We start from the raw sequence: 64,946 nt of genomic DNA on the forward strand, positions 1-64,946 counted from the left end.
ACGAATAAAGAATCTCCTTCAACCCATGAATTGACATCTTCACAATGTTCTTCATTCATTTCTTGATCAGGATATTCCCAATTAATATACTTATACTGTGGAGTAACATTCCAAAAAGGAATCACAGTATCTCCTGCATTATATTTTGTAAAATTATTTACCATTAATATTTACATATTAAACTAAAAACAAATAATTTTTTACAATATTGCACATTACCTCCTGCACTTTCGTTTACTTGTGTATTTAAGTTTGAATGAAACTCGCCTTCAGCATCAGTAGAGGAAGAACTGTCTAATGAAAAATCTGCTTCATCATCTCCATCAGTGTCACTCTCATAATCTGAATCTTCATTATCTTCATCAACATCATTTCTAACTCCTTAATGGAAAATTTTTTACACTTTCAATACAAAATATGACATATATTAATAAAAACATTTACATAATTTATAATTTTACCTTCGACACGATCACAACACACAACAGTGTTATCATTTTGTTGTGAAATTGATAAATTTAAATTGATCATCTGCAATGGCACTGATGAACTTCCACCAACAGTAATATCTACATATAACTCAATAACATTTCTAATAGATTGCTGTTCAAATGCACTTATCATGCAATCAATATCTTCATCATCACATATATCTAAAGCTGTATATTGTCTACTATTTTCATCAATCAAAAAATGAGAAATTAATCTACAAATTACTTGACTATTATTAAGATTAAGTTTCAAATGAATTTTTCTTTTCAAGGCTTCAAAACTTATTCCTCACTGTATCTGAATCACTCTCTTACTTCCATCAAAGCTCACTCCTTCATTTCCTTCATATATTCTACCATTCCAATATATAATAATAACAATTCTACTCATCCTGCATTTTTACAAATAAACTTTATTTAATATTTAATTTTAAATATAATATAAAAATATAAATAATACCAAAATTGAATAAATAAAACTAACCTTTCTCCTTCCTCCTTCCTGTTTTTCGATTGCAAAATGAGCCTCGGATGGGAGGGGGCAGGGGTGGGAATAAATAATACCAAGTTTCGCCAAAAGATCTGCGTTAAAAACGTTTTCGCAGAAAAAATGGCGAAAGCGGAACTTGGCAGTGACTTCTAAGAGGAACCGCTCTTTAATTACCACTTCTAAGAGCGGTTCATTTGGAACCGCTCTCTAATACGCAACTGTGAGAGCGGTTCAATCTGAACCGCTCTCTAAAATGGAATTCTAAGAGCAGTTAAATGGAACCGCTCTCTTAGAGGACTTCTGAGAGCGGTTATTCTTGAACCGCTCTCTTATGAGAACTTCTGAGATCGGTTCTTTTTGAACCGCTCTCCAAGATTGACTTCTGAGAGCGGTTCAGTTTGAACCGCTCTCTTAGAGGGACATTAGAGAGCGGTTCCATTAGGAACCGCTCTCTTAGATGGGATTCTGAGAGTGGTTCAAACTGAACCGCTCTCTAATGTGTCTACTTATTCATATTTCGTTGGGTGAATGGTGAAATTACCTTCAACTTTCGCCCTTTGTTTGGCGAAACTTGTTTTATAATATTAAAATAATAAGTTTCGCCAGTCGTTTTGGCGATACGTGTGCGCCCCAATCCCAGACAAGGAAATTGTTTGAAAAATACACTATTTTGATAAATTATTTTTTATTTTACAATATTTAAATAAAAAAGCCCAATTTGTCTCTTCTTCTCTTTATTTTGAAAATATATAAAAAATATTTTTAATTGATGATTTAAATTTTGAATTTTTTTAATTTTAAATGTGGTCCACTCTTGGTTTGCACTCTGACCAAAAATTGTCAGCAAAAGAGACGATGAGCAAAAGCTTGTCTTATTTTCTCATTGACATTTACTATACACCTAGACCAGTAGAGTTTTGTCGTATTAGATTAGTTCCGAAAATCTTAAATTTGAGAAACACTGTTTTAATACCCCATTTAACATATTTATTATTATTACTTAATTTTTTACAATTTTATTTTTGTGATGGGACAGTTTATGAAAAAGCATAGAAGATATAGATGCCATCGACTGAACTTAAAGAAAAGAGTAACCATCAACTTCTCCGCCCAAGAGTCAGTGTTTGAGGGTATATTTCTGACGGAGAAGCTCTGATCTTGTCCTATATGCTGCCATGCAACCACTCATGATGAGCTCACGATTTTTAATAATTAATTAATTTAAATAAATAAATAATTTCTAAAAATATATATTTTAAATTAATTCATATAATTTTTTATTAAATTAATTATATAAATTTCTTATCATAAAAAATCACTAAACAATTCGTATTTCATCTTTTATCTCTTAAAGATAAAACCTAAAAAGTAATTAATATTTAAAAATATTGTTTTTTTAAATTAATTTTTATTAAATTTTTATTTTAATTTTAGTTTTGTAAAGTTTTAATTTTTTAAAAATAAATTTAATTATTATTTTTTGAATCAATATTGTTGATTTAGTTAGTATTTTTTTTTACTTTATTTTTCTTTTCTAAATATTCACATTGAATTGAATTAGTGTTATGTGAAATCAAGATATCATTTTTTGAGATACCAGTTTTTTTTAAAATATCAACAAATTAATATTATTTAAAGTTAAAATATTAATTTTTTTAAAAAAAATTTAAAATAATTAAAAGAAGTTGAACTGTGTGAGTTAAAAATACTTAGACTATTTCGCTATATCTATATTTTTATTGTTCATCAATTGAGATAATATAGAATTTTTTCATATATAAGAGATAAAAAAAAATACTTATTTTTATCATATTCAATTTTATCTTAACAATGTGAATATAGACTTTTCGTTCATAACAATAAAAACATAATAATTAAGAAACTTTGAAATATTGCATTCATAATTAATTCTAATTTTATTTTAGTTTAATTTTTTCATTATATTTAATATTAAAATATTTTACTATTTCACTTTATTAATTTATCGAAAATTCTTAAGAATAAGATGAGGTATAAGATGTTATTTAAATCAAACAATCTTGATTTAAGAGATGATAAAATAGTTTATTTACAAAATTTTAAATTTTAGGACTAAAATTAAAACAAAGACTTAATAGCGACTAATTTTAAAATGATGTATTATTTTAGAGACTATTTACTTTTTAAGTTTTACTTTTAACATCTTGATAAAGACTTTTTTCAAAAAGAAAATAGTACTAAATTTAACAAATTTCTTTTACAAAAATTAATGCTAAAAAAATATATTTTTAAGAACTATTTACTTATTTAAATTTAATTAATTTATAAATAATTTAATTATTTTTCATTTGTTTCACTTGTGATTCAAAACACTTCTTTAAAATGGTTAAAATAAAATTGTTCTACAGTGTTATGTACTTAATTTTATCTCTTATGAATAAAGACTAACCATTAACATGTTAAGTTTATATTGAAATATTTTTTTAATTATATAATTTTTCTATAATTCAAATATATTAATATTAATAATTATATTTAACTAAAAATTATAAATCAAAAATAAAAATAATATAAATTAATTATATGAATTTAAAATAAAAAATTTAAACTCTACTTCACCAATTTAAAAATATACTCTTAAGCTACTCTCCACTAGCTGATAAAAAAAAATTGAAGTATAATCATGATTAAAAAATATACTTCGCCAATTTTTGTTTGTAGTTGTGAGGTGTCATGTTGTCAATTTGGCGGTGTCCACAGTCCAATCAATCAAGAGAAGGACCACGCTATTCATGCATTGGTTCAGCCAACAAATTATATATTAAAAAATAGTAATTCTTCAAAATATAAACTAATTATATTAATTTAAAATAAAAATTTAAAAGTTTACATCACCAATTGATATATATTATAATTTAAAGAAAAATTACTCTTTAATTAATTTTGAAATTACCAGTAAAATAGGAAAAAGTTCAAATAAAAATTATCACAAATATCACATTTCTAAAGTCTATCTCTGACATATTCTTGTTATATATATTTTCATATCACAGACAAAGAAGAAAAAAAAAATAACAGTCTCTGTTCTCTAATATCATCTATACACATTGAATATTTTATTTGTAAGTGACAAGTGATTTTCATAAAACGATCTTATTTTCAACAGTTTCAAAAGAAAGTCCAAGTGAAACAAAATAATAAACATATAAATTATTCCATAAATTTAGACAAACTTGTTATCTATTTTCATGCTTCACACTGTGTTATGTATCAGTTCACTGTGAAACTAATACATGCCACGTTTTTTGGTTGTGCTTTTAAAAAATTATATTTGTTAATTATAAACTATCTCAACGAAATAAAGTTAAAATATTTAATTCATTATATTATTAATATTATTTATTTTCTAAGCTACAACTCTCGAATCACAGAAATAACAAACCAAAAATAAAAAGTTCCAATATTTTAAGGAATAATATTCTAAAATCTTCAATTCCTTGATCTTATATATCTTGTTATTTAGTAAATAAATAAAATATTAAATAATTTTTTATATTTTTAAGACAATAAATACATGATTTTTTATTTAATATTTATTTATTAAAGTATAAGGAGATTATTTAAAAAAATTACAAAAGAAGATATAGCAAAATTGGCTAAGCATTAGGCCTATAAGCTCACACAAACATGTTTGAGAAATGAAAAAGCGAGAAAGGTGAGAAAAAATAGACTCATCAGATCATGCATTTTATAATTTCTGCATTCATTTCTGTATTCATCTTCTAACGAGTTCATCTTTTTTTTGTTCCTTACATTTTATTAATTTTGTTAAATTTTAAAAAAATAAATATTATTAATTTTGTTTTTTATTTTCAACTGCAAAACATCAAAAGATGAAAGGAGATAAGCGGTTAAAAATAAATATTTTGACAATAACTATGCTGCGTAGGATAAGTGAGGGAGCATGGAAGGAAAGGAAAGGAACGTATTTCACTGAATTGTCCCATCAGTTCTGATACAAATTCAGATGACAGAACCACAGAGAGAACACTTTGTGAGAGTAATTTAACATGGAAGTAAAATTAAAACAAACATGCATGAAAATGTAATGGTGATGATAGTTTAGTTATAAACAACACTTGTACGAGAATTGTGATGATCGACAACTCAAGTTGAGGTTAAAATTGTTGAAAACTATTATCTTAAATTATTAAAGATTAAAAACAAAGTTGAAAGGAAGCTAAGAGAGGTGAAGTATGGTATATATAACCGGAAATAAAATAGGGAAATCTATATTTAATTTTATGACAGATTCGTCGGGTAGGAAATAAAAAATGCAATAAACTTTATTTATTTAAATTAAATTAAAAATTTCTCAAAATAAATTTAACATTAACTAGCTTTAAATTTATTAAAATTTATCAAGTTACAATTTAAATGTCCGCTTAGTTAAAATTAAAATTTAATTTATTTCAACAAATAGTAAATCGCATAAAAAGCTAGTATTTTATACACTAAATAACAGTGAAATTTTATCCTACATATTATTATTATTATTATTATTAAACTCAACTAATTAACAAATGGCGTTGCAATATTCAATTTAATTTATCAAATTAACAAATTCATGATTTTTCGTGCAAATTTACCAAGTTCTGACCGATTATATATACCAAGTGATATCTCCCATGCTATTCAGTGTGCGTATGTTACTCACTTAAATCAAAGTTTTTTCTTCCTTGCTTCCCACACACAGCAATGTCTGATTCCGAATCCGTTGTTCATTTGGCATTCCTTCCAAGTGCTGGAATGGGCCACCTTAACCCCTGTCTTAGAACAGCATCATTGTTCCTACGCAAAGGTTGTAGAGTCACTCTCATCACTCCCAAACCCACTGTTTCTCTCGCTGAATCGAACCTCATTTCGCGCTTTTGTTCTTCTTTTCCTAACCAAGTCACCCAAATGGACTTAAACCTTGTTCCTTTGGATGATCCAGAGAATGTTAACACCAACGACCCTTTTTGGCTTCAATTTGAAACTATTCGTCGTTCTGTTCACCTTGTAGCTCCTATACTCTCCTCACTCTCACCAACCCTCTCAGCTTTCATCTTTGATGTTAGTTTAATTTCCCCTTTGGTTCCAATCATTGAGAAACTCTCTTGTCCAAGCTACATTTACTTCATTGCACCAGCTAGAATGTTCTCTTTTTTTGCATACCTTTCTGTTCTAGCTGCTTCAAATCCTGGTGCAAAACCTTTTTCATTCATTGGTGACGTTATTAAAATCCCCGGCATTGCATCACCGATACCAAGATCCTCTGTCCCTCCTTTGCTTCTTCAACCCAACTCTCTCTTTGAGAGCATATTGATGGAGGACAGTCCTAAACTCACGAAGCTCAATGGAGTTTTCATCAATACGTTTGAACAAATAGAACCTGAGGCACTAGCAGCTCTAAATGAGGGGAAAGTAGTTAAAGGGTTGCCACCTGCGTATGGTGTTGGTCCCTTAATGGTTGGTGAGTTTGAGAAGGTAGATCAAGGGGATGGGGGATGCATGAGTTCCATAATGAAGTGGCTTGATGGACACGCAAAAGGGTCAGTGGTGTATATTTGTTTAGGGAATAAAACTGCAATAAGAAGGCAGCAAATAAAGGACGTGGCTTTGGGGTTAATAGAATGTGGGTATAGTTTTTTGTGGGTGGTGAAGTTGAAGGTAGTTGATAGAGAGGAGGAGGAGGAGGATTTGGAGGATGTGTTAGGGAGCGAGTTGATAAATAAGGTGAGGGAAAAGGGCATAGTTGTGAAGGAATTTGTAAACCAAATGGAGATTTTGGGTCACCATGCAGTTGGGGGTTTTTTGAGTCATGGTGGTTGGAACTCATTGGTTGAGGCTGTGTGGCAAGGAGTGCCCATTCTTTCATGGGCTCAGTTTGGGGATCAAAAGATAGGGTCTGAAGCAATGAGGGATGTTGGGGTGGGGGTTTTGCCTGAGGAGTGGGGGTGGGGAGGACATGAGGTGGTGAAAAGTAAGGACTTTGCTAAGGAAATCAAAGAGATGATGGGCAATGAATCTTTGAGGTCCCAAGTTAGAGAAATGCAGAAGGTTGCTAGGAAGGCTGCTGGGGTTGGCGGAAGTTGTGAGGTTATTGTTAAGAAACTAATTGAAGAATGGAAGAAGAATGCTTAAAGCACCTGAGGATTAGGGACTTGTCCACAGGGTGTGTGTTGAGAACATCTATAATGTTAATAAGCTTTGTTTAATTTCCCAGCCTTAGATTAAAAAGAATAATAAATCTTCGCCACTTGCGAAGGCTATTAAGTTTGTAGTTTTATTGTTTATGATTGTATTTTCAATCGGATATGGTTTTGTTGAGTGTTTAATGTAATTGTCATTTTGTTGCATATGCGTTTTTAAGAAGGGAATTTCTCTCGTACCCACATAATAATTTAGGGTGTCTATGAAAATATTAAATATAATTTATTATATAATTCAAATCACCTAAATGATAAACATTAAAGGAATTTTTATTTTTAACATGAATACAATATGTATTCTTCGATATAAAAAATATTTTTAACTTCTTACTATTTGTATAGAGAGATAAGATAAACAAACTAGTAAAGAAAACGAGTTACTTGTCACCGTGTTGAAATGTTTGTGATCTTAGAAATTTGAGATTTAATTTGCATTGTGTATTTGAAAACATGTTGAAAGAATTCTGTAAATAAAATTTAAAAATATAAAACTGAGAAAGGTGGGAAAAAACAGACTCATCAGATCATGCATTTATAATTTCTGCATTCATTTCTGTATTCATCATCTAGCGAGTTCATCTTTTATTTAATTTTGTTAAATTTTTTAAAAAAATAAACGATCAAGATTTATTTATTTGTTTCTTATTTTTCAACTGCAAAAGATCCATGCTGTGGAAAAGATGAAAAGGGGAGAAGCAGTTGAAAATAAATATTTTCACGTTAATTATGCTGATTAGATAGGTGTGGGAGAAAGGAACGTATTTAAATGAATTGTCGAATTAATTGGATAGTTAGAATTCAGATGACAAAACCACGTGAAAAAGTTATCAAAGGTACACAGAAAACTTTATGAGGGTGATTTAACATTGAAGTAAAATAAAAAAAGACATGCTCGTAATGTATGAGAATGTAATGGTAATGCGAGTTATAAACAACACTTGTACGAGAAATGTGATGATCGACAACTCAAATTGAGGTGAAAATTGTTGAAAATTATTATCTTAAATTATTAAGGATTAAAAACAAAGTTGAAAGGAAGAGATGAGGAGTATGGTATATATATCAGGAAATAAAATAGGGAAACAGATATTTAATTTTATGATAATGATATGTCTGCTAGGAAATTAAAAAAAATGCACAAACTTTGTTTGCTTCCGTTTACATCGCCAACTGTGATTGAGATCAGTAGAGGTTCACGGGGGACAACTTTGAGAGTAAAACTATTGGTTGTAATTAGAAATTTTTTACAGAAAAATTATTAAAAAAATAAAAAATACAAAAATAGATTCAGCAAAAATATATTTATCAAAATGAATCTGTTCATGGTAGCATAAAAATGTAAGTACAAAATTCGGTTTTATTTTTAAATTTTGTTTAATATTTTTATATAATAAAATAAATATTATTATTTAAATTATATTTATATTTTGTTAAAATAAATATTTATAATATGTTATTCTAATAAATATTTATAAATATTTTGTTAATTATATATAATAAAATAAGTTTTATTATTTGAATTATGTTTATATTTTTTTATTATTTGAAAATGAATAAAAATAATAAATAATATTTATTTTACATATTTATTAAAATTTATTTTATATATTTATGATAATAAATAATATTTTTAGAAAATAATAATAATTATATTTCTAAAAACTAATTAAAATAATTAAATAATAAATAAATTATTTTAGATAATTTTTAAAAACTAATTAAAATATTTAAATAATAAGTATATTATTTTAGATAGTAATGTTAATGCTTAAATTATTTATACTTGAAGAATAATAATTATATTTTTAAAAATTAAATAAATATATTAAATATTATTCTGTTTATTTATTTATTTAAATATGTAATTTTGAGCTAATATTGTTAAATATTAGTATGATAAAATGATATTTTGAATAAAAATATTATTTTAATTAAATTAGTTTTTTAAATTACATTATTTAATATTATAATTTTTAATACTTTAAACTCTAAAACTTTACTATTATAATTTTTAATAAATTTTATTTTAGAATAAAAAATTTATTTTTAAAAAGTAAATAAAATATTAAATTATAAGTTAATTATTTATACTTGAGACAAATATTTTAAAATTAAAGTTTTCATATTACTAAGGTAACATTGATAAAGACAAAGTGCCTTAATAATGATGATAACAAATTCATAACATTAATAATTAACTATCTCAGTAATGATGGCCAATTTCACAACGAGGGCAACGTCTGTGAGATGGTGCATTTTGTCGTTGTGGTTGTTGCTCTGGGATTTCAGGATGAACTTGTGGAAGATTCACTACTAGAAAACCTGCAAATATAGACGAATTTATAGATAAATTTTTTTATTATTACAGATAAATTTTAGCATTACAGACAGATTTATAGATGGTTACAATCCATCTGTAATATGCGCGTCAGTAAATAATTGCAGACAGATTTTTAAATCCGTTTGTAATTTATAGACGGAAAAATCGATCTGTAATTTACAGACAGAAAAATTCATCTGTAATTTACAGACAAAAAAATTTATCTGTAATTTATTTATGAAATTTCAAAAAAATTGTTTCATTTTTTTATAAACATCATTATTTCTTACTGTTCCTAATTATCACAATTTATAAACACAATAAAAACTACAAAATTATATATTTAAATCAGAAATTATTTATAAAATGTAAAATTAAAATGTCATTACAGATGAAGAAATAAACATCTAAAAAAATAATATCAAAAATAAAATATTGTATATCGCTAATAATTAGTGTGATCATCTTCCAAAAAAGTATCGCCATTAGTAAACAACAAATTAGAGGAAGAATGACGCATGGAGCTGAAGATTGGTGGTGTTGGAGCTGGTGGAGGAGAAGGAAGAGATGTAGATATGCTTGCTCTCATGACCTCAAAGTATGCATGCATCTGCTGCATCTGCATATATTCTTGCTGCATCTGTTGCTGCACCTCCCTCTACATCATCGATGTCACCTTCTTCTTTATCTTCTTCTCCATTTTCTTCGCCCACTTCTTCTTCCATGCACTTTCCTTGGTCTTCCACATCTCCTCATTTTGCTTCTGCAGTTTTTCATTGAGGGCATGGACCTGAGTGCAGACCATGTCCTCCACTTCCTCAGGTACAAGAGAAGGGGCATCTCCGATGACAGATACAGGGGACACAAAGTCTGCAAAGTGGCTCCTCATGCCATAAATGCGGCCTTTATAAAGGCCACCCACCGTCTCTGACCATATAGTATCATCATCAACTAACTCTAGATCTTGAGAAGATGCCTCCTCAAGCCTTTGAACATAGTCATCCTATAGTTCAATGCAGATAATTATATATTAGTCTCAAAAACTATTTGATAAATCATTCATAATAACATATAGTATCGATAAGAATGACTTACATATGTGGCCTGAGATCGTGTATCAACCCACAAGGTTTTGTCTCCCTTGCGAGTATGTGTCTCCTTGAACACCTCTTCATGTGTAGGTGGTCTCTTCAGTGACTTTTTCTGCAATTTCAATTAAATCACCATCTCAAATATCAATTATAGATTGAATAAAATAATTAAAAGAAAATTAAAAATCACATACCAAGTTCGCTTTAGTGCCAGCCAAAGTCGTAGAACCATCAGTATGCAATGATCCTCTTTTTAAGGGTGAGAAGCAACATATCCAAGGTTAGGCACCATGATAAACTGCTCTTGTCCCCTATCCTACAAGGTCTGCATCGTAGCTGGTATGAAGGTGGAAGTGGGAGCAATGGGTAAAGAAGTGTTGTCATGATTAGAATGCTGAGCAACACCTTTTTTACCTTTATCTGCCATATTTGAATCAAATATAATACATATTTAGAGACCAAATACACAAATACACAATATTGTATCAACCTTTTATTTTACATTATACAAATTTCTAATGTAAATTTTGGCAGAATTTCCCCTAATATATGAATATTTTCTTATATTTGTTTACACTTAATACAACAAATTTCTAATATAAATTTCAGCAGAATCTCCCATAATATATGAATATTTCCTAACATCTGTTTACACTTAGTACAACAAATTTCTAATATAAATTTCAGCAGAATCTCCCCTAATATATGAATATTTCCTAACATCTGTTTACACTTAGTACAACAAATTTCTAATATAAATTTTGGCAGAATATCTCTTAATATATGAATATTTTCTTACATTTGTTTACACGTACTTAATATAAAAATCTAAATTTCCTTTACACATAATCTATATATTATGTAACAATTTATTAATCAGTGCATAAAAAGCATACACATTACAATCCTAAATCGTTCTAGAGCACATCCCCTTATAACCTCACAACATGCATATTCTACAAACTTCATAAACACAAACAATCTTATAGCATACAGTAATCAGGTTTGGAGAAGGACCTCTACGCCCTTCCCTCCAGTCATACAATCTCCAATCCTACAATTCTACATTAGAAATTTTAAGTCTCTAAAATACATTAAAAAATAAAAAAACTAAACCAATTAAAAGTTACAGTTTCGTACCACGAACACAATGATGCAAATTATCTTTCAAATGGATGCTCCAATTACTCGCAAAGGCCAAAAAATTGAAACTCCTAGAGAGAGAGAGAAAGAAAGGCGAGAAAGAGAGAAAATTATGCAAAATGAGGAAGAAGAAGAAGAAGAAGAAGGCGCATATTTATGTGTTTTGCACATTACAGACAGAAAAATTTGTCTGTAAATGGTTTAATAAAACAGTGTATTTTAAAAGTTCAATTACAAACAAATTTATCCGTCTATAAATTCATCAAATACAGTTACATACGAAAAAATCCGTCTATAGATTGCCAGATGAAAAGTCGGTCAAAAACGACAATATTTACAGACAGATTTTTTTGTTTGTAACTCTCGCTCCAAATTTCTCTCCCATTTTTAAATTACAAACAGAAAAATTGTCTATAATTCTTGTCTATAATACTTCGCGCTAAATGGCAGACTAACTACAGATGGCCATTACAGACGGATAAAATACATACTGATAAACATACAAATAAAATATGTCTGTAATACAAGCGGATATACGGACAGATTTTTCAGAAAATTTTAAAAAAATAATAAAAAAAAATTCATCTATAAATCCGTTTGTAATGGCCGTCTGTAAATAACGCTTTTCTAGTAGTAATTTGGATCATCATGAAGGTCTAGTTGTTGGAATGAATTTGATGAATTACCAGGTTCATTAGTTTGTGCTGAAGATGGAGTTGTAAAATCAACTCTAAATAAGTTTGTAAAAAAATCCTTCGATATTGTTGCAAACGAATGTCTTGTGTTAATTATGTTTACTTCTGTCGTAATATTCAGAGGAATTGATGCAGTCTCGTGGTATGACGGTGTGAAAGTCGTACCAATTTCAAATGTGTTGGTAGTCCTTAGTTGTTGGTTGCTCCTCCTTGAATCTTGTAATAGTGGTGGCACAGATAGGAAATAGATGGAATTGGCAATGTACCATTCCATGTATTCTTATGTGTGACACAATGGGCCTTGCATTGGATGACCCGTTAATGTCAGCTCACGTTTGTTGTTTTATATCTCGATCCATTGAGCATATCTTGTAACCCAATTTTCATCATGTCTTCCTCTCATGTCAATTTTGTGGAGGTCATTCAAATTATTCAGTGGAGAAGGAACTTATCGGAAGAGACGAAACTGTAATTTGACTCTATCTGCTTAGTGTCATTCAACAATTGCAAAACAAAGAATAGCGGTACATGAAGTCCACAGTTGGACATCTTTATATGCTTCCATAGGTATTGATGTTTGCAAGTCTTGATATGGCGCCCATAAAAACTTCAAATAAATTTAACTTTGTTACTTAAGATGATGTGTAAAAGATAAGAAAATAAATATGAATTCAAATTTTTGTTATGAAGAGTTACCTGATTAGCTTGAATGTGATCAAATATTGATCTGTACCCCACAATATCATTGTGAGGTTTATTTTGAATTTTTAGTACTCTACCTCTGCTCCATTTGCACACGAGAGGGTATGTTGGTGGATGACTAAAAATTGGCGCAATATATCGCATGTGATACCATACCCAGGATATTAACAGTGATGAGCAACCACCTATTGTCTTGCTACCAACTTCCATACCTCTACACATTTTTCTGTACAACATAGCTAAACAAGTAGAACTCCAACTATATCATCTTGTTCTTCTAAGATTCGTTAATAAAGCTAAATACATAAGATGTACTTTGTTGCCTGTTTTGTCAGGCATCAAAACACCTCCAATTAAACCTAGTATATAAGCCCCACAATGGGCGTGAACTTCTTCTTCAAATGGTTCTTCTAGTAATGGCAACATGTTGTTTCTTAACCACTTCCGTTTCAGCATAGAGCCAATAAGTGACTCTTCCTTGACTGGCACGATACCAAGATATGTGTTACACATTTCCTCCAGTCAAACATTGTTAGAACGATGACTGGTAAGCCATCAACTCTTAGCCCGAGTTGAAGTGCAACGTCCTCCAAAGTTATGGTGCACTCCCTTGTTGGAAAATGGAATGTGTGAGTTTCAGGTCTTCAACTCTTGACCAAAGCTGTTATCAATGCGTGATCCACCTTAAGATGTCTTAGCGTTGCTACCCCAGCAAAACTAAGTTGTTCAAGTATAGAAACAATTAGAGGACTGGGTTCTAGCATTGAATGACAGAAAGATGAAATTATGTTTTCAGTTTCCTGCAGTTATTCATAAATTAGTAACATTATATGTAGAAAATTGATTTACATATTCAGTAAATAATGGTAATGTGTAAAACTTACTACTTTTTCAATGAAGGCAGACCTATGTTTGTTTTTCTTGCACAACAACATTTTTAGTAATGGGAGCAAAGACAGAGAGAAATGAAGAACAAAGATGGATGCAAGTTTGAATGAAAACATGTGGCCTGGGATTAACATATTTATAGATAAACTTTGGTACGAGAGAGTAGCCTTGGATTCTTGAGAAATCACTATCTCTTGGTCTATGTGAATATCAGAAGGCATCTTTGATTGGGAGGAGAGAAATCTTGTTTGGAAGTATATGGGATGGCTTGAATGAGGAGAGAATCCAATGCTAGGCGTGAGTGAGAAGTCACTATCTCTTGGTCTACGTGAATGGAAAGGTCATTATCACTCGTAAAACATGGTGAAACATTGAATGACTGAAAATCTAATGTTACAATTATAAATAGTCATATTCATGTTCATTTTCTTCATTCAACCTTCTAAACTTGTTCCTTGTTCTTATGAACCTTCTTCTTCTAAACTTATTCATCATTCACTTTTTTTAATCTAAAAATGTCTTTAATCTATGTCATTGTTCACTTTGATGGTGCCATTAACCAATGTCCTAATGAAGGAGTCACATTCACCTCATTATAAGCCAAATTGGTACATCTAAAGAGAGGAGTAACTCTATAAAGGCTTAAGAAATTCATCCACACAAAACTCAATCGAGATGAAAATGAAAGGGTGACAACCATACATTTTTGCTACCCAATTAGACTTGACCCGGGAGTTAGTAACTACACATGTGTTGAGTTGAACGATGATGAAGACGTCAAGGCACTCTTCAACATCCACGATTCAAATCAACTTCAATCAGGTATATAATTATATATTACATTTGCTATAAACGTAACCCAGACGCCACAACTTTCACCTTCACCTTCACCTTACCAAACTTACGGAACCATAAATTCATCTTTTTTAACATATGATATGAATTCTGATCTTCAGTCCTACGCACAACTTTTAACTGGTCCATTCATGGACCTCAATGAAATACCTTCCCAACCATTTAAGCAAACCCTACCCTCTCAGCCTCTTGAAGAAACCTCTATTAAAAAACATGTTGTTGTGAGTCTTTCAATCAAAGTATTTGATCCTTTTAGCAAAGACGAAGATGAAATCCTATCTCAACAGCAGGATGATGAAAAAGACTCCCTCCCACTTCCAAATATTCCACCATTACAATCATTACCATTATACAACCCACCTCCATATTTTCTAGACTTTCTCAGTCAAATACAAGAACATGACTCTGAGTTTGTCCTTGATCATGAAATAGTAGTGTATCCACCTGGAACACTATTTGTTGGTCAATGCTTCCTAACAAAAAAATAAGTGCAAGATGCCATAAATAGATTTTACATTGTCAATCATTGCACTTACAAGGTGAAGATGTCAAGCACAACTAGGCTTGTCGTGGAATGTGTTCATAACAACTGTGCCTGAAGATGTCACGCTATATTGCACACCAAAGAGCAACACTGGGAAATAATGAAGCTTGAAAGGTGCCACACATGTGCTTTCCCACTCATTTCACAGGATCATAACAAGTTGGAATCACAAATGATTTCTTAAACCATTCGTGAAATTATTGAGACTGATCCATCCACACCTATCACAACCATCTTAGCTCACATAAAGTCCACAATGGGTTACACAATCAGCTATAGAAAGGGATGGTTAGGAAAATAACATGCCATTGAAAATATCTTCAAACATTGGGAGGAGTCATACCATAAGTTACCTAGACAGTTGCTTGCAATGCAATTGTATGTTCTAGGCTTTATCTGAAAATTGAGTACACAACTGGCATATAAGGGTTATTTTGGACCTTCAAGCCATGCATTGATGGTTTTGCCTTTTGCAAACCAATTGTTCAAGTAAATGGAACATTTTTGTATGGCAAATACAAAGGGACCTTATTAGTGGCAATTGCGCAAGACGACCACAACAACATAATTTCCATTACCTTTGCTGTAGTTGAAGGTGAAACCAACGATGCATGCTTCCTTTTTTTTTTTTAGAAACTTAAGGAGGGACGTAGCCCCGCAAGAGGGGTTGTGCCTCATTTCAGATCGTCACAAGGCCATAAGAAGTGCATACTCCAAAAATGGAAGTGATTGGACAGAAAAAAAAATTTGTCCATGTCTATTGCATTAGACATATTGCACAAAACTTCATGCGATGATTCAAAAATGCTGCATTGAAGAAAGATGTCATTAATATGGATAATTTTAATTTTTTACGTACTCTATATTATCATTAATATTTTATACAATTTCTTAACTAGTTATATTAATTTAATTTGTAATCTTTTTTCCAGCATATGCGATGACTAAACCGATATTGTTTTACTATTACAACATAGTAAAAGATAATAATCTTGAAGCTGTACAATAGTTAGACAACATCCCAAGAAAAAAATGGACACTGACATGGGACAACGGACAACACTGGGACACATGACAATAAACCTAGTGGAGTCAATCAATTCGATCTTGAAGAAAACTAGAAACCTACCAATTTGCTCTATAGTCATGGCAACATACACCCGTTGCGATAAGTTCTTCATTAAGAGAGGCAGGGAAGTAGATGCAAGGATTAATGCTGGACATATGTACTCGGAGGTTGCAACTAAAGCAATTCAAGATACACAGTCAAAGGTGAACACTCATAGAGTCATTATCTTTGACAGAAGAAGCACTAGATTTTTAGTCGAAGAAACGTAACATTTAACAGAAATTTGACCCGTAGGAAGATTTACAGTACGGTTAGATGAAATGTGGTGTGATTGTGGTAAGTTTCAAAAAGTTCACATTCCATGTTTACACACACACCACAATTTTGACATCTACATATCTCCCGTGTATATCTTACAACAAGTTTCTAAGATATACGAAGGTCAGTTTGGAGAACTCAGACACGAAGACTATTAGCCAACTTACACAGACCCAACTTTGTGTCCAAATCCAAAACTGAAAAGAATTTCAAAGGGTCGACCCAAGTCCAGTAGGATAAGAATAGAGATAGACATTAGAGAACAAAAGAGTCGGGCAAAAAATTATTTTTATTGTCACACCCCTCGTCATACAAGGAAAATATATCCAAATATCGCTCAAGCTTCTAGTTCCTGTTATTGATTTATGTTGTTATTATTATTTTAAAATTTTTTTAATGTCATTTTTAATTTAATGAATGTCATTGCAACTTTTAAATTTTTAGGATTTATAATTTATATTAAATATATAATTATATATATATCTATATAATATTATTTAATAATGTTTATTAATATTAATCATATTTTTTTAAATAAATAATTATGTATTAAATTTTAATAAAGATTAATATCTCAAAATAAATACATAAACTGGTTATTATTTAATACTTTTATTTATTTTATAAAAATATAAAATTAAATAATCAAAAATATAATTTCAGAATATAATATTAATATTATTTTAAAAAATCAAAATTATATTAAATAATATAATAAAAAAATAAAAATATTATTTATTATCTTAAATATGTAAAATAAATTTTAATAAACATGAAAATAAATATTATTATTATTTTTATTCGTTTTCAAATAATATAAAAATATAAACATAATTCAAATAATAAAACTTATTTTATTATATATAATTAACAAAATATTTATAAATATTTATTAGAATAACATATTGTAAATATTTATTTTAATAAAATATAAATATATTTAAATAATAATATTTATTTTATTATATAAAAATATAAAATAAAATTTAAAAACAAAAAAAAACTCAAGTCAGAATTCGGTTTCCTATGAACACAAGAACCAAATTCTGCACTGGCATTTTTATGCTAAAGTGAACAGGTTCATTTTAGTAAATATATTTTTACTGGGTCTATTTCTGTATTTTTTTATTTTTTAATAATTTTTTTAAAAAATTCACAATTTTTTTATTTCCCAATAAATGTTTTTATTTCTAGACAGAGGTATTTTTTTACTTTATAAATCATGTTGGAGACTATGTTCCTGTTCAGTTAGGTCCTGTATCAGAAATGTTGTTTAAAAAGTATTGTAATTTATTAGTTTTAATTGATACTACTGCATTCTATGAAAGAAGCAAATTCCCAGCACATTAATTTCATTGTCCACTTTATGATTGATTGGTATTACTTTAAGATTACTTATCATTTAATTATAATAAAAATTTTAATACTTTAAATAAGAATATTTTAGTAAAATTAATTTATGTTTTTATAGCATTAACAAAATTAATACATTTTAAAAATGTATGTACAGAGTAACATATAAGTAACATCTAATAGAAGAGGGAGGGAATAACAAATATATTAATTATAATAAAAATTTTAATACTTTAAATAAGAATATTTTAGTAAAATTAATTTATGTTTTTATAGTATTAACAAAATTAATACATTTTAAAAATGTATGTATTAGTACAGAGTAACATATAAGTAACATCTAATAGAAGAGGGAGGGAATAACAAATATACAAACATACTAAAAATTTTCAACATTAAAATATAAAACTCAAACATTATAAATTACTATAAAAAAGTCTTTTTCATGATGTGTAGTTATTTTCTTTTAGCAATTAAGTAAATGCATAAGTAATGAATTGGCAATATAACATTGATTACCTAACAAAACTCTATCCAAATGGAAATATGACCACAGACAATAAACTACAAAATGATCATATAGGCCTTGATAAGTAGAGAATGTATTACAGATGTTCTCAGTCATAATATAATTATTTTCAGTGAAAAAAAGGGCTGTGATATTGAAATACAGCTGATATTCTGGTACCTCAAACATTCTTCTTCCATTTCTCAATTTGCCTTTGAAGTATCACCTCACAACTCCCACCAACCCCAAGAGCATTCCTGGCTGCTTCTTTCATTTCTCTAGCTTTGACCCTCAAAGATTCATTGCTCATCATCTCTTTGATTCCCTTAGCAATTTTTTCCCCTTTCACAACCTCTTCTGCTCCCCAGCCCCACTCCTCAGGCCAAACCCCAACACCACTCATATTCACCACCTTTGAGGCTATCTTTTGATCCCCATTTTGAGCCCATGAAAGAATAGGGACTCCTTGCCACACAGCCTCCATAATTGAGTTCCACCCACCATGATTCACAAACCCCCCAATTGCATGGTGACCCAAAATCTCCATTTGATTCACAAATTCCTTCACAATCATACCCTTTTCCCTCACCTTATTCATCATCTCGCTCCCTAACACATCCTCCAAATCCTCCTCCTCCTCTCTATCAACTACCTTCAACTTCACCACCCACAAAAAACTATACCCACATTCTATTAATCCTAAAGCCATATCCTTTATTTGCTCCCTTCTTGTTGTAGTCCTATTCCCTAAACAAACATACACCACTGACCCTTTATGGTGTTCATCAAGCCACTTCATTATGGACCTCATGCAACCCTCTTTACCTTGATCTACCTTCTCAAACTCACAAGCCATTAAGGGACCAACATCATACACTGGGGGCAACCCTTTAACCACTTTTCCCTCGTTGAGAGCTGCCAGTGCCTCGGCTTCTATTTGTTCAAACGTGTTGATGAAAACTCCATTGAGCTTTGTGAGTTTGGGACTGTCCTCCATGAATATGTTCTCAAAGAGAGAGTTGGGTTGAATAAGCAAAGGAGGGATTGAGGATCTTGGTATTGGTGATGAAATCCCAGGGATGTTAACAACATCACCAATGAATGAAGAAGGGTTTGCACCAGGATTTGAAGCAGCAAGAACCGAAAGGTGTGCAAAAAAAGAGAACATTCTAGCCGGTGCAATGAAGTAAATGTAACTTGGACAAGAGAGTTTCTCAATGATTGGAACCAAAGGGGAAATTAAACTAACATCAAAGATGAAAGCCAAGAGGGTTGGTGTGAGTGAGGAGAGTATAGGAACTACAAGGTGTACAGAACGGCGAATGGTTTCATACTGAAGCCAGAAAGGGTCGTTGGTATTAACATTATTCGGATCATCCAAAGGGATTAGGTTTAAGTCTATTTGGGTTACTTGGTTTGGGAAAGAAGAACAAAAGCGAGAGATGAGGTTTGATTCAGCGTGAGAAACTGTGGGTTTGGGAGTGATGAGAGTGACTCTACAACCATGTTTGAGGAACAATGCTGCTATTCTAAGACATGGGTTAAGGTGGCCCATTCCAGCACTTGTTAAGAAAGCCAAATGAACAATGGGTTCGGAATCAGACATTAGTGTGTTGGATGTTAGGAAAGTGTTAATGGTAAATGTTGGTGATTGAAGGAGGAAATGGCTCTGATTTAGAGTGGGCTGTTTATGTACACTAAAATTGGAGATATCACTTGCGTTTATATGGTTGATGAGAAGTAAATTGTAGAAATCGTATGAATAATATATTCTTCTTAAGTATTTATTTTATTCATATTTTAGCAAATTTTTATTTTTAGGCCTTGAATTTTATTAATGTTAGCCTTTAAGATTAAATTTAAGCATTTATAGATAAAAAAAACTTTATAAAAAATACATAATTATTGTATTAAAATTATAAAAATACAATAAATATTTTTTAATAAAATTTTATTTTTATTAACTACTTATCTTCCGTATTTAACAAAAATTTTAAGTTTTTTTAAATGAATTTTTTTATAATATTTTGTTTTTGTTTTCAAGACAATAAATGTATATGATTTGTATTTAATATTTATTTAATAAAATAGAATGAAGATTATTATATTTGGTTTCAAACCATGTACAATAATCTGTCTCTGACCAAGGACCTTAATTGATGGTTTTGTTTTGTTTTGCATGAAAATGAGTTGCATTAATATTTATCAGTTAGCACTCCTTTTCACGATAGAACGGTTTAGTAATGTTGACAGACAATAATCCGCATCATCTGAAACCAGAGGGGGAGAGAGATTAAATAACACGTGTGTGATGTGTCGGTCTTGTGGATAAATTAATGGCACAACAGTTTCATTTCACAGGAGAGTGATTTTTCATCTCTTGAACAAGGATTTTTCATCATCGTTTATAGGATTTTTCTTGAAGTTTTCTTTTCTTTTCTTTTCTTTTCTCCCAATTCATTTCATCCACAAATCATTAATTGTGCACATCCTCAACATGTAACGATGAAGGTAAAGAGATAATTAAGAGTCATTTATGCTGATCAAATTTCGGAATGAGCCTGAGTAAGAACAACAATTAGCACGCAGAGGAGATCTAGCTTACTCAAAATTCTTAGAAGTTAAAAATACTTTTTGTATTCATGTTAAAAATATAAATTCATTTAATTTATATTGCTGAGATAATGACACGCGTGGGTTTATCATATTTTTAAAATAAATTTTACTATTTTACTGACACAAAATTTGAAGTTTACTTAAAATTTTTTTGAAAAAATGCTTATAACAATGAACCTGCATTAAAATTTAGAACAACGTTAACGAGGACGCATGGGGAAGAGGAGATTTCAATAAAATTTCATGTGAAATTCTGACAGATTCGCGCAGCTCCTATAGATTATGGAATTTTATTGAAATACTCTTCCCCATGCGTCCTCGTTAACGTTGTTCCAAATTTTAATTAATAAAATTAATAAAGCATAAGATGCAGGTTCATTGTTATAAGCATTGGTTATTATTTTAAGTAAACTTCAAATTATAATAAAAAATTATATTAAGAATATGATAAACCCACGCGTGTCATTATCTCAGCAATATAAATTAAATGAATTTATATTTTTAACATGAATACAAAAAGTATTTTTAACTTCTAAGAATTTTGAGTAAGCTAGATCTCCTCTGCGTGCTAATTGTTGTTCTTACTCAGGCTCATTCCGAAATTTGATCAGCATAAATGACTCTTAATTATCTCTTTACCTTCATCGTTACATGTTGAGGATGTGCACAATTAACGATTTGTGGATGAAATGAATTGGGAGAAAAGAAAATAAAAGAAAAGAAAAGAAAACTTCAAGAAAAATCCTATAAACGATGATGAAAAATCCTTGTTCATTTCATGCCTTGTCATCAGAACTTTGTTTTCTCATGCTTTATGTAGCAATAATAATTCCGAACCATTTTTTGGTGAATAAATGAACACTATTAATTTAGGGTCACAACTGATTTAAAGTAAAAATAATATTAAATAATTTTGACGAGAGAATTGTTTTTTGTTATCATTTTATTTTCTTTTTCCAAAGCTCTGTGGTCGGGCAACATAAATTTTGCCAATTATAGTATTTAAATAGCTAATTTTTAAATTTTTAAAAAATCTTTATTTTGATAATTTATAATTTTTTATTATTTTATCTTTGAATTTTTTAACCTAATACCAAAAGTTTCTAATGATAATTTTTAAACTTTATATTTTCATAACTTTTTAAAAATACTATATTTTAACAATCAATCATAAAATAGACAACGAAATTGTTAGACAATTTACTTTTTTCATCAAATGCAGTAGTATAAATTAAAAATTAAGAAATCACAAAACTTTTTAAATAGCATTTCTTGCAAATTAAGAACTTAATTACACATAATATTTTTAGTCCCAAAATTGTCCCCGGTAAACCAACTCATGTTAGCAAACAAAGTTCAGTGCATTTTCTTGTTTCCTATCCCATATATCATTATTATATATTATTATAAAATTAAGAGCATGTTTATTTTCAATAACTGTTTTTAATAATAAAATATAATAAAAATTTCTACTATATTAAATATCTGCTCCTGTATTTTATTTCCGAGAATATATACAAATGCTCCACCTCTCTTTTTTTCAATTTTTTGTTCATCTTTAGCATTATTATTGCATTCGCATACGTTACTAGCAAATTAGTTTTATTTCTATGTTAAAGTGGTCTTATAAAATTTTCTAAGTTAATCATGTTATTGAACTTCCAACACCCAAGAACAGATAGAAATAGACAGGTTCAGGTGGAACCTTTGTTGTACAACGACATGAGGAGCCTTTAATAAATTTATCAGGTAAAGTTGTTTTGTTATCTGAATTTGGGCTTTTTTATTTTAATATTGTAAATTTAAAAACTATTTATTAAAATATATTAAGTTTGAAACTATTTCTTTGTCTGGGGTGACTTTGCCAATGTGGCAAAGGGTTTCGCAAAAGCGGGTGGCGAAACATGATCAAGTTTCGCCAAAAGAAGAGCGAAAATAGGCCACGACGTCACGTGTCTTGTTCTGATTAATTTCACAAAGGTGATGGCGAAATTAAAAAATATTTTCGCTAGAAGATTGGCGAAACTTGTGGGCACTGACACGTGTTGAAATCTGTATAATTGCACAATATGAATGGCGAAGGGTTTCGCAAAAGCGGGTGGCGAAACATGATCAAGTTTCGCCAAAAGAAGAGCGAAAATAGGCCACGACGTCACGTGTCTTGTTCTGATTAATTTCGCAAAGGTGATGGCGAAATTAAAAAATATTTTCGCTAGAAGATTGGCGAAACTTGTGGGCACTGACACGTGTTGAAATCTGTATAATTGCGCAGTATGAATGGCGAAACCTTTTTACTATTTTGCCAGCTAAGTTGTGAAACAGGTATGGCCCATGCCCACACCTTCGCAGATAATATGGCGAAAGTTCATCCTATATATACCTCCCGCCGAGCCTCTAATTTTTCACTGAAGAAGAAGAACTTGAAAGAAATTCAGGTCAGTATGATTTAATAAATTTATGAATATTTATTTTTATTTAAATTTAAATAATGAATTTAGTTAGTTATAATAAAATAAATTATTGAGTATATAAATAAGCATTGTATTTTTTAATTTTGTTCTCCTAAAAATTAAATATTAATTAAAGTTTATTTGTAAAAATGCAGGATGAGTGAAATTGTTATTATTATGTATTGGAATGGTAGAATCTATTAAGGAAATGAAGGAGTGAGTTTTGAAGGAAATAAGAAAGTAATTAAAATAAACCGAGGAGTGAGTTTTGAAAGTTTGAAAAGAAAAATTCATTTGAAACTTCATCTCAATCAGAATCAAGTTATTTCTAAATTAATTTCTCGTTTTGTAATTGATGAAAATATTAGACAGTATACAGCTTTGGAAATATGTGACGATGAAGATATTGATTGCATGATAAGTGCATTTCAACAAGAATCTAGTAGAAATGTTATTGAGTTATATGTAGATATTGCTGTTGGTGGAAGTTCATCTGTGCCCTTGCAAATGATGAATTTAAATTTATCACTTGCATAACAAAACGATGGAACTAATGTCAATCGTCATTATAGTGCAGGTAAAAATAATTATGTTGTTATATATTTTAGTAATATATTTAATTGTTGAAATTAAAAATGATAAATTTGTTGCAATAAAGGAGTTAGAAATGATGTTGATGAGGATAATAAAGACTCAGGTTATGAGAGTTACAATGATGAAGATGATGAAGCAGAATTTTCGTTAGGCAGTTCTTCTACTGATGTTGAAGGCGAGTTTCAGTCCAACTTAAATATACAAGTAACCGAAAATGTAGGAGGTAATGTAAAGTAATTTTAAAAATCAGTTATTTATAGTTATTTATTTAAATAGTAATGCTTAAGATTTATGGCAAATATAATGGAGGAGATACTATAAGTCCTTTCTGGAATGATACTCCACAGTATAAGTATATTAATTGGGAATATCCTGATCAAGAAATGAATGAAGAAAATTAGCAAGAAGTGAATTCATGGGTTCAAGGAGATCCATTATTCAATGACTTGTTATTTGACAGTAAAGAAGATGTAAAGAATGCATTAAAATATTACTCAATGAAGATTCATCAAAGTTATTTTGTGGCCGAATCTAAACCAACATGTTTGTATGTTAAATGCTTAAACCATAGCAGTGGTTGTCCATGGAGAATGAGGGCTGCATTGTTAAAGAATTCAAACAAGTGGAAAATTACTAGGTGGGGTGGTTCACACACATGTGTCAATATGAGAATTTCTCAAGATCATCAAAAGTTAGATTCTGATTTAATTTGTTCATGCATACTTGGTAAGACAACATTAAATTTTTGTTTTTACATTTTACATTTTTATCCTTATTAAGTAGACAAATTTTGGTTTTCTGTAGGAATGGTGAACGAAGAACCGTTCGTACATATATCATTGATACAAGAGCGAATCTGTGCTCAGTTTGGATACAAAATTTCATATAAAAAAGCTTGGAAGGCAAAGCAAAAAGCCATTATTAAAGTATTTGGTGATTGGGATGAATCATATGCTATGTTGCCACATTGGTTAGAATACATGCAATTACATGCTCCTGGATATGTTTATAAAATTGAAACAAAAGAGTATGTGGTTGGTCATCAAGTGGATAACAGGTTTAAAGTATTTGAACGGTTATTCTGGTCATTCAAACAATGTCATGAAGCTTTTAAATTCTGCAAACCTATATTACAAGTGGATGAGACGTTCTTATACGGTAAATATCGTCATACATTGCTCATTGCAACAACTCAAGATGGAAATAATTGTGTCCTTCTAATAGCTTTTGCAATTGTTGAAGGAGAAACCTTGTAAGCATGGGAATGGTTCTTGGCATTGATTCGTTTACATGTTACAAATAGATTGGGAATTTGTTTGATATCAGATAGGCATCAAAGTATCAAGGGGGCTGTGTCAAATCCACACATTGGGTGGCAACCTCCAAATGCGTATCTGATAACTACTCGGCAAGTGCACCGAATCGTTTTAAGTAAATACCACGGTAAGTGGGTATCGTCCCACAAGGATTGACTTATCAAACAATACTTCACTAATCAAATTTCTAGTTAGACAATATCAACTATTTGGATCGAAGAAAGCTCTACAATTGAAATTAAAACAATATTTCACTAATCAAATTAAAACATAATGCCGAAAGTGAGTTAGACATTAATTTGGGAATATCCAAAATGCATACTTGATTGTAAAATGAATACAACTTGTGAATTTTTGCTGACAGCACAAAATTGGTTTGAAAAATTGGTCAAGGCATGTAATTATCTTTTTGCGTTACCCTGATATTTGATAAGAGTGTGCACTCTGAAATCCTACTATTAGATCTTGCATGTTTTGACTAAGTTGTGCAATTGGGTGTTGGTATTTGAATGTGAATGATATTATTAGCAGATTGCATGATGTGAAGTATTAGAAAATTTAAATTTCTGCAAACTGCTTGATTGAACTTTCTGCAGTATAGGATTATTCTATGGTTCTAAAATTTTAAACTGACAATTACTCCTTTCTTGCAGAAAATTACAAAATGGTTAGGACTTCATTCAATACACTTGTGGGTCCTCCTAAGAAGAAGCAAGCTGCATCTTCTACCACTCCTAAGAAGAAGCGAGCTGCATCTTCCACAACTCCAACAAGAAGATCCAGTAAAAATCTCCAAGCTGCAGCATTAAAGAGGGCTAGAACTAATGGTGTCTCAAGTTCCTCACCTATTCAGATCTCTGAACCCTCACCTTCTCCTTCACCTCAGACAAGGTCATCTGCACCTGCATCTGAACCTTCACCTTCACCATCACCTCCACCAAGAATAGTTGCACCCTCAGGATCTTCACCACCTGCCACACATGATCCAAGATTCAGAAGTTTGGCTCCTGAAAACTTTTTCAGAGCCAATATTCTAAGAAGAAAAATTGTTCCTGACAGAGCATTCCAAATAGCTGGGAACAATTACCCTGAATTCAAGGAGAAAATCCAGAGAAGAGGCTGGGAATTCTTCTATGCAACAGCTGGCCTGGATTGGAGGGAAATTACTCAGGAATTCTATGCCAATGCCATGCGATTTAAAGGAAAAGGAATCCCTAAGTTCAGCTCCATGGTCAAAGGCATGAGGATTGACTTCTCTCCAGCAAACATCAACAGGGTGCTGGAAATTAATTCTGCACAACATGTTGCACAACTGGACTTCAAAACATTTAAGGAAAGTCCAGATATTGATTTTGTGCAAATTCTAGAAAGGATTGGAAAACCAGTCTAAGAAGCCAAAGCTCATTGTCACCAAAAATCTTCTGCCCTTTGCCAAAGTATGGAGCATGTTTATCTTAAATTTTTTCATGCATGTCAAACATAGCTCCACACTAGCTGTCAAGAGGGCTGCTCTGCTTTTTGCCATAGTCTCCGACATCTACATAGATGTGGGAGAAGTAATAAGTGAATGTATTTTGGGAATACTGAAGACAAAAAGGAATTCATTAGCCTTCCCTTCAGTAATTACATTACTTTGTGAAGACGCAGGAGTAGAGTTTGGTGATTACCAAGAGAAAATCAGAGCTGCACCATCCATTTCTGCAGCTCTGATAAAAGAGATTTATGCAACTGTTTCCTGCACCCTGCAGCCCCAATTCCTTCACAATTCAAGAAAGAGAAACTGATGATGATGAAGGCCACTCTGAAGTAGCTAGCTGAAGGGCAGAATCAATTGGCTGAAAGGCAGACTGAGCTGCACAATAGCCTTAAAGCTGGAGTTATGTTAATGGAATGTATTATGCTGAATATTGGTCAGAAATTGGGAATGACCAAAGATGAAATGTATCATACTCCAGACTTGGTAGAGAATGCCCAGTGCCTTCGTTCTTCTATTTTCAAGAATATGCCAATATACAGAACTCACTTTCCTCAGCCACCATTTGAAGAGGTAGTGGAAGAAGAAGAAGAAGAAGAAGGTTCTGAAGAGGAAAGCTCAGAGGAAGAAGATGCAGCAGAAGACTAGTTTAGGAATTTATTTTCTATTATTAGGAGTTTGTAAATTTCTGGTAGTTTTAAACTTTTTGGGTTGTAATCACTAATTGGTACAATTTGGGTTAAATTTCACACACTTGTTCTGCATTTATATTAGTTTTCTAACTAATTACCTTCCTCTTGCTGTAAATTAATAGAATTCTAGTGTTTTTGTGTAGAGAATGTCACACACACAACACTCACACACATTGGATGGTGACTCTTGCACAAGCTTCCATGAAAGGGGGGTTTCATTCTCTACCTCTTATTCATGTGTTAGCCTCACATTACACTGAATTGTTTTTGAAAAACACTAAATACTAGAATAAATAACAAACTGTTCGCTGTGAATTCTATGTGAATTTTTTTTAAGTTGTTTTTCCCATTCTCAAAATGAAATTACACTTGTGTTTTCAAAATGAGGCAGTCTTGCCACTAGGTGCATATATTTCTGAAAAGTGCATTGTGTTTTCATTAATCCACATGATCACTTATAAATACCTAGTGAGATTTGAACTGTCTAATTCTTTTTCTTGTGTGATTAATCATATTTGGCTGCATTTTCTAGAACTTGCCCCTGTTCTTAATTGAATATGCATGTTATAGTTTTCACTCGCATGATTGAGGCCATGATTGATTTCCTTAGTTAGCCAAAAATGCCTTCCCTTATGATTATTTATCTTAGTTCACCCCTTTGAGCTTAATATCCCTTTTCTTGAAATTACCTCACTATAAGCCTTGCTGAAAAACCAATTTTACCATTCAAAGGAAAAGAGACATAGTGAGTTTAATCAAGAACGAGTTTTAAAACTAAGTTTGGGGTGGCATCCACATTTTCATTGCTTGAGGACAAGCAAGGTTCTAAGTTTAGGGTGGGGAATAGCAAGCTATCTAAGTTTGAGTTCAAAAAGTCAGAAAGAAAGAATAAAAGTGCTGCAGAAAAATGAAAAATGTATGCAGCAAAACTGTGGAAAGAGTAAGTTGGAAAGAGCAAAATGGAGATCAAAAAGAAGAAATTTGCAGTAAACTATTGCAGAGAAAAAGAAAAAGAAATTCAAGGAAAAGAAAAAGAGTAAATGGAAGCAAGAGAAGAAAAAGGAAAATGAAAATTTTGCTGCACAAAAACAATTTGTTTGCTGCATAATTGAGGGATTTAATGTGAATGAATGTTAAACTATACTAGTTTTAAAGTCATTCACTCAAAATGCCTCTGATCTTTTTGAAATTGCAAATTGTTTCTTATTTTGTTCAGTATCTACCTTAACCTAAGCCCTGCTATAACCTGTAAAAAGCCCTCTGGATGTGTGATTAACTATATTAAGTAGAGGAGATGGAGAAATTGGGCAAGCATATGGTAGAGTGCAGCTGAATTGATGATTAAAGAGAGAAAACAGTACCTAAACACTGTCCAGTGAGAAGTGATCATGATTTTTAATGTTTCTCACATGAACTTGGCTGATATGTATTCACTTAGATAGCAATTATTGCTTAAAACTTGAGGAATGCATTGTGATTGCCATGCTGAGTAATTCGAAGAACATCTTAAATGAAAACTATGTAGAAAACTCAGAATTACAAATTGGAAAATTCTGATATAGCAGTTTGTAAATTGGTTTTTAAAAATTGGAAGAATTACCCTTGCTTTAGTTTGATTTACTTGAGGACAAGCAAAAATTCAAGTTTAGGGTAGTGATGAATCTATATTTTAACTGATATTTTAGCATAATTCTAACACATTTGATAAGAAAAATATATAAAGACAGCAGAAAAACTCAGAAAAAGAGAAGGAATTGAAGTTTTGTTTAAATTTGTAGTTATTTTAGCAATTGTGAAATTTTTGCTTAGGAATTAAGTTTTTAATCTTGTTTTTGAAGGAATAAATTGAGCAAGGATCATATCCATAGAGGTTTGATGACAAAGAAGAGGAAAGAAGCAAGTCTGGACTGCAAAAAATACAAGAATAAGAAATTGCAGACTGGGCGTGATCACTATTGCCAGTGAAAGTGATCACTTCAGAGCTTAAAGAAGAAGTGAAGCCTGGGCGTTACCACTTTTATCATTAAAAGTGATAGTTCCAGAGAGGCAAAATATCAGGAAAGCTCTGCATAACCACTATTGTCATCAAAAGTGATCGTTCCAAAGAGTCTTCAACTTGGCGAGTTGCGCGTAGTCACTTTTATCAGCAATAGTGATAACGCGCAACTACCTTGGCTCTGCGTTGTCACTTTTATCATCAAGAGTGATAGTTCCAGAGAGCTCTCAATATCAGGAAGTTGAGCGTGGCCACTATTTCTGAGAAAAGTGTTAACGCGCAACCAAAAACTCTCTGCGTAACTACTATTTCTCATAAAAGTGATGACGTGAAAATCTGGGAAATTCTATAAATACCAGAAACGATCCAGAAAAAAGGGGATTCTGTTCATTTTCAGTTTTTTTAGTTAGATTCTTGTTGGAGGAAGTGAGAGAGGGGAGTGGGGATTCGAATTTCGGAGCTTCACGAAGAGGAATTGGAGTGGAGCAAGCTTCCATGGTGATTCTTATTTTCTTCTTCTCTTTCTTTTCTTTTCTCTGCTGCCATGGCTGTGTAATTTGTTCATAGTTAGGGATTGTAGATCTGAAATGAATGTGTTGAATTGATTTTGGATCTGGATTTCAAGCTTTGGAATAGATTGAGTGATTAATTCTGCACTTTATGTAGGAATTGAATGGAAATTTGATTAAATAATTTTAGAGGAACTCTTGTCAATGGAAATTGAATTTGTTCTTTAGATCTGAACCAATCACCAAGATTATAGTTTTCTTAGGGATAAGAAACTTTGATCTTGCAATCTTTTGGTTTCTTATACTTAAATCAATGTTGAATTAAATCAGATCTAAGGAATTAGAATGTTTTAATTAAATGTTAGGTTCACTGAGTTAAGGAATTAACCTCTGAACAATAGAACGTGAAACTGATTGTCTTTCTTTCCAAATGCTTGTTAATTCAGAACTTTATTGATTAAACATTGGAGTTTTGGTGAAGCAATTCCCTAGCTATGGTTTCTTCCTCTGTTATCACCTAATTGTTTGTTCGTTGTTCTATTTTCTGCAAGTTCATTTTACTTTTAATTGTTCTAGTTTGTTGTTATTACATGTTACTACTCTCCTTCCAATTTTGAAAAAGCTTAAATGGTTATAATTCTATGAAGTGGTATTTGAAACCTAAATTCCCTATGGAGACGATATTTAGATCTTAAATTTACTCATTACTTGCTGCAATCCTAGTGCACTTGCTAGTGTTAGATTGCGAACAACAACTATATCTCAACACAAATATAGATGAAGCACTAAATCAATTCACATATCACACAAAATTCAAGAAATATTCCTAAACCTTGAAATTCATGTAGTTCATCTTTTGAGCTAATTCATACACAATTTTTCCAAATCATATAAGAACCCTAATCCACTCATGAACAAAAACTCATGATTCTTGCATATATAATCGAAAGACGAATAATTAATCCAAGAAATCCAATCTCAATACACCCATCTCAGACCTAATCCTTTCCCCTAGCTATGGAGTTTAGCAACTCATTCTATGAAGAACAAAGAAGAAAATTGTAGGAAATTCCATAAAGAACCAAGAATTAGAAAGATGAATCTTCAATCTCTCCTCTTCCTCTTGTTCCCAAGTTGTCTCATAGCTCCAAGCTCTTTTCCTCCGTTTTCTCTTGAGTTCGCCCTTGCTTCAATCTCCCTTAATCCTTTTCTTTCCTTCTATTTATATGAAAATTTACTTGACAACATTCGTGGGCGCCTAGGCGTTGCGATTTGGGCGCTTGGGCTGCAGGTCACCGGAGAGCACAGCACGCCATGGGCGCTTAGGCGTTACGATTTGGGTGCCTAGGCTGCAGGTTACCTGAGAGCAAAATAAAACCAGTAAATTTTGCCTGGGCGATGGAGATTAGCGCCTGAGCGCTCATAATTCCAACAAAACATTTAGAAAATGCAATAACATAAACAACTAATGAAAACAAAGAAAAAGACTACTCAAAATAACTTTTCAAAGGGTTTTGGATGTCTTTATACTCTAAAAATCTCAATAAATTGATGGAACATCAGTATCATGTATATTGTATTCGTCATATTGCCAGCAACTTTAATCACCGGTTTAAAAATATAGGATTGAAAAAAGACTTCATCAAAATGGGTATGTATTGTTTTGTTTTACGTAATTAATCGTCGTGTTACATTTATTTCACATGGTTTTAATGTTGGTTATGTTTTATATGTAGCCTACACACCATCGAGAGTCATATTTGAGCAGAAGTTAACTAGATTTTGTAATGAATCTGAAGATATACAAAGATGGATTGACTGCATATCAAAAGAGAAATGGGCATTATCTTATGATGATGAAGGACGATGTTATGGACACATGACCACAAATCTTTCAGAAGCAGTCAATAAAGTATTGAAAGGTTCTAGAAACCTGCCCATTACTGCACTAGTTAAAGCCACGTTTGGACGATTGGTTGAATATTTTGTGAAGCGTGGAGAAGAGGCCATGTATGAGTTTCATAATGGAATCATCTTTTGTCGTAAAGTCATGTTGCAAATTCAAAAAAATCAAGAAGAAGCTTCACACACCAAGTTCGTCGATATGACATTCAAAGAAAAAGTTTTGAGGTTGAAGAAGCATTTAATCCAATAACTCAAAGGGGTGGATATAAATGGACAGTTATATTGGATAAGAGATATTGTGAATGTAGAAGATTCCAGTGTTACCGATTTCCTTGTTCGCACGTGATAGCGGCCTGTATAGCTGTGAGTATTGATTTTTGGCAATATGTTGATCCAGTGTATTCCCTACAATATGTTGTAAATGCGTACTCGCCACAGTGGTTCCCCTTTGGAAATGAATGCAACATTGTTACAAATAGCGAATGGAAGTTGGTGCCTGATGTCGACAGAGCAAGAGGTAAGGGCCGACCAAAGTCAACTCGTATTAGAAATGAAATGGACTGGGTTGAGTCACAAACAAGACAAAGGTGTTCAAATTGTAACGAAGTAGGTCATAATCAACGCCATTGTCCTCAACAAAACAATGTCCATTAAATATGTTGGGAACTTGTACTTTGAATTTTAAATGCATACAAGCTGCGTTCTATCATAATGTTTTAATGTTTATTTCGAATGTAATTTATCGTAATTTTCAGTAGATATGCATAATTATCAAAATCTTATATCAATGAAAAGAGGATATAAGTTAATAACTACAGTAAATTCCTTACAAGTCAGCAACATATAAAATTCTGAAGAGTAATAGAAATACAAAATATAAACATGTCATCCCTGGTCCCCCCTAAGTGCCTGATGATCATGATCCTGTGGAGTCAAGATACATTGTCTCTGTCTATCTCTAGCTCCTCGATGGGGTTTCGACAAACCTCTCCTAAATCAGCTGCCGCACCAAACTCTGCATTAAGATCAATACCTGACTCTATAGGATGCATGAATGATGGTATTGGTTCAGCTTGGACATATGGAGTAGTGGGAGTCAAAAGAGAATAGTGCTCATGAGGAGGTGTCATAAAAAAATCAGGTCGTGGGCTGTAATCTTCTGATCCAGTAAATGGTGAAGATGGGGGCTGTGACGCCTGCTGGGTACCCTGTGATGAATGGAAATAAGTGGAGCCAGTCAGCAAATGAGTTGGCTGAAAGGGAAACTGTGATGGTACAGGGAAGACACCATCAGGTCGCTCTAGCATAGGCGAGACAACCCACTCTGCTGCCTGTACTTGTCTTCGTCGATGTCCCAAACCCCTTCCTTCTCTTCATTGTCATGGCTGGTCTATATGTAACTCTGGTTTGACAGGATTACCAATTTGTACAGGAGGATCTGAAGATGACACAGGCTCTAAAATGCGATCTTGCTCTTTCTTAAGTGATAGGAGCATCTCAGACAAGTCCTTTAATTCATGAAAGGTAAAGCAATCTTGTCCATCAGTGCTTAAGTAGTGCAATCTCTCCATCGCATTACCCTAAAATGATAAAAATGTTTCCTTTTAAATGTGATAAAATTATGGCACATAATTGTGAAAAAAGTGAAATCTATTTTCAACATACCGATAAAGCTGATATAGCTGCATCCCTGGTCATCCAACGACGAGTGTGACTAACATACCATCGCATGTATTATGAATTTGAACTCAGTAAACCATACTGAAGATCATTAGTCATCACCCAAAGTCGCCTGCTCTCCCAAATCTCTAACATAGCACTAAACTTCGATGACCAATCTTCTCCAGTCTTACCTCTAAGGGTGTCATGTAGCTGGTCAGGCTGGCAAGGAGATCTTGGTATGTGCTGCACCATACCAAACTGACGCATTACTCGATCAGGTTGATGCCACTCACATACCTGAAAACATATCAGTGGCACCACCGCCCTCCATAACTCCATACCATCTCTACAGATAGGTGGAAGCATGTTGATGAGTTCCATATTGTATGACACCCATACAATCTGTATCATGACATAAAAATATGGTTAATAACGAATCAAAGTTCCATTTTGTAATTAAAACTAAGGTATAATAGTAGACTATAATACCTCATCACATGCTAGACGATCAAAAATATATCTATAGTACTGCACATCTTTCTTCCCCTTTCTTATACCCTGCGATAACCATCTGCAAATAATTTTGACCATAAAACTAATAATTCAAACAAATAACATTATACATACAGTTTACAATTTGCAGAAAAAACTGATAATAACAACATACCTAACACCGTAGGGAAGATGGAGACGCGTATAGAAGGGATTCATAGGTGCTATTTGGGGAAATCTATTCCAAGCCCACATCACAATCAACGCAGCAAGTCCTCCAATAGCGACACGATCAATGTTGGTGGCCATGCATAGCTCTCGGTATAAATAACTTAGAACTGCAGAACCCCAACTATATTGACCGGTCAACTCAAAATCTTCAAGCAAAGGCAAGTATCTCACAGAAACCCTATTGTTGGAGTGATCAGGAAGCATGAACCTTTCAATAAGCCTCAATATATATGCTCTGGCAAATCGAGTAATCTGCAGTGGAGACTGATTATGCATGGCAATATGAGTGAAGTGCTCATCCAACCAATTCATCTTCAAGAAACTCCCTACAAAATGCTCAGGTCCTGGTCTGATACCTAGGGTGTCTTCCACAATCTGCGCCCAATCACCTCCAGTGGGTGCTATAACTGCTCTCCCATCTATGCGTAATCCTAAGAGGATAGCAACATCCTGAAGAGTAATAGTACACTCTCCAGGGGGCATGTGGAATGTGTGCGTCTCGGGCCTCCACCTCTCTATTAAAGCAATAATCAATCCCACATCCAGGGGAAACTGGGACAAGTTTGTCACTCCAATAAAACCTGCGAACTCCAGATGCGAAATAATTTCTTCTGGAACACCCTCTATTCCACCAGGAATATTCTGACTCTTCCTGACTCTCAATATCGGGTGATCACATCCATCCCATATATGTTCAGAAACATGAATACTCTGAAACTGAAGGAGTGATGGATCTTCTGGCCCGGGATTAATAATCTTACTTTGTCGTGAAGATGATGCCATCTATTCAACAAAATTACTATAACTAATAAAATTCCATTCTATAATAGTTAAACACTTTCATACCTAAATACTATCACATTGTTATGACATGAATATATATTCAATGAAATATATTCTAAACATTAATATCAGATATACTCATCAATATCAATCTCACCATAAATTATAATTTACGTAATATCATTTTTATATTAAAATTAAATATTCTTATTTACATTTTTATACATATTACTAACGATATACAAAAGTTTAATTATTATAATTATTTTTCATATTAAAATATTCTTACTACAATTTATATAAATGTAGTTACGTTATTTAAATAAAATAACTCTTATTATAAAAATAAATTTAATTTAATTTTTTAAATTTTTATGGATTCAATTTAAATTTACATAAATTACATACATTTTACAATTATGCAAAATATATTACGTTTTTAAAATTAAATAATATTTTATCTACATACAATATTTTTTCTATAGTACTGAACATATAAATTTATAGTTTTTAAATTTTATTTAAATTAATATAGCTGTAAAAATTATGTATTACAATAAAACTGAATATAAATAATTAATAAAATAATTTATTTAACAAATATAATTATTTATTATTTTTTTACAATTATATAACAAATATAATATATATAAAATTAATAATATTATGCTAATATATTATTTATACAACATACAACAACAATATTTTTACAGTTACAATTACAGTTAAATATAAATAATTTATTCATCCTTTTATTTATTATTTTTTTTTACAATTATATAACAAATATAATATATTTAACATTAATAATATTATGCTAATATATTATTTATAAAATAGAACAACAATATTTTTATAATTACAGTTAATTATAATTTTACAGTTTAATTTACTACTCTACAACTACAACAATATTCTTTATACAACATATTAATACCTACAAATAATATAATAATATTTAAATTTGTAAACAATTTTTTCTAACCTCAATAAACTTTTAGCCCAATTATTTTAGTACTCACCACTCACTTAATCACCTGCAAAAAAATTATAAACATTTAAAATTTAATTTTTATCATTTTTCATATATTTTAAATAATACAAATCAATTTACATTATAAAATATGAATATACAAATACATCTATACCTCTAAATCACGTGCAAATTTTGAAAATTTTGAGGCTAAAAATGCAATTTGCAAATGGAATTCTTGGACTAGAGAACGGCGACCACGAACACGAAAGATGCAAAACGAAAATGAGAATGAATGAGGGGAAGGGGAAGAAGGTCAGGGACGGTCACTGTAGCTTGCCACGTGTCAACAATTCATTGGTTTCGCCACTGCTATGGCGAAACACTCCTTCGCCATAATATATGCGAAATACATAGGATTATGCCACGTGTCCTAAAAACTCCCTAGCCGTTGATTATGTGATTTCTTTTTTATATATATTTTTTACTTGGCGACTTTCGCAATTTCATTGGCGAAACTCTGCCCGCTACTGCCACATGTCATTTTCCAATTGTTTTCGCACTAGTGGTGGCGAAACATTGTCGTCTTTTCGTCAGTCAAATAGCGAAACTATTCATAATTTAACACGTGGTTTCAACTTTTGTTTTTTGCTTTTTTTTCTGGCGAAATAATATATAAAATATTTATAAAATAATTACTTTTGCCACTCATTTTGACGAAACCTTTTACCACGTTGGCACCTCACCCCAGACAGGGAAATAGTTTCAAACTTAATATATTTTGATAAATAGTTTTTAAATTTACAATATTAAAATAAAAAACCCCTGAATTTGTATCGAAGCTCTGACTATCTAATTTATGTGACAATTCATTTCAACTCTTCCCTCACCAACCCTAACCTAATCAGCCAAATTAGTGCCTTTTATTGCCTTTAAAGCACAAATTTTTAATCTTTTATTTATTTAATAACTAAATATATTTATAAGAATAAAGAATAGAAGATTTTATATTTATTCTTCCTTGTAATATTGAAACCTTTTATTTTTGGTGTCTTATTTCCCTAATTAGAGAGCTGTAGATTAGAAAAAAATAATGATATAATAATTAAACTTCATTACGATACGTTGAAATTGCTAACTTTTTAAGTGTAGAAAGGAACAAATGTGGCATATATTAGTTTTACATTCACTTAATTTTTTAATCAGATCGATTCCAAACAACTGGATACATATATTCATCAGTAAAAAATATCAAGTGTGGCCTAAAACAGAATACAGTGTAAGATCATGAAAATAGATAAGTTAATTTGTCTAAATTAATTTATGAAATATATATATATATATATATATATATATATATATATGAACTTTCCTTTCGATCTGTTGATGAGTTACTTCTATATATTTTAGCAAACTCACATCTCTTTTGGAACATTTCATTTGATATGAATTTAACTATCATGCATAGATAAGACTTTTTTGGTATATATCTTTTTATAAGAAATAAAATAGAGTTTTTCTTTATTTTTATTATAAGAAACAAATAATATATTTAAGAAGCATTAATTGTTAAATTTCTTTTATACCTTTCTTTTATTAATATCATTAATTATACAAATTAATAACTACAATATTTAATATCATGGGTATTTTTATAATAAAATTTATATTTATGAAAAACATAAATTACTTAATTACTTTTTCTGGTTCTAGAAATTTAGTCTTTTGTCTTTTTATAAATTACTTAATCCCAAGTTGTAGTTACAGGTATTATGGATATAGAAACACGAACGCCTGATAATCACTATCTTCAAAGGGTGTAACTACAGCAAGCTAATTTTGGCTAGAGGTCCAAAACCTAGTTTTCTTTTCAGTCATTCTGCATAGCTACATCAATTTCATGTAGTTTCGATCCTCTATCAGTGCATATCTTCAATTACTTGCCCCCATCCTCATTGTTTCTTCCAATCACCATTATATCATCAATTAGAGACGTACTTATTGTAGAAATAACATGTTTTTTCTCACGTTTTAAAGATAAATGAATTACAAAAACACAATTTTTATCCCTTTTTGCCTAAATAATGAATATTTGTGTAAATGATGCTCAAAATATCTTCAAGAAGTATCAATATTCCTACACATTCTTTAGTGTAAGATCGAAAACTTGAAACATGGGTTAGCAGCTTTGTGCTAAAATTTCACTTTTATTACCGCATAGAGTAATTAACCTCTAGATTGTGTATTTGTCACGGGAAAATTGTCTAAATACACATAATATTTATGTTATTAGGTTGTGACACATAAATATAAATTATTCTAGGTTTCATTATAAATTTATTCTTTTTACTTCATATTGTTTTTCATTTAAATTTTTGCATGAAAAAATTTTACATTTTTATTCATAAATGAAAAATAATTTATATATCAATATCTGTCATTTGTTAAAATTAGAATTGTATTAAGTCTATGTGTAAACTTTTGATGCATTATAAAGTAAATGATATGTTGACGTAGAAATGTGATAATAATAAAAATTACATTATTCAATCTGCTTATCATTTTGTTTTATTATAAGTAGCTGTCTATTATAAATATTATGTAAAATTTAGAAAGTCAGTGCACCAAATAAAATAATGGTATTTGTGGAGCATTTGTTACTTAGTGTAGTTTCCGTACGTAGGAATTTAACTAAACGCGGATTGATAATCAAAAGTTTGTGTGATTTGTAATATCAAAAATGATAGCATACTCCATTTTTTTTTATATTGCGATATTTCTATGAGATTGTGGTATATGATATTCGAATAATTTGGTATTAGTATATATTTACTTAAAAGTTTGCATAAAATATTACTAAACATATGTGAAATTTGATGTGAGAAAAAGAAATAAAGAAGAGTTATAATTACATGATTTTGTACTAATATGGACAATTTAACTTGAATAAAATAATATTCTCGTAAATAATATTGTACTAAATATTTGATTTAATTAAGCATCGTTCGTAAAAATGACTCGTGGCATGACTTTGAAAAGTTTGATCGTGTATGTGAATTGGATTAACTCATGTACCCTTATAACTAACAATTAATTGTCATGAATACATGGACTTGGACTGTAAACAGAAGCCAAGATGAGAAGAAGCTAAAAATTTCAAAAGACTCAAAACAGAAAATAGCTTGTTTTTATTTATGATATAGTCGATGACAAGGAACTCAACTTGAGAAACCTTGTATCAAAAGTACAAGTAATGCATTACACTTATTTATTATAATGATTAATTAGGAATACATGGAGAATCAAGCCCGCTGGAACTGAACTTTGTATGGTGCATAACTCAGAGCAAGACGTTTGCCGTACTGATCCTGGTATATGCCAATATCACTGCATTGATAACTACAATCACTGCAAACACTGGGACAATAAACAAGCTTATAAGCATCTTCAAACTTCTCAATCTTGAACCAATTATTAATGGTTTGCCAACCAGGGTTGCCAAAAGAACCACCAGTAGTGATAAACCGTTGTCCAGTTGAATAATCATAGTCCTTAAGCTTCCACACTGTGGATTCAGGACAAGTTGTTTCAATAGGGAAATAGATGTTGAGATCAGTGGATACACGAATAACACCTTTCTTGGTGTTAACAGGTGTAAATGTCAGAGGAGAGCCTTGGTAACCATCAACAGCCACAACATCAAGAGGACAATCTTCACCTGTGCTTGCAAGGTCAAGGCCACCAACATCAGATGAAGCTGGAACAACGTAGTAACTGGAACCAGCTCTTAGAATCTTCCCTGTTGTGTCAACCACTTGCTCAGGGGCCGCACCAGCTGCGCCAAGTAGTGGCTTTGTGCTCAAGGCAACCAAAAGGAACAATGCAACTATTGTGATCTTCATTTTTGTTTTGTATGTCGTACACTTAATTTGTGTTCTGGTGAGTTATGTTCGTAGAGGAGCATGAAAATTTATAGGGTGGGATGCCTCTAATAATCTATGGACTTTGGTGTTATAAGTCATGGATTTGCGCTCATACAATCGACCCATAGAGATTCAAATTGCCAATGAGATATCGAAATTCGCTATACTTTTGATTCAAATTGTTCTCGAAAGAACTTTGTCTTCCTTTTACAGTCACTTATTGCCTAACATTCTGTATACGATGTTTACGAGAAGGTGTGCTCCAAAGGTGTGCTCCATTTGTTTATAAGGTGAACTGTGAAGTTTAAAGAAGCCCCCAGAACTAGAATAATGTAAGAGACGCTTTCTATTGCGATATTAACGAACACGTTTTGTTTTTGTTTTTTCTTTTCATTTCTTTAATTGCTTTTGCATTTTTTGGTGGGTTCTTGTGATCTTTTCTCCTTACTCAGATTATTGTTTTTATTTATTCTTAAAAACTAGATTGGAACAACTGAGAAATTTGAAATAAAAGATAAAAAATTATATATAATATTTACAGTAATACATGTTCGAAAATTTTACATTAAGCTTGATTATTACTAGTTTACACTGTGTAATTTTAATTATCAAATTATTTTTTTACATCCCTCTGACATTCAGCAAATTTTGTCCTTTGGCTAATTTAACGTAAATTCTTAACTTCTTATTTTTACTTAAAAATTCTAACAAATTAAATCGATTAAATTAGTTTAAGTTTTCATTTACTTTACCAAAAAAATGTTATTTACTTAAATTTTATGAATCATAACATTAAATTTCATGCAAAATTAAAAAATAATTTTCTTTTTAAAAGTAATTTTTTTGTATAAAAATCATCAAATCTTATTGAATGTTATTTTATATTGTATGTTTATAAAATATCTATCGAAATTTTAGATAAAAAATAATAATTTAAGAGTTTTTATTTAATTAAAATGTACTCTTAGGAGAGCTAAATTTACTTATCATTGAAAATAGAATAACTTAATTAAAAAAATTTAAGAGAGCCATAATTATACATATTATAAATTAAAAGAACTAAAAAAAACTTCAGATACTCGGTGAAATGTTGTATAATCGTGTGTTGAATTTAACTATTATAAGATGATATTGATGTGAGAGGATCAACTAATTAACAGCAATTATAATTTTTTAAGTGAATAATTAAGTAACGTTATTGCAGTCACTGTTAGTTTAACAATATTAAGAATATTGTGATGTAATTTTTCAAACAATTTGAGAATCCATCCACCTCTGTATAAATTGGTCATTTTCAAGCTATATAGCTTTAAAATAACATTTGCCTTTAGCCCTTGTTGAAGCCGTCACTGCCTAACTTTGATATTTAGAAACAGTGTGCTAAAATATTCTCTTTCTTATTTTTTCAATATATACAACACTCTCTGCATCTACACTCAACTGGCTTACTATAACAATCAAACTCGGAAAAGCGGAAATATTTGCCTTTTGTAGTACAAAAATGGGAATCTAACGTCTTGATGAATTTTTTATATACTTTTTTCTTTTTAGTTTCTAGAAATTCGCAGAGTTTCATTTAAACTGTGGATTATATTGGACTACTGCAATACAGATACACAAAGCATATATAACTTCATATCTATCTATCTATATATATGTTTTGAAATCAGAAATATTGATTTATGAATAGTGCTTATTTCGTGAACCAATATTTATAATAATAACAATAAACATAAAATATTAGTTTGTAGACCGTTGAAAGTATAAGATTTCTCATGAATTCTTAATTTAGGTCTTGTTTTATTTGAAAGTGACAATGTTTAATTAATTTTTAAAAGAAAATTATCAAGTTAAAGAGATTGCTTTATTTTAACATTAAATCGAGTATATATGCATGTCATGAGTCTAAACTTGAAATTATAATAATATTTATAAATGACTTCCTCATATAAAAAATCATAATTCAGTTTATTTTGCATAGAAAAAAAAATGCAAAATGAATGAAGTAGAGGTCACACTTATATATGTTGAATACAGAAATTTAAAAATTGAATAAACTTAAAAATTAATTCATGAGATAATAAGAGTCAAGAATATTATTCTCTCACTTTATAAAATTGTCTGGTTAATCTATAATATAACAATCTGTTAGTCATTAAGATAGTGTTACTACCATATCAGTTTACTACTCAGACCGGCTTCCCTATTCTTCTCACATCATTTTTATTGCTGAAAACTTGAATTTGAACTGCTCAATCCCTTTCTTTCCATCTCTCTTATTTCTTCACTTTCTTTTTTCCTTTTTAAATTGTCTCTATCATAATGTTGCTATTGTAACAACTATAGTTTCAATCTGCTATTCAAATTAGAATCTTGCAAATCAAGCTTACATATATTCCTTTCCTTCTTCCACTGTCGTCTTCAACAATGAAGACTTGTTCTTGAATAGTTCAATCTTACCATGCCCAATCTTGTCTTCATCAAGCATATTGTCAACATTCTAAGGCTAAAAATATATGGCAAATTACCCTTTGTTTTCATATTTCCCTTAGAATGACGTTATTTTAGTGTTATGTTAGCATCATACATTACTTCAACAAAAGTTAATATTTTTCATACATCAATTAATGTTAAAGACCTTATTGATCAACAGACTGCTATATTATAAACCAACGGGACAATTTTAAAAAGTCAATAACTAATATATATATTGTAGAGACTATTTCGAATTTTCTCTCTAGAAATTAATCAATTGCTCGTTAAATGACAATCTTCATTGCAGTTATCAACTTGGTTAATGGTTGAATAAAAGGAGATAAATCAAAGAATAAGTTATTTTATCTCATTTTAATATAATATTTTTTGACTAAATAAGATAGAATAACTTATATTGGTTATTTTATATTACCAACCAAGTTTAAACTTTTATTTTCAAGGAGAATAGGGTTAAAATGTTGAAAATATTGGAAATTGCAAAATTTAAATTAAGATTATTATTTTTTTCATCTTTAGTACTATGATCTGTTAAAAGTAAAAATAATAAATTAAATTTAAATTATTGTATTGATTGAAATTATAATAATCTTAAAATTTAATTAATCTAAAATAGAAATATAACTTGTATATTATATTCCACGACAGGAACTCAACTTAAGAAACCTTGTATTGAAAGGACAAGTAGTCCATTGTACACTTATTCATTAAACCCTAATTAATATGTGTGGAGATTAATCAAGCCCGCTGGAACTGAACTTTGTATGGTGCATAACTCAGAGCTAGACGCTTGCCATACTGATCCTGGTATATTCCAATATCACTGCATTGATAACTACAATCACTGCAAACACTGGGACAGTAAACAAGCTTATATGCATCTTCAAACTTCTCAATCTTGAACCAATTGTTAATGGTTTGCCACCCAGGGTTGCCAAAAGAACCACCAGTAGTTATAAACCATTGTCCACTTGAATAATCATAGTCCTTAAGCTTCCACACTGTGGATTCAGGACAAGTTGTTTCAATAGGGAAATAAATGTTGAGATCAGTGGATACACGAATAACACCTTTCTTGGTGTTAACAGGTGTAAACGTCAACGGAGAGCCTTGGTAACCATCCACAGCCACAACATCAAGAGGACAATCTTCACCTGTGCTTGCAAGGTCAAGGCCACCAACATCAGATGAGGCTGGAACAACGTAGTAACTGGAACCAGCTCTTAGAATCTTCCCTGTTGTGTCAACCACTTGCTCAGGTGCTGCACCAGCTGCACCAAGTAGTGGTTTTGTGCTAAAAGCAACCAAAAGGAACAATGTAACTAATGTGATCTTCATTATTCTTTTGTATGTTGTAGAGTTAATTTGTATTGCTGTGGCTTAACATACATGAAGTGATAAATTTATAGGGAGGGGATAGCTCTAATCAATGGACTAATGTAATGTGTGCATATCTATAAGTCATGGATTTCAACTCATACAATTGGCCATGGCAAACTTAATGTCAATATTTCTGTATACAATTTGTGAAGTTCACCCTTCACCATATATACCTGATTGCTTGGATTCCAAGTTTTTGATGAATTTGGTTTGGTTTGCTTTCCTAGTCATTCAGTGCCTAACTTCTTGTGTCAATGTGTCTTACATGTTTAAAAATGTCTCTGCTTCGTCTGTTTAGTGTGTTATATGAAAAGAAGCACATAGACTGATGCATTTTCATAATTTTTATAAGCTTTCTATGTACTATTAGATTAACGAACATCTTTTCTCCAGTTTCCTTTTTGACTATGATACATAAATAGTCAAGCAGTGTCAATCCTAAAAGCAATCCAATCTTTTGCCATCGTAACCCAGGACAAGCAACTTTTTTTTTTCTAGAGAATCCAGAATTTGCTATAAGATTTATCATATATTCAATTTTGTTGGGTGGGAGAGTTTTCAGGCAGGGAGTTTTTTGAAAAATAAAACACTACAACGCAATTCCAAAACCTTAAGACAATTATTACATGAGTTCATCTTCTTATAGACCCATAACTATCTTACTGATATATCATTTCATGTGAAGCTAATTTACATTTGACTCCAACAAATTTAACTAATATAGGGATGAAGTTAAGTAAATACGTAATGTTAAAACAGTGTTAATTTAATAATATTGTGGTGTTAATTTTTTAAACAATTTGATAATAGATCCACTTGTATTAGTATACTCTTCTCGGGAACGTTTAAAACTTATAAAAATAAGTTATAATTCATATAATTTTTTTTGTTATTTTAATATGATGTTTTTAAATTATCTATCAAAATAAATTTTATCATAAATATCTTATAAAATATATTAACTAAATATATAATTAAAATATTTTCATGTGCAGCTGTCACCGCCTAACTTTGCTACACAGTGCTAAAATATTCTATTTTTATTTTTAATATATAAAAACTCTGTGCATTTACACTTCACTGGCAAAGTATAACGATCAAATTCGAAAACACGCTAAAAGTTGTCTTTTTCAGTACATCATGCAATAGGAATCTAATGCCTTAGCGATTTTCCTTTATATATATAATTGCTTTCTTTATGTTCGCAGACTTTTATTTAAACTATGGATTAAATTAGGCTGGAATACACGCACACACGACAACGTAAAACTTCAGTTATGTACAACCATTTTATCGTACTAATGAGATTGATTACATGGTAAATTAATTTTTTTAGATATTATTTTTTATTAGGTTCACTTTTTTATGTCTCAAATAACATTTCTTGTACATTTTTAAACTATTTTAATGAATTTTTATCATCTTTTTAATTATAAATTTTATTCTTATTTTTTTCATGTACAGTAAATTTATTGGTAATATTATTCGTATAGTTACAATTCATAATAAGCATATATTTGTATTTGAATTATATTTTGAAATATGAAGATTGCTCTTCTCTTTAGAGCTAAATCATTGTGATACATTAATAGCATTGAAAATAAAATTTTAGGTTTTACTATGTTAAAAGCATAAAATTTAGGTAATTTTTGCGATGTATTAATAGTATTTTATGTTTTTTTTTTTTGTAAAATAATTATAATCCTTAATGTTATATTAAATATATAGAATATTAGTAAAAGTTATTATTCTGAGAAACATGAATTTTTTTAATTTTTAATATTTGAATAATCACGTCTATCAATTTAAGAAAGATATAAAATATTCGTTTAAGTTAATAGGTACAATAATAAACATCTAATATTTATCATATGAGTTAATATTTTTGGTGTTGATATTTTCTTTAAAAATGAATGGTTAAAAGAAAAGGAGAGTTTGCTTTGAGCATGTCAAAAGTCTATACCTGAAGTTGCAATCAGAGTTAGCGCAAACTATTTTTTTCCTCAATGTTTAAATCACATTTTCTTTCATTTTTATTTTAAATTATACACTTCTCTCACTTAAATAAATTATTTCTTTATTAAGTATTTGAATCCATGTTATTAATTTAAATGAGCATTTTGAAGATATTTTTTGTGTGTGGTTATTCTACACATGATCAATAATTAGTTTCAAATAATTATTATAAATTCCATACGCTTAAGAGATAACATAAGCATTTTAGACGAAAATTTAAAACCGATAATAAAGGAATTTAAAACTTCATTTTTTTTCTTAAAATTCTAAAATCAATAATAAAATATTCAAAATTATAAAAAAATAAAAAATAATAATCGTCAAAAGATAATTTCATAATTATTTACACTATTAAAAAATTTATATTAAAAAATCAAAATATAATTTATTTTCATCTCTCAGGGGAGGAGACTATATATTTTAAAATAACAAAAAAGATGATGAGTGTAATTTTAACATCTTTAATGGAGAAGGGTGTGATTTATTCTAATATTTATACATGACTTCGTAATAAAAAGAAATCACAAGCAGCTCATTTTGCATAGATAATAGAATGAACTAGATGTGCGAATTATATTAAATTCGAAATTTAAAAATTAATAGATTGATTGCGGCCGCTAAATGAATTTTAACAGCACCAATAGTCCTTAGTTGAGTTTTTAAAAACTTAATTTCCATTGAGTATAGTCTAATTTTTTTCATTCATTCAAAGACAGTTTATAACAGGTCTTCTAAAGAAATAGGGAGAAGGGGTGAAAGAATGAGAAAGGAATAGAGTATATTTCATGAGGTCGAATCCACGCACTCACAATTATCTTCAGTAACTTAATTAATTGAGTTGACTAAAGAAAATTGAGTGGAATTGATTTTTAAATATGAAAGTTTTTAACTTTTTTGTTTTATATATATATAAGCACTTTACGTACAAATTTAATCGTCTTAAATTTTGTGGACAAAGTTGAATTTTAAACGTAAATTTCATGTTAGCGACCAATCACTTTTATGACTTAATATTTGGATCGGACTCATTTGTAAGAAGTCTAACACATGACATGCAACACAACTTTTGAAAAGATCAAAAACAAATACAAGTTGAGAATTATTGTACTAAAAGGACAAGTAGTGCATTACACTTTTTCATAGTGATTAATATCATGTTGACATGGAGAATCAAGCTATCTGGAACTGAACTTTGTATGGCACGTCACTCAAAGCTAGACGCTTGCCATATTGATCCTGGTATATTCCTATATCACTACATTGGCGTCTACAATCATAGCACACATTTGGACAATAAACGAGCCTATAAGCATCCTCATAAATCTCAATCTTGAACCAATTCTTAATGGTTTTCCTACCCGGGTTGCCCCAGTCACCACTAGTGGTCACAAACCACTGCCCAGTTGAATAATCATAGTCCTTAAGCCTCCAAACTGAATTCTGTGGACAAGATGTTCGAGAAGGGAAATAAATTTTGAGATCAGTGGATACACGAATAATACCTTTCTTGGTGTTAATATATGGTATAAATATCAAAGGAAGGCCTTGGTAACCATCCACAGCTACAACATCAAGAGGACAATCTTTACCTGTGCTTGCAAGGTCAATGCCACCCACATTAGGTGAAGCTGGAATAATGTAGTAATTGGTACCTGAACGGAGCTTCTTCCCAGATGTGTCAAGAACTAGCTCATTTGATGCAACAGCTGCACCAAGCAGTGGCTTTGTGCCTAAGGCAACTAGAAGGACCAATGAAAGCAGTGTGATCTTCATTCTCAGTTTTGTGTTTTTGTAACGTGTGTCGAAGAAGGGATTAGTTTATATATGGAGAGGATGGCTCTAATCAATGTACAATCTTGGATTTCAACTCATACAATTGGCGATTGTAGACTTAACAACGTAATAAATTATTAAAAAATTATAGCACACATTCTTTTCAATACATTTTTAAGGCACTTTATGTTATTGATTCATTTTTTCAAAATGTCAAAATACTTGGATCATTAATTTAATATTTATTAGAAGTTGCTTTAACTTTTTTAAAAATTAAAAAATTATAGGAAGTTAGTCAAAAATTATTTCAAAGGTGTTATTATAATATCTTAAATATTAAATTAGTTTACAATATTATAAATAAAATTCTCAAAATTTTGTAATTTTTTAATATTGATAAGAAATGCACGATTCTCTAGAAAAAGATAATTGAGTTCAGGGTTTGGACCGGAAAAGATTCGATTGCTAATAGATTCATCCTGGGACATCTTTTTCTTCCACCACTAGCCTTAAAAAATGAAAAATTAGAAAAGAAAAAGGATATGTTCGTTTGTCTCTAATAATACAAAGCTTAAAATAAATCAAAATGCATTAGTCTATGTGCTTCTTTTCACATCCAATACCAAACAGACGGAGAAGACATACTCTTAAACATGACACAAGAAGTTAGGCAATGAGTGACTAAGAGTAAACCGAAGTTCATGAAAAACTTAGAATCCATCCAATTAGAGCATTGTGAATTAACTTCACAAATCATATAGAAAATACGTGGCCAGTTGTATGAGTTGAAATCCATGACTATCTTTGCACATTAGTCCACTGATTAGAGCAATCGCTTACTTATATAAACCCATCTCTCTTCTATAGAATGCCACAACACAAAAACACAAATTAAGCGTCCGACATACAAAACAATAATGAAGATCACAATAGTTGCATTGTTCCTGTTGGTTGCATTGAGCACAAAGCCACTACTTGGTGCAGCTGGTGCAGCTCCTGAGCAAGTGGTTGACACAACAGGGAAGATTCTAAGAGCTGGTTCCAGTTACTACGTTGTTCCAGCCTCATCTGATGTTGGTGGCCTTGACCTTGCAATCACAGATGATGAAAAATATTGTCCTCTTGATGTTGTGGCTGTGGATGGTTATCAAGGCGCTCCTTTGACATTTACACCTGTTAACACCAAGAAAGGTGTTATTCGTGTATCCACTGATCTCAACATCTATTTCCCTGTTGAAACAACTTGTCCTGAATCCACAGTGTGGAAGCTTAAGGACTATGATTATTCAGCTGGACAATGGTTTATCTCTACTGGTGGTTCTTTTGGCAACCCTGGTTGGCAAACCATTAACAATTGGTTCAAGATTGAGAAGTTTGAAGATGCTTATAAGCTTGTTTATTGTCCAAGTGTGTGCAGTGATTGTAGTCATCAATGCAGTGATATTGGAACATACCAGGATCAATATGGCAAGCGTCTTGTTCTGAGTTATGCACCATACAAAGTTAAGTTCCAGCGGGCTTGATTCTCCATTTATTCCTAATTAATCAATAGGAATAAGTGTAATGCACTATTTGTCCTTTTAATACAAGGTTTCTCAAGTTGAGTTCCTTGTCATGGACCATATAATAAAGAAACAAGTTATTTTCTATTTTGAAGCTTTTGAAATTTCTAGTTTGTGTTCATTTATATCCTTGTCATTATTTACTGTGTCTGTTTTCATGATTTACAATGAATGCATGGTTACTTAGTTATCTGCTTCCTATATATATATTTAGCTAAGGGAAATTAACCTTGTGAATATGTATGGTTCAAGTTAAGTAAAAACGATTCAAATTTCGTCCATTTTGATAGGGAGTCATTGAATTAGAGATATAATGTAAAAATAGAGATCATGTGTCTCAACCTAAAAACATAAGCTTTTGGAATATTTGGTTTATATGAACCTCTAGAATTTGATTCTTATTGTCTGTATTTTTCTGATATATAGTTAAATTAGTATTTGAGCACAATTTAGGTAAGAATATGCATTGTTCATACGTACGTCAAGTCCAAAATGTTGTCAGAGCATAGGCAAAATGTAGGTTTGCTTCATGAAAGATTAAACATGGGTTTGATACAACTTATTTTGTAAGAATAATAATTTATTTTTGTTGATTTCTTGAGGTAACTTTTGATAAATAAATATTATTTCTTTAACTTTATCGTTTTTAAAATGCACTGCAACTTTGTCCTTCCAAAAAACCCAAAAAGAAAGAGATTAGAGTAGTGGTTAAATATGTACAGGTAGAAATATGGTTGTTCTTGTTCGCTTATGATGGCATCTCATGATCTTCGACAATAATCATATCTTTTTTTTATCATTTATTTTTTTAGTTTTAATTTTGCTATAGAGATGTTGATATACACATAACTTTGACAACCTAATTCAAATTATTCCGAATTTGGTTAGGTTATATAGTTTGAGTTACCCAAAAAATTTGTTGAAATTAAGCTAACCCTTATACATGCGTAAATCAATAGAGTTCGAGCTATCAAATTGTCAAACAAAGGAATTATAATATCTCTATTATTTTAATTAGCTGTGTCAAATCTTAAACTATATAATAATAAATATAAAAAAAAGGTTTTATTTTCATATAGGTAAGAATCGTAATGCATATTAATAAAGTACTATATTAAGTAACTTTACACAATTTAATTTTCCTTTATTGTGTCATTACACACAATTTTGTTTTTCAAGAGTGTGTTTTGATATCTGCGATTTGGGTCTTCAAACCCAATAAATGGCTCAATTTGAGCTGCCGTAGGGCTGCAGCATACTCTACACCACACCAATTCACCGAAATAGTGCTTTTATTTTCATGTTCAGTATATGGTTCAGTAATAAACTTTACTGAACAAAAAAACAGTAATACTCTTTAATTTATGTTGAAAAGAAAAACATACTGTTCAAGTGTAGTATAATTTTAGAGAGTACATACGCAAAAAATTTCATTTGGTAATTTTTAAACTCAATTCTCTTGTTTTATTTGTTTACTAATTTTTCTGGTGTGGTGTAAAACACTACAATTCATGCAGAAAGATGTATACGATTTTTGTTTTTTACTTAAGTACTAATCTTTTAGCGTAGTACTTCAAAATTTTAATAAAATTATAAATAAAAATAATCAAATAAAAAAATTATTTGAATTAAAGTATATAATTTTTATGATATGTTATGTTAAAATTTATAAATAAAAATTAACTAAACATTAATCTTAAATTTTATTTATTTAAAAAGTTATACCGTTAATTATTTTTTTACATGGTTAAATCGTTAATTCAAAATAGTGCATTAAGATTTAAAATATAAATATAAATAATTAAATTTAACAATTAGTCCTTAAAAAGGAATAAAAAAAATTGAATAGTCAAGAGTTTTGAAAATTTTCTTATTCAAAAAGAGTTAAAACACAAATTTATAATATAAAATTATAGTTATATAAAAAAAACTTAAAACGTGAAATTAGCTAACTATAGTAGTTTTTTTTTTTTCATAATATTAATATGGAAGAGAGTTTGGAGGGAAAAAGAAAAAAAGAAAAGGATTAAAAGACTTAGGAGAGGAGGAGAAAGAAGATTAAATATATCCCTTGTATGTTTAATATTAAAAAAGAAAGATAATAGAGAGTTTAACATGTTAATAACATTATTACTCTTTTATATTTTTTATTCATATATATATTTTTATTTTTCAAAAAAATATAAAAATTAAATATTTTCTTTTTCTAAAAATTAATATTTTAAAATTTCTATTTCTTATAATTTTTAAAAAAATTCTCACTCTAAAAACTAACATTTTAAAAAAAACATTTTTTTATTTTTTATTTTTTTTACTATTTTACTCTAGACTATGCTAAATATTTAATCTAACAAATAGAAATATAAATGATAAACTTTCACTATTTAAGTTATTAAAATCTCAAAATGGGATAACTAAAAAAAAAGTACAAGGCTAAGAGAATTTTAGGAAGTTTAACTCTTCTTCTCATGTTTAATTAACTTCCAAATAAAAATCAATGATAATTAATCTATTCTTTCTTCTTTCTTCCTTGCTTAAACATAAAATCCAAACAAAACTTTAATAAACACATCATCAAAAGTGCTAACAATCTATGATTTTTATATTTTTTTTAGAGATTAATTTTGATATATTATCAAAATAATTAAAATATTTGTAAATTTAATCCTAATAAATATTTTTAATTTATCAATTAACTTGAATATACAAAAAATATAAATTTCGAATTAGTGATTATAAAAATTAATAATTTTAATTGATATAGTAATTTATAATTAAGTAAAAATATAAAAAATTATATTGTTAGTACATTTCGAATTAAATTTTATTTTTTTTATCAGGTGAAGTTTTATATGACTCGATCCTACTAATAAAGAATGAGTTTAATTTTAGTACACTCTCAATATAAAGATTTTTAGGCTGTTAATTAAAATACATCATGAATATTATTTTTATATTAATTATTACAAAAATACAAATTATTACTGATATTACAATCTATAGTTAGATAATAGTATGAAGCACATTTAAATAAAATTCTTAAATTATTTGTTTGAATCCTCTTCAAATTTCACATAACAATAAAGGAAACGTTAAAAGGAAAAGTGCTGAATAATGAGTAATCAATGTTTCACAGCCTTATAGTCAAGGACAAAATATCATCAAATAATAATTGGTCACAATAGAAATAAATTAATGATATTAGAGATTTGATTCATGTCGTTACTATGAAAATAGAATTACCTATAACCACGCACCTTTGGGAATTTTTTTTATCCATTGTAACCAGAAAATAATAAGGAAATAATCATTTTTAAAATTATATAATAGAAAAATGGAATTTGAACAAATCACAGCGTGAAATTTCGTAATTTATTCATATAAAAACAGAAAACGTCAAAGGCATCAATATTATTCGTACATGACACTTCTCCAAATTAGATATCGTGAGCTTATTAATTTCATATCAATTGAACCGAACGCTAAACACAACACGATCAATCTTGAGACTCCAAATGTTTTCATAAATAATTTGTTCCTGCATTGATGGTGCTTCAAGTAGATGGCTGGAATCTAACTTTGTAGGGTGCATCAGTTAAAGCCACACGCTGATTCCCATTGCTATCCCTAAACACCCCAACATTCTTGCATAAAGGCTTGCAAAAATTGCACACTGTGGGGCAAAAAACGAGCTTATAATCATCATCATACTTCTCAATCTTGAACCAATTATCGATGGTATCCTTGCCAGGGTTTCCTATAACACCACCGGTAGTCACAAACCACTGTCCACTTGAGGCATCAAAAGCATCAAGCTTCCATACAGTGGATTGAGTACAGCTTGTCTCAAGGGAGGTTTTGATGTTCAGATCAGTAGATACCCTAATAACACCTTTCTTAGGGTCAACTGGGGTGAATGTCACTGCCTGGCCACGAAAACCCTCAACCACCACAACATTAAGGGGGCAAGTTTCATTTGTTGATCTTGCTATGAGCACAAAGCCACTTCCAACCACACAAGGCCCTCGGCCATCACACGGAGTTGTGGGAACCGGCCGAATATAATAATTCATGCCGGTCCGAACTATCTTGCCTTCTGTGTCAATCACTTGCTCAGGAGAAGCATCAGCTGCTCCGAGCAAGAGTTGAGTACTGAAGACGAAGAGAAGAAAACATAAAAAGTATATAAACATAAATTTCATGGTTATCTAGTATTGTTTCAAGTATGTGAATGTAAACTTTTTTCTATGGGTGTTTAGAGGAGTGCACATGTTTCTTCAATTTATAGCTATTGATGTTCTCAATCTATGAATTCATATAAGTTTTATATAAAAATGTTAAAAGTCAATGATTTTGGCTAACTCTTGAATAAAGTTTTCTTGTTAAAATATACTACTTCCAATTCTCCACGTCTAGCTATGTGTCAGCATTGATTGCCATGGAAGTAATGGTTTGGCACACATGAGCCAGCTTGCAATACACAAATTGGTTTGCTTATCTTGAATTCAAAATGTCTAGGTAAAATTTGTTGTGCATTCTGGACCCCTACCAGCCGACCCATAGTATTCACTTCAATTGAAACTGCTAGTTTCAGCATCTCAAGTTTCCTTCTTTTTTCCTTTTTTGTTGAGATTTGTCTTGTTTCGAGCAATGACTAAGTAGCCGTGGTTAGCATAATAAACCCCATAAAGAGTATTTTATACTCTATTACACATAGAATAATTATGATCATTAAATTTACATCTGTGGTTAGTAATTTCTTTGAAAGAAATGTATTGCATTGAAATATTTACCAGAGTCAACAGATTTACTTGATCTCAAACAATGTCATATAACATACACATGCATAGCTTGTAATCCTAGAGAGTTAACTAAGTCCTGTGTAAAAATTGTTCTTCTCTAAACGATCTCTATGATAGGCATAGTTATTAGTAAACCTTCAAAATAAAAATAAATAAATAATATTTCCATTCAGATATAGAGTTAGTAATTAATATATAACTAGCTGAGGATACTTATTAAGATTATATTCGTATACATAATTTATTCAAACTCTTATTCAATAAATTATTGAAATAAACTGAAAAATAGCTAATGATAATGATAACCTATTTTTTTATACAAACTCATCCAACAAGCCATGAGTATAATTAAAGGCATAAACATTAAATAAAAATAAAATACTTAAAAATATTTTAATTTTCTTTTTATATATTTATTAACTATAAACTCTGAGCTCTTCTGAAGAGGAAAAAAAAAAGAACTCTTTATATATTTTAGCCTTAAATTTCGGTAAAATAACACCGAATTAATTTAATTTAATTTGAATATGTTATTATTATAAAAAAGTTTAACATTATTTTGACAATTATATTTAATGATGTTTTGATAATTTGTAATGAGATTGACATTTTATATAAATTTTAATATAACTAAATTTCTTACATATGATGTCATCACATAATTACCCGAATAAAAAATATATTTTACACTGTTAGTGTACACATATTGAAAAACACGCTTGGATCTGTGTAAATTCTTCCAAAAAAATTAAAATTATTATAATATTTAAAAATGGGAGACAGGCAGAACCAGATAAGATAAGAACAATTTACTCAAGATTTTCTTAGATAACAATGAAAAGGATATATTGAGGCTATTATAATTTGAATGAATGTTATAGTCCAATTTTGACGAAATCTTTTAATTATTTTAATAATATTAATGTCCATGCATTCGGCACGATTAACATTTTTCTTCTTATTAGAATCTGAATATAAATTCGTTTGAAAAACATATTAAGTTTAAATAATTTATTTACATAAAATATTTTAAGTAACTTAAACTTAAATATTTATATAATTTTTAATTAATTACCAATTTATTAATATAAAACTTTTAATTATTATCTCACTTCTATTTGATATTGAAATTGGCAAGTTTCAAGAACATAGATGTGAAGGGATTTTGACTTTTCAAACTCATTGAGGTAAAGTAATCAACCTCCACATATATGATGTGATTTCGTCAATAATTTAATCGATAATATCTGGACGTTGTCAAAATAAATAAATAAATAAATAAATTGATGCCGAAAAGTATAATTAATGTTTTATGCAGTTAACTTCTAATTATTATATTTCTTACATGAATAATTTAACAAATTTGTCAAGTATGGAAATACCACGGGCATTTATTAGTTTTTTATAAGCTAGTGATAACAAAAATTATAAAAATAAAAATATTTTTATATCAGATAAAAATATATAATCCAGGGAAGAAGACCAACAAAAGACATAATAGAACAAAGTCACGCATTTTCCATAAATGGTATACAGATCAATCTTTCAGAGAGATGTTCTTCATTTCCCAGAAAGCAGACAATGTAATATGTTCCCAGGAGGCCGAGAAATTCAAATGGAGAAGAGAATGCATGCAGCAGGGAATGTTATATAAAGGATGACAATTTCTATATGAAGGTGGCCATTTTAATTTGTGAGGAGACTATCTAATTTAATGCCACGATTTTGGATAAGGTTACATGTGGATGATAATCACCTAATCAAATTTTATAAATGTTCACAAATATGTAATTTTATAATTAACATTTACTTATATTTTAAAAAATAGATATTAAATACTAAAATAAAGTTATTTATGTATTGTTAATTAGTTTTTTATTTGCATTTTTTTTACGAATTTAATCTATTAGAAAAATGTTGAATTTAATGTTTGAATGGATAAAATTTAATATTTATAAAAAATTATTAAGTAAAGTAATTCTTGTTAAAATTTACTCTTAGAGTAGCTTAATATTACTATATTAATAATTTTTTATTAAATACAAAATTAATTAATCAAATGTTGTTTAACCATTTTTATTAAGTAAATTTATTTTTAACATATTTATAAATATTTAAATTATATAAAATTTATATACATTATCGTACGAATAATATAAAATTATTTAACTATTAAATTGATTAATGTTATACTTTATACAAAATTATTAAGTAGCAAATGTTGAAATTATATATATATTAATTATTTTTATCCGTAATAATATTGATTTTATTAATAAAGCACTAGTAATATCGATAAATTTACAAAAAACATATCAAAAGAGAAAATTTCAGTTATGTCCACAACTGTGATGAATCACTGACTATTAGCAACTAAATAAATAAGCTTAAATGACCTTGCTAAATTATGAGGACTCCACGATATTAGGATTAACAAGTATATTCTCCAATTTCATCAACATTGTTGTTTATAATCAAACATTTACTTAGATATTTCTGCCAGAATTGGAAGTTATAGGAACATTTTGTATGGAGATAAGTGCTCAGGCCTTTTGGAACTGAATTTTGTATGGCATGTCAGTGAGAGCAAGACGCTTGTTCCCATTTTGATCCTCATATACCCCGATATCCCTACATTGAACCCTGCAATAGGCACAAAAAGTTGGGCATGAGATCAACTTATAGTGATGTTGATATTTCTCAATCTTAAACCAGTTGCTAATCGTTCTCCAACTTGGGTTGCCCACAACACCCCCGCTTGTCACAAACCATTTTCTCATTGACCTATCAAAATGGTCAATCTTCCATACATTCGATTGAGGACAACTTGTTTGATTGGAGAACTCGATGTTGAGGTCAGTAGAGACACGAACAACACCTTTGTTTTTGCCATGAATAGGTGTAAATGTTAATGGTTGGCCTTTGTATCCCTCCACAACCAAAACATGAAAAGGGTATGTCTTGTTTGTTACTACTCTAGCTAGCACAAGCCCGCTATAACCTCTACATGTGCCAAAACTTGAACATTTGGTAGTAGGGACAGGAATAATATAGTAATTGGTACCTACCCTTAGCTTCTTGCCTGATGTATCAACAACTTGGTCAGACGAATAGTAAGCTCCTTCAAGTAATGATTTTATACTCAAGACAAAGAGAACGAGCAAAGGTATTAATGTGATCTTCATTGCTTAATCTTATTCTCAAGTGAATGCATCTAATGGTTTAGGTTAAAAGGAGTAAAATAGCATGAATTTCAAGACTAAAACTCCCACTGATTATAAAGTGCACATCCTATGTCGTGGATGCATATATGCAACAAAAAAGTGGTTGATTTCAATTCGGCCAGTACAATTACAATGGCTCCTTACTTGCTTAACTTTTATGTATATGCTTCTTCACCCAACAAGCATGAGAACTTAACCAATATATATTCGTGTTGACTGTGAACAGTAAGTACTTTTATTTACTTACTATGGTCAGCACCAATTGTTTTTGAAGGCAACAAGTAAAATGGGTGGCTATGTTCTTATGTAGCCTGACTGCCAGCTCCCGTTGTTTTGTTTGTAAAGTCATGAGATATGGGTTATTCAACAGAAGCCTTTATATGTGTGGGCTTTGTGCGTATTTGAATGTAATTGATTTTATAGTTATAAGGTACTTTAATAAAAATAGCTTAAAAATTACTGCTTATGAACGTTTGGAATTTATTTTATAAAAAAATATTAAGATCCGTCATTATTTCTATGATAAAGAAAAATATTTTTAAAATAATCTAAAAAAATGAACATTATATAAATTGTAATCGGATTCACAGTATTTTCAACATGTTATAATAATTTCATATCATTTTGGTAGCTTTAGTATATATAAGAGTGATTTAATATGCCATTCAAAACATAATAAATTATGTAAAAACAAGTTTTTATAATTATATCCAAATATTTTTTTTTTGTATAATCAATTTTGCAATAATCAGTTATAGATATAATTAATTATTAAAATCTTTTTTCCTCCAAATCGAAAAACACTTAATTTTACTCAATTTGTTATTAAGAGATTTAAAGAATTAAACTTTGTTTTTTAGTGAAAGTATTATAATTATTTTACCATGCAATATTGTATATGTGATTACTACCTTCAATTGTTTTCTTTTTTATACAATATTTTCAAAAACATAAAGCAGTTCATTAACAAGGATATCAATACTTGAGAACACCCCTCTCAACTCTCAAGTAGGATTAAGAACATGTTATACAGGAAAGGAAGCCCACAAGTCAAAGCAACTGTAGCAACCTTAGTTAAATAATCTACAAAAAAATATTATTCACACTAATTAATGTGTATAATTTTGTTTTACTTATGAATGTGGAGCTGAGGGGAGATGGTTTGCATCCATTTTGAGGTGGCCAGTGGGATTCTTATATATGAGATTTTGGGCCCATTTTCATTTTTTTGCTAAAGTTGGGCCCATGTTTTCATCAAGAAGGACTTCAATTTTAAATTAAAATGGATAAACCTTGGGGTAGTATTATTATGTGTTTTTTATATAATTCTCTCAAAATACAAGATTTATCTTGATAATCCACGAATTAAAATATTAGAGGTTAAAAAAGTATTACTTTTATTTTATTTTAATGCTTAATTATATTTTTTATTTATATAAAAATATCAACTTTTTCCTTAAAAATAATTTAAATTTAATATATGATATTCTCAAAAATTTTAAAATTATTATCTCTGATTAACTATTCACTGTTGAATAATGAAATAAATAACAAAAATTTAGAGTTCCTCATTATTATATTATTATTATTATTTTATTTTATTATTTAAATATTTATACTTAAAAAATAATAATCCTTCTTTTATTTCTTTCCCCTTATTAGTTGGCATTGCATTTTTGGCATTGCTACCGTCGTAAAGAAATCGCATTCTCTTTTGAGTTTCTCATTACTACTATTACAGAGCCTACTTGTAAGTGTAGACTAGAAATTATTCACTACAATCTCAATTCTCTTCACAGCATGCAACATATGAATTCTCTCAAACTCATTCTTCTTTTTCATGTACACTTTCGTCGCAGCTTCCACAATCTCAAACACATCCTAGAAGGGATGTTAAATTATCATTATGTAATAATAGATTTAATTTGTTAGTTAAACTGTAATAACTGTTATTCTGTTATTTTCTATTATTAGTTTCTTTATATATATATAACTTTTTGTACTCTTAAAAAAAACATGATGAATTCAATTCAATGAGATTAATATTTCAGACTTCTTCTTTCTTCTTCTTTGTTTTCTCTAACATGGTAGCATGAGTAGTTAATTTTTTTTCCTGATTCTCTCATGGCTTTTGCAACCTCCAAACAATTCATTCCATAAACTTTTCCACTCCTATCTTATCAAAACTCAATGAGAACAATTTTCTCACTTGGAGACAATAAGCTGAATTGACCATATGTGGATATTGCTTAAAGTATCATATTCTTAGAGACAAGCATGTTCTGCCTCAATATCTGAGTGAAGAAGACACAGACGAAGGAGCTATCAATCCAGATTATGAAAATTTTGATCAACAAGATAACCTTTTAAAATTATGGTTACTCGAAAGTATGGAACCTCAATTCAAGGTCCGCATGGTTGGCTACGAATGGTGTCATCAGATTTGGAGCAATCTTGAAACTTATTTTACTTCCCAAACCAAGGCTCGAGTGAAAAAACTCAAGATTCAACTAAGGACCACAAAGAAAACCACAGCCTTAAATCAATTTCTTCTTGAAATCAAGAAAATTGTAGACACTCTTGCTGCTATTGGGTCACCTCTTCATACATCTGAGCATATTGATGCCATCTTCGATGGGTTACCCGAAGAATACGACCCACTCATTACTTATGTTCTTACACGCACAAAAGATTACTCTGTTGAACAGATTGAAGCCCTATTAATAGCTCAAGAAGAATGCTTGGAAAGGCATAAAAAAAAGTGACAGTGTCCCTCCTCAAGCAAACTTGGCTCAAGGTCAATGTCAAATTAGAAAACAATCTCACAATTACAGAGGAGGGTCTATCATACATAGTTCTACTAGAAGAAGTCACCAAAGAGGAAGAGGCCGTGGAAGATCAAATCGGCAACTTGGTAGAGGTAACAAACAACAATGTCAAGTTTGTGGCAAATTTGGCTATATAGCTTTTCATTGTTGGCACAGGTATGATCAGCAATTCGCTAAACCAAATTTTAATAATATTTCTGACTCGTCTAACTCAGGCAACCAACAACAGCAAATGCAAGCAATGTTTGCGGGTTCTCAAACCATGGCTTATGATGATCAGTGGTATCCAGACTCAGGAGCTACCAATCATCTCACTCCTAATTTGACCAATCTTAATTCCAAAACTTCTACTTCTAGTCAAGACAAGATTCATATGGGTAACGGTCAACCAATAGGTATTCATCATACAAGTACTTGCTTCTTTCATACTCCCATGTCCTCTAAAGTATTTACTTTGAAAGATTTATTGCATGTACCTCAAATCACTAAAAATTTGCTTAGTGTATCTAAGTTTTGCAGAGACAATGAGGTTTTTGTTGAATTTCATACAAATCATTGTCTTATAAAATCTCAAGATTCGAAGGAAATTCTTCAGTAAAGGATCCTTAAAAATGGATTGTATGTCTTTGATGAAGTTTTAATTCTGCAAATTGCTTCATGTGTGAATCCTACTACTCATGATTCTATTTCTTCTACTGCTCTAAATGTTCAATGAGTGGACAAATCTTATGATATATAGCATCATAGATTAGCTCATGCCTCTAGAAAAATAGCAGAAGCTATCATGAAATCCTGTAATATTTCTATACCTATTAATAGGATAAAGACACTTCTGTTTGCACATCTTGCTGTATTAGTAAATCTCATGCTCTACCCTTTCCTGATTCCACTACCATATATCATGCTCCTCCTGATCTCATTTATAATGATGTTTGGGGACCTTCACACTATATTTCTGGAGAAGGTTTCCGGTATTATGTTTATTTTATTGATGCATATTCCAAATTCACATAGGTTTATTTGATGAAGCATAAATCTGAAACTGCACATCATTTTAAACATTTTAAAAACATGGTTGAAAACCAATTTGGAAGAAATATCAAGCTGTTTCAATCTAATGGAGGAAAAGAATTCACATGTCTTACTAATATGTTTAATGAAAATGGCATAATTCACAGAATTAGTTGCCCTCACACTCATCAACAAAATGAGTCAGCTGAAAGAAAGCATAGACACATCACATAAGTAGGTGTAACTCTCTTATCCTCAGCTGGTCTATCTCATATGTTTTTGGTGATGCTTTTAGCACGGCCATTCATGTCATAAATAGATTATCAACACCTACCCTTCAAATGAAATCTCCTTATGAAACTATTTTTAAAAGGCTGCATAACTATCTTCTACTAAAACTATTTGGTTGTGCTTGTTATCCTCATTTAAGGCCTTTCAATAATTATAAAATGGATTTCAGATCCTCTCAATGCATTTTTATTGGTTATAGCTTGCAACATAAAGGATATAAATGTTTCACGAATAATGGCAAAGTTATTATATCATGGAATGTGATTTTTTATGAAGGTACTTTCCCTTGTACCTCCTGTGTTTTCAGCACTAACCACCTTGCAGGTCAACCACTAATGTCTTTAACTCCAGTTGTACTTACAATATCCATTTTGTCATCTCAAGTATCAGCCCCAACACCATTTCAATTTGCCCAAATCATGCTTCACTCTGCTGATTCAGTTACACCAATCACTCCCACAAACTCTTCCTCAACTACTAACATCATCTCAGCTCAACTTCAACCTGAATCTCAACCCATAACCATGCACCATGCTGCTTTTGCCCAACCTATTCCTCAATTCAGTTCATCCGCGTCTCCTACACAATCTGCCACTCAAGCTCAGTTTGTCCCTTCTACTCATAATTGTCATCCTATGATCATCAGAGCCAAAGCTGGCATTTTTAAGCCTAAAGCGCTCTTGGCAACATCTGAACCAACCACTACTGATCAGGCCCTTGGAACTACTCTTTGGAAACAAGCTATGCAAGACGAATACAAGGCTCTAATGAAGAATCATACCTAGAATCTTGTTACTTTACCTCTAGGCAGAAAGCAATAACTTGCAAATAAATTTTCAAAATTAAGTATAAATCAGATGGTTCCATTCTCAAGTATAAAGCTAGATTAGTGGCAAGAGGTTTCACTCAACAATAAGGGCTGGATTACACAGATACGCTCAGTCCTGTCATCAGACCTGTTAGCATTCGTGTGGTACTTGCCCTTGTTGTCTCAAAAGGATGGCCAATGCATCAAATAGATGTGGACAATGTTTTTCTTAATGGAGATCTTCAAGAAGATATATACATGCAATAGCCACAGGGATTTCATCAAGGGAACTCTGATCTTGTTTGCAAATTACGCAAAGCCATTTATGGCTTCAAGCAAGCCCCTAGAGCTTGGTTTCAAAAACTGACTGTCACTTTACTCAAATTAGGTTTTGTTCAAGCTAGATCTAATCACTCTTTATTCATTTCCATCTCTAACACCATTGCCATATACATCCTTATATATGTCGACGATATCATCATTACTAGCAATTCATCCTTTGCAATTCAAAACCTCATTCAAACTCTTCATTACTCTTTTCCTCTTAAAGATCTTGGCAAACTTCATCATTTTCTCGGCATTCAAGTTCATTCAAATAATGTAGGTGATCTACATCTTTCTCAAACAAAGTATATAACAGATATTCTTACTAAACTCAACATGTCCGTGGCCAAGCCAATTAAAACTCCTATGGCTCCATTTTTGAAACTAACCAGTGACAATACTTAAGGTTGTCATGATCCTAGTCTTTATAGGTCTGTGGTTAGCTCTCTTCAATATCTTACAATCACTAGACCAGATATTGCTTACACAGTAAACAAGTTGTGTCAATTTATGCATCGTCCTCTTGAAGTTCATTGGAAAGCAACAAAACGTCTTCTTCGATATCTCAAGGGCACTCTTCATCATGGATTGCATTACAAGCATTCTAGTGATACAAACATTCTAGCCTACTGTGATTCTAATTGGGCGAGTGATCAAGATAATATGCGATCCACCTCTGGGAATTGTGTGTATTTGGGTTCCAATATTGTCTCTTAGATGGCAAAGAAACAATGTGTGGTCTCTCGATCCAGCACGAAAGCTGAATTTCACAGCCTCGCAAGCCTGGTTACTGAGATTCAATATATTCAAAACCTTCTTTTTGAGCTTCATATCAAAAGTAAACAACCTCTTTTAATTCAGTGTGATAATCAAGGTGTTGTTCTTCATTTGGCCAATCCTATTATGCATACTAAAACAAAGCACTTTGAGATAGATCTATGGTTCGTCAGGGAAAAGGTGGCTCAGGGTCAAATTCACGTCAAACATATTCCAACAAGATTCCAAGTTGCAGATCTTTTAACCAAGTCTCCTAGTTCAGCAATCTTTTTAGATCTTCAAGACAAACTCACTGTTGACAAACACTCTACACTGAGTTTGACGATGGATAAAAGGGGTGTTAAATAATTATTATGTAATAATAGGTTTAGTTTGTTAGCTAAACTGTAATAACAGTTATTATGTTATTTTCTATTATTAGTTTCTTAGTTATGTGTGTGTATATATAACTTTATGTACTCTTAAAAAAAACATAATGAATTCAATTCAATAAGATTAATATTTCAGACTTCTTCTTTCCTCTTCTTTGGTTTCTCTAACACATCCAAAAATCATAGCAATATAACAAATCAAATCCTGCTTACTGATCATCCTTAACAATAACCTCATCACCGATAAAATCAACTCCATCAGTACCTAACAATACCCTGCATCCCACTTGTGCTTTTCAAAATTTTAAGGTAAAACTAGTAATCTTGCAACGAGACTATCATCATTACATGAATTGATGCGAGGTAAACAAAAAATTCATCTATAAAACACATGCAAGGAGCTAAAATGATGCGACAATCAACAAAGCCGGAGTCCAAGAGTTTAATGAACTATATAAATTTACTACTTATCAAATATAAACAAAAATTAACCAAATTAAAAAGCAATAAAGTCTATTGTATTTCTTGTAATTGAGAAAGTTTAATACCTCTTTTACACATGAAACAATCATTACTATTATTAACATACAGTAGGTTAGTAGTTTAGTTTAAAAAGATATCAATACCTTCTAATTTTTAAGATATTAAAAGAACCTCAATTGTTAATGTCAAAAAGATAATAAATATCCTTTCAAAATTACCGGTAAAGTAGCAAACACCTTAAAGAGTAACAAAAATGAGTGAGAAAAATAATTTATAAAAAGCATGAAAAGGCAGCAATAAAAGCAAGACTTAAGAAAAAAAAACACAAAGCAAAAGCTAAAGTGAACACACCATAAATAGTTCACTTACCTTAATATCTAAAACAAATCAAAACACACTAGAGCATCCAAAATAAGAACCAATGATTAAATTAAAGACATGACAAACACTTGCTACTTGTACTAAAATAGGCTCCAAACTCATTTTT

At 30.4% G+C, this 64,946-nt stretch overlaps 9 protein-coding genes across 9 annotated transcripts; 3 read left to right on the plus strand and 6 right to left on the minus strand.

Moving 5' to 3' along the window:
- Nucleotides 1-5,677: 5,677 nt before the first annotated feature.
- On the plus strand, nucleotides 5,678-7,146 carry LOC113868048 (UDP-glycosyltransferase 708D1-like). Its single transcript, XM_027503601.1, has one exon. It carries the CDS (start codon nucleotides 5,719-5,721, stop codon nucleotides 7,144-7,146), a length of 1,428 nt encoding a protein of 475 aa, XP_027359402.1. The 5' UTR covers nucleotides 5,678-5,718.
- Nucleotides 7,147-18,804: 11,658 nt separating this feature from the next.
- Nucleotides 18,805-20,306, minus strand: LOC113867818 (UDP-glycosyltransferase 708D1-like). Its single transcript, XM_027503306.1, has one exon. The coding sequence runs from the start codon at nucleotides 20,304-20,306 to the stop codon at nucleotides 18,882-18,884; it is 1,425 nt and encodes a 474-aa protein (XP_027359107.1). The 3' UTR covers nucleotides 18,805-18,881.
- A 3,364-nt stretch (nucleotides 20,307-23,670) lies between these two features.
- On the plus strand, nucleotides 23,671-32,906 carry LOC113866717. The gene is made up of 9 exons (XM_027501527.1): nucleotides 23,671-23,751; nucleotides 24,139-24,253; nucleotides 24,425-24,583; nucleotides 25,165-25,330; nucleotides 25,418-25,612; nucleotides 25,664-25,772; nucleotides 26,530-26,674; nucleotides 32,084-32,477; nucleotides 32,561-32,906. The coding sequence occupies exons 1-9, from the start codon at nucleotides 23,671-23,673 to the stop codon at nucleotides 32,904-32,906; spliced, it is 1,710 nt and encodes a 569-aa protein (XP_027357328.1).
- Nucleotides 32,907-39,695: 6,789 nt separating this feature from the next.
- On the minus strand, nucleotides 39,696-40,295 carry LOC113867993 (miraculin-like). Its single transcript, XM_027503532.1, has one exon. The coding sequence runs from the start codon at nucleotides 40,293-40,295 to the stop codon at nucleotides 39,696-39,698; it is 600 nt and encodes a 199-aa protein (XP_027359333.1).
- A 3,252-nt stretch (nucleotides 40,296-43,547) lies between these two features.
- Nucleotides 43,548-44,147, minus strand: LOC113868062 (miraculin-like). Its single transcript, XM_027503623.1, has one exon. It carries the CDS (start codon nucleotides 44,145-44,147, stop codon nucleotides 43,548-43,550), a length of 600 nt encoding a protein of 199 aa, XP_027359424.1.
- Nucleotides 44,148-47,375: 3,228 nt separating this feature from the next.
- Nucleotides 47,376-47,978, minus strand: LOC113868036 (miraculin-like). Its single transcript, XM_027503589.1, has one exon. The coding sequence runs from the start codon at nucleotides 47,976-47,978 to the stop codon at nucleotides 47,376-47,378; it is 603 nt and encodes a 200-aa protein (XP_027359390.1).
- Nucleotides 47,979-48,895: 917 nt separating this feature from the next.
- On the plus strand, nucleotides 48,896-49,501 carry LOC113868111 (miraculin-like). The gene has a single exon (XM_027503677.1). The coding sequence runs from the start codon at nucleotides 48,896-48,898 to the stop codon at nucleotides 49,499-49,501; it is 606 nt and encodes a 201-aa protein (XP_027359478.1).
- A 3,593-nt stretch (nucleotides 49,502-53,094) lies between these two features.
- LOC113866718 (kunitz trypsin inhibitor 2-like) lies at nucleotides 53,095-53,742 on the minus strand. The gene has a single exon (XM_027501528.1). It carries the CDS (start codon nucleotides 53,740-53,742, stop codon nucleotides 53,095-53,097), a length of 648 nt encoding a protein of 215 aa, XP_027357329.1.
- Nucleotides 53,743-56,885: 3,143 nt separating this feature from the next.
- LOC113868156 (miraculin-like) lies at nucleotides 56,886-57,527 on the minus strand. The gene has a single exon (XM_027503730.1). It carries the CDS (start codon nucleotides 57,525-57,527, stop codon nucleotides 56,886-56,888), a length of 642 nt encoding a protein of 213 aa, XP_027359531.1.
- Between the last annotated feature and the right edge of the window lie 7,419 nt (nucleotides 57,528-64,946).

The sequence above is a fragment of the Abrus precatorius genome, unplaced genomic scaffold, assembly GCF_003935025.1.
Source record: "Abrus precatorius isolate BTA unplaced genomic scaffold, Abrus_2018 Scaffold5, whole genome shotgun sequence".
Lineage (NCBI taxonomy): Eukaryota > Viridiplantae > Streptophyta > Magnoliopsida > Fabales > Fabaceae > Abrus > Abrus precatorius.

What these genes read in the sequence shown, in the direction of transcription:
- LOC113866718 (XM_027501528.1), bottom strand. Translation starts at nt 53,742, where the DNA reads ATGAAATTTATGTTTATATACTTTTTATGTTTTCTTCTCTTCGTCTTC.
- LOC113867818 (XM_027503306.1), bottom strand. Translation starts at nt 20,306, where the DNA reads ATGTCTGATTCCGAACCCATTGTTCATTTGGCTTTCTTAACAAGTGCT.
- LOC113868156 (XM_027503730.1), bottom strand. Translation starts at nt 57,527, where the DNA reads ATGAAGATCACATTAATACCTTTGCTCGTTCTCTTTGTCTTGAGTATA.
- LOC113866717 (XM_027501527.1), top strand. Translation starts at nt 23,671, where the DNA reads ATGGCGAAAGTTCATCCTATATATACCTCCCGCCGAGCCTCTAATTTT. An exon ending in AGAACTTGAAAGAAATTCAG is followed by an intron (nt 23,752 to 24,138) that starts GTCAGTATGATT and finishes AATATTAGACAG; the next exon opens with TATACAGCTTTGGAAATATG. An exon ending in ACATGATCCAAGATTCAGAA is followed by an intron (nt 26,675 to 32,083) that starts GTTTGGCTCCTG and finishes TTTTATATGTAG; the next exon opens with CCTACACACCATCGAGAGTC.
- LOC113868062 (XM_027503623.1), bottom strand. Translation starts at nt 44,147, where the DNA reads ATGAAGATCACATTAGTTACATTGTTCCTTTTGGTTGCTTTTAGCACA.
- LOC113868048 (XM_027503601.1), top strand. Translation starts at nt 5,719, where the DNA reads ATGTCTGATTCCGAATCCGTTGTTCATTTGGCATTCCTTCCAAGTGCT.
- LOC113868111 (XM_027503677.1), top strand. Translation starts at nt 48,896, where the DNA reads ATGAAGATCACAATAGTTGCATTGTTCCTGTTGGTTGCATTGAGCACA.
- LOC113867993 (XM_027503532.1), bottom strand. Translation starts at nt 40,295, where the DNA reads ATGAAGATCACAATAGTTGCATTGTTCCTTTTGGTTGCCTTGAGCACA.
- LOC113868036 (XM_027503589.1), bottom strand. Translation starts at nt 47,978, where the DNA reads ATGAAGATCACACTGCTTTCATTGGTCCTTCTAGTTGCCTTAGGCACA.